The following is a 72089-nucleotide window of genomic DNA, read 5'->3' on the forward strand; positions in this document are numbered from 1 at the left end:
CCCATAACTATGTTGGACAGTCTCGGTTCAGGCTCGCTGGCTCGCTTCATTAGCATGTCATTCCTATTTCACATCAGAAGATTTAATTGTAATGCTGAATATGCACAGCTCTCCACTGAAGACCTAATCAAAGTGGATGCACTTGTATTATTCATATCAGAAATCGGCCTGCTTGCTATTTTTTATAAATAAAAGAATACAGATGCATAAATCAGCTGTCATTTATTAGCATGATGCTGGCACATCCGCTAGACATGCAAGCCAAACCATTCTATCTTTCTCTCTGTTCCTCCCTCTGCAACATTTATCCCCCCAAAAATGTTGACAAGAAAAGAGGGGGGGGGGGAAATTACATTAAATGTACATACTAATTCCTCACATTAAGTAATCAGATTACAAAGCAGGTGACAATGGGCACTGGAATTCAAATTATTGGCAATAATGAGGCATGAGAAAGGTGCACGGCATGCATAGAGAAAAGATGAAGGGATGGGGCATTGACAAGGGGAAGAAAAGAGGGGGAGGACAGGAGGGGAGGAAGAGATGAAAAGAGGGAGGATTAATTTACATTTAATGGCAAATACTTTTGTCCTGGGAAGGAAGAAACAGTGGTTTTGAGTTGGGCTGAAGACAGTGTCAACCCCCCACACAGGTTCTGCTGACCAACTATAAAATACAGCTAGCTGTGTTTAGATTCTTATGTCAGTCAATGCATCCTGTTCTCTGTTATCCAGATGGGCCAAAGCCTTTTATATAAGTGAAGAACACTGCTGATCTGGATGGCACACAGGGTGAAGCAGAGGAGGATTTGAAATGGCAGGTTATTGTGACTGAACTATTAAGATTAGAGAAAGAGGCGTTTTGGAGAGATTAACCCCTCATTATTATTTGTCATCCACATCAATAAAAATGCTTTGTATGCGTTTGGCATACAGTGAGGGAAAAAAGTATTTGATCCCCTGCTGATTTTGTACGTTTGCCCACTGACAAATAAATGATCAGTCTATAATTTTAATGGTAGGTTTATTTGAACAGTGAGAGACAGAATAACAACAACAAAATCCAGAAAAAGCATGTCAAAAAATGTTATAAATTGATTTGCATTTTAATGAGGGGAAATAAGTATTTGACCCCTCTGCAAAACATGACTTAGTACTTGGTGGCAAAACCCATGTTGGCAATCACAGAGGTCAGACGTTTCTTGTAGTTGGCCACCAGGTTTGCACACATCTCAGGAGGGATTTTGTCCCACTCCTCTTTGCAGATCTTCTCCAAGTCATTAAGGTTTCTGAAGCTGACGTTTGGCAACTCGAACCTTCAGCTCCCTCCACAGATTTTCTATGAGATTAAGGTCTGGAGACTGGCTAGGCCACTCCAGGACCTTAATGTGCTTCTTCTTGAGCCACTCCTTTGTTGCCTTGGCTGTGTGTTTTGGGTCATTGTCATGCTGGAATACCCATCCACAACCCATTTTCAATGCCCTGGCTGAGGGAAGGAGGTTCTCACCCAAGATTTGACGGTTCATGGCCCCGTCCGTCGTCCCTTTGATGCGGTGAAGTTGTCCCCTGTCCCCTTAGCAGAAAAAAACACCCCCAAAGCATAATGTTTTCTCCTCCGTGTTTGACGGTGGGGATGGTGTTCTTGGGGTCATAGGCAGCATTCCTCCTCCTCCAAACACGGCAAGTTGAGTTGATGCCAAAGAGCTCCATTTTGGTCTCATCTGACCACAACACTTTCACCCAGTTCTCCTCTGAATCATTCAGATGTTCATTGGCAAACTTCAGACAGCATGTATATGTGCTTTCTTGAGCAGGGGGACCTTGTGGGCGCTGCAGGATTTCAGTCCTTCACGGCGTAGTGTGTAACCAATTGTTTTCTTGGTGACTATGGTCCCAGCTGCCTTGAGATCATTGACAAGATCCTCCCGTGTAGTTCTGGGCTGATTCCTCACCGTTCTCATGATCATTGCAACTCAAAGAGGTGAGATCTTGCATGGAGCCCCAGGCCAAGGGAGATTGACAGTTATTTTGTGTTTCTTCCATTTGCGAATAATCGCACCAACTGTTGTCACCTTCTCACCAAGCTGCTTGCCGATGGTCTTGTAGCCCATTCCAGCCTTGTGTAGGTCTACAATCTTGTCCCTGACATCCTTGAAGAGCTCTTTGGTCTTGGCCATGGTGGAGAGTTTGGAATCTGATTGATTGATTGCTTCTGTGGACAGGTGTCTTTTATACAGGTAACAAACTGAGATTAGGAGCACTCCCTTTAAGAGTGTGCTCCTAATCTCAGCTCGTTACCTGTATAAAAGACACCTGGGAGCCAGAAATCTTTCTGATTGAGAGGGGGTCAAATACTTATTTCCCTCATTAAAATGCAAATCAATTTAGAACATTTTTGACATGCGTTTTACTGGATTTGTTTGTTGTTATTCTGTCTCTCACTGTTGAAATAAACCTACCATTAAAATTATAAACTGATCATTTCTTTGTCAGTGGGCAAACGTACAAAATCAACAGGGGATCAAATACTTTTTTCCCTCACTGTATCTCCTCAGATTGGAAATTATGCTTATTTTAGAATAAATCACATTACCATTTTTCAGATCTAACCAATTCTAAATTAAATCTTATCATAAAGCCTCACCAATAATTGTCTTGAGTAATTCTTATGATTTTGTTACTCTTAATTCCTAAACAACAAAGTATTTACATAAAAAATATTGACAGTATTATTACTGATCTACATTTCACTGATCTACACTTTTTGTCATGACATCACCGTTGTAAAGCCATATAATTGGCTTCTCCTCCAGGTCAGATGGCATGGGTCATTAACAGTAGTCATGGCAACGCTGAGCCAAGCAGAGCCACATTCTCAGCTGCTACTTAGACCTAGGAGGCTTCTCACCTGCTCATCTCACCTCTACAAGCACACACCAGGGATGGATAGCAGGATCTGAATTCTGAAGTATTGCTGGATTTATTTTCTCCCTGGTCATTATAATAGGTTGATTAATCACGTCATTGATTGGCCAGATATTCCACTCACCTGGTGACCCAGGTCTGAATCAGCTCCTGATTAGAGGGTAGAAAAATCTGCAGTATTTCTGACCTTGAGGTCCAAACTTGAGAAATGGCACTGCTAGGCTAGTTTCATGGACTATAGCCCTATACATTGAACAGACTGGGTGTTAAAGTAACTGTCCAGTCAAAATATAACTTTTAAAAGTTCGTATTCTGTTAACCCATACCCAAATAATGTTGTTGACTCATCTTATACTCGTATTTGTGGCCAAAGCATAAATTGGAGAAAAACCCCCACCTCAAACTTGTATCTCAAACAGGCCGCATAGAAACTGCTTGCTATTTCCTCATAGAGGATGATGTCATCCTCCTGAGGAAGACGAGCTGGCCAATCAGCGGTCTACTTGCATTAATATTTTTAATGACCGGTATATGCCCACACCATTCTGTTGTTAGGGTACGCCCAAACCATTCCAACACAGAAAAGTTGCTTTTTAACATACTTAATTACCATTTCACTCATATTGTAATTAATTACAGGTCAAATTTCAAAGAAATCTGGAAACACTGGACAGTGACTTTAAAAGAGAAGCACATCCTTAAGTGTTAAAAAGTGGTATTGATTGATTAGAACTTGAGGTTCGTGTGTGACGTTTTTGTGTTCATGACCGGATAGGAACTCTGATGTTTTATCTACAGTAAGTTGGGAAGACAATGTAGAGTACTGTACAATTGAATCAGGCCGCCAATATCAAACAAAATCGTCATGCCAACAAGTAACAGGGGAATTTGGCATCCCTTTGTGAAGAGCTCTTGTACCTAAGCAAACTATCTGTGTGTTCTGAGTGATGAAAGGGGGAGTGCTTTTACCACAGTGATGAGCGAGAGAGACGGGTAGAGAGAGAGAGCGAGAGAGAGAGAGGGAGAGGGAGAGAGAGAGAGAGAGAGAGAGAGAGAGCGAGCGAGAGAGAGAGAGAGAGAGAGAGAGAGAGAGAGAGAGAGAGAGAGAGAGAGAGAGAGAGAGAGAGAGAGGGAGAGGGAGAGGGAGCACCTGTCCAGCACAGTTCAGTTATGAGTTTGAGGTATTTCTCCCATACCCATGATATATAGCCCACTGAAGTGTCATGGTGAGGAGCTGTGATGATATTCACTCCAATCTCTCCAGTTTTCCATTCCAAACCCCTTTGATCTGTTATTTGCATTTTACTGGCCATGGGGCAAAAATTATTTGGATGAGATTTTCTTTTTGCAGCATCTTCTTTACCCTCAACACACCCAGCATACCTGCTGGGGCTTGTAGTCATCCCTCCCTCCCTCCCTCTCCACCTCCTTCTCTCTCTCCTCCCTCCTTTTAATGTCTACTCCCTCAGTTTAGCCCGGGATCGAAACAAACAAATCCAAGGACACGAGGAGGCAGGGATTCAATCTTCCCTCTTCACCTTCCATGGACCCCAGAGCATCCTGTACAAGCCTCCCAGACAGCAGAGCACGACCAGGGGGAGTCCGACAACATGGATCCCCCTGAGGAGGGGAGCAGGAGGGTAACCCTTGGCTGAGTGATTCAGGTATAGAGGTTATGGAAGCCTGCACTGCTGTTTTTTTTACAGCAGAATGAGCCTGGTGGAGCCGAGCTGAGCCGGGGTCTCTCGATGTGAATGAGTTCATCTCAGCCAGTATGTGTCTCCTGCTGTCTTTGGATCCGGCCCTGGCTGTGTGTGTCTGTATGTCACCCTCTTCTAGATGAACACCATTGAATTCTGGGTATAGCTACAGCTCTCCTCGCATTTGATGTTTTAAAACAATTTATATTTGTTATCATATCAAAGAAGGAGGCGTGTGGTTATCAAAAGCATGAGGCGCACAGGCTGCCGAGGGCTATTCCAGCATCGCATTCATTCCTTATTCTATTTTATCTTTCTTTTGGTTTTGACTAATGTCAGTAACAGCTACCGGTAATAAACTGGCTTGTTAGGGTTTTGCTGTTGCCTCCGAGCGCAGGCTTTGATACATTGTCAGCCCTATTTGGCTGTGTTTCCTGATTACCTTATACCCCAACTGCAGGTTTATTGATAGAAGTGAATAAAGCACAAGCAAGCTGACATCCACCACCGCTTCATTTTAAAGGAGGCGTTTCCTTTGATGTGAAAGTGATACATTGTTCTGGCAAGTAAACGTCTGGTGTGTGTTATAATGTCAGCCCTGCTTCAAGGCCCGCCCATGCCGAGATTGGGGTACACACACACACAACAGAGGCTTTTTCTCTGACTGCAGACTGATTTCATTTCAACTGTATGAAAAAAACCATCAATGGGACAAAACCCTGTCTGTGTGTGTGTCTGTGTGTGTCTAGTGCCAAACTGTCTGCTATTCAGATCTCTGACCAGACTCAAATCAAATCAAATCAAATTTTATTGGTCACATGCGCCGAATACAACAGGTGCAGACATTACAGTGAAATGCTTACTTACAGCCCTTAACCAACAGTGCATTTATTTTAAACAAAAAAAGTAAGAATAAAACAACAACAAAAAAGTGTTGAGAAAAAAAGAGCAGAAGTAAAAATAAAGTGACAGTAGGGGAGGCTATATATACAATAGAATAAAGTGACAGTAGGGAGGCTATATATACAGGGGGGTACCGTTGCATAGTCAATGTGCGGGGCACCAGCTAGTTGAGGTAGTTGAGGTAATATGTACATGTGGGTAGAGTTAAAGTGACTATGCATAAATACTTAACAGAGTAGCAGCAGCGTAAAAGTATGGGGTGGGGGGCAGTGCAAATAGTCCGGGTAGCCATGATTAGCTGTTCAGGAGTCTTATGGCTTGGGGGTAGAAGCTGTTGAGAAGTCTTTGGACCTAGACTTGGCACTCCGGTACCGCTTGCCGTGCGGTAGCAGAGAGAACAGTCTATGACTAGGGTGACTGGAGTCTTTGACAATTTTGAGGGCCTTCCTCTGACACCGCCTGGTATAGAGGTCCTGGATGGCAGGGAGCTTTGCCCTGTGATGTACTGGGCCGTACGCTTTACTACCCTCTGTAGTGCCTTGCGGTCAGAGGCCAAGCAGTTGCCATACCAGGCGGTGATGCAACCAGTCAGGATGCTCTCGATGGTGCAGCTGTAGAATTTTTTTGAGGATCTGAGGACCCATGCCAAATCTTTTTAGTCTCCTGAGGGGGAATAGGCTTTGTCGTGCCCTCTTCACGACTGTCTTGGTGTGTTTGGACCATGATAGTTCGTTGGTGATGTGGACACCAAGGAACTTGAAGCTCTCAACCTGTTCCACTACAGCCCGTCGATGAGAATGGGGGCGTGCTCAGTCCTCTTTTTTTTTCCTGTAGTCCACAATCATCTCCTTTGTCTTGGTCACGTTGAGGGGGGAGAGGTTGTTGTCCTGGCACCACACGGCCAGATCTCTGACCTCCTCCCTATAGGCTGTCTCATCGTTGTCGGTGATCAGGCCTACCACTGTTGTGTCGTCGGCAAACTTAATGATGGTGTTGGAGTCGTGCCTGGCCATGCAGTCATGGGTGAACAGAGAGTACAGGAGGGGACTGAGCACGCACCCCTGAGGGCCCCGTGTTGAGGATCAGTGTGGCAGATGTGTTGTTACCTACCCTTACCACCTGAGGGCGGCCCGTCAGGAAGTCCAGGATCCAGTTGCAGAGGGAGGTGTTTAGTCCCAGGATCCTTAGCTTAGTGATGAGCTTTGAGGGCACTATGGTGTTGAATGCTGAGCTGTAGTCAATGAATAGCATTCTCACGTAGGTGTTCCTCTTGTCCAGGTGGGAAAGGGCAGTGTGGAGTGCGATAGAGATTGCATCATCTGTGGATCTGTTGGGGCGGTATGCAAATTGGAGTGGGTCTAGGGTTTCTGGGATTATGCTGTTGATGTGAGCCATGACCAGTCTTTCAAAGCACTTCATGGCTACAGACGTCAGTGCCACGGGTCGGGTAGTCATTTAGGCAGGTTATCTTAGAGTTCTTGGGCACGGGGACTATGGTGGTCTGCTTGAAACATGTTGGTATTACAGACTCCAGTCAGGGACATGTTGAAAATGTCAGTGAAGACACTTGCCAGTTGGTCAGCACATGCTTTCGGAGTACACGCCCTGGTAATCCGTCTGGCCCTGCGGCCTTGTGAATGTTGACCTGCTTAAAAGTCTTACTCACATCGGCTACGGAGAGCGTGATCACATAGTCGTCCGGAACAGCTGGTGCTCTCATGCATGCTTCAGTGTTGCTTGCCTCGAGCGAGCATAGAAGTGGTTTAGCTCGTCTGGTAGGCTTGTGTCACTGGGCAGCTCGCGGCTGTGCTTCCCTTTGTAGTCTGTAATAGTTTTCAAGCCCTGCCACATCTGGATGAGCGTCAGAGCCAGTGTAGTATGATTCAATCTTAGACCTGTATTGACTCTTTGCCTGTTTGATGGTTCGTCGGAGGTCATAGCGGGATTTCTTATAAGCGTCCGGGTTAGAGTCCCGTTCCTTGAAAGCGGCAGCTCTACCCTTTAGCTCAGTGCGGATGTTTCCTGTAATCCATGGCTTCTGGTTGGGGTATGTACGTACGGTCACTGTGGGGACGACATCATCGATGCACTTATTGATGAAGCCAGTGACTGATGTGGTGTACTCCTCAATGCTGTCTGAAGAATCCCCGAACATGTTCCAGTCTGTGCTAGCAAAACAGTCCTGTAGCTTAGCATCTGCGTCATCTGACCACTTTTTTATTAGCCGAATCACTGGTGCTTCCTGCTTCAGTTTTTGCTTATAAGCAGGAATCAGGAGGATAGAGTTATGGTCAGATTTGCCAAATGGAGGGCGAGGGGAGAGCTTTGTATGCGTCTCTGTGTGTGGAGTAAAGGTGGTCTAGAGTTTTTTTCCCTCTGGTTGCACATTTAACATGCTGGTAGAAATTAGGTAGAACGGATTTAAGTTTCCTGCATTAAAGTCCCCTGCTACTAGGAGCGCTGCATCTGGATGAGCGTTTTCCTGTTGATTAATGGCCTTGTACAACTCATTCAGTGCAATCTTAATGCCAGCATTGGTTTGTGGTGGTAAATAGACAGCTATGAAAAATATAGATGAAAACTCTCTTGGTAAATAGTGTGGTCTGCAGCTTATCATAAGATACTCTACCTCAGGCGAGCAAAACCTTGAGACTTCCTTAGTATTTGATTTGGTGCACCAGCTGTTGTTTACAAATATACAGAGACCGCCACCCTCGTCTTACCCGAGTCTGCCGTTCTGTCCTGCCGATGTAGCGATAGCCTGCTAGCTGAATGTTATCATTGTCGCTCGCTCAGCCACGACTCCGTGAAACATAAGATATTACAGTTTTTAATGTCCCGTTGGTAGGATAACCGTAATCTTAAATCGTCCATTTTATTCTCCAAAGCTTGAACGTTGGCTAATAGGATTGATGGGAGAGGCAGTTTACTGTCGCCGTCGGATCCTTACAAGGCACCCCGACCTACGTCCACGATATCTCCGTCTCTTCCTCACGCGAATGACGGGGATCTGGGCCTTGTCGGGAGTCTGTAGAATATCCTTCGCGAACGCCTCGTTGAAGAAAAAGTGTTCGTCCAACGCGAGGTGAGTAATCGCTGTCCTGATATCCAGAAGCTCTCTTTGGTTATAAGAGACGATGGCAGAAACATTATGTACAAAATAAATTACAAATAACGCGGAAAAACACACATAATAGTACAATTGGTTAGAGGGCTGTAAAACGGCAGCCATCTTCTTCCGGCGCTGTTAGCAGACTAATTGTCTTGTTGTGTGTCTTCCCCTTGGTTTCCTCCTTAGTGACATGCTTGTGCCTCCGTCTCGCTCTGTCTCCACAGACAAAGGCCCTGTACTGTATACGATCCACTCTCTCTCTGTGTCTGTCTGTCTCTCCACTCCGCTGAGCCCAGACTCGTGTCAAATCAAAATAACATCTTGAAAAATTCAGTCAACATAGCCCTACAAACAGAAAGGCCCCTGGTTTTGTATTCATGTATTCAGGTGTACATTGTATCATGGTGTAGGCCGTTCTGTTGCTCGGTTGACGAACACGGCGATTCCCATCAAAATTTGATGTATTCATTTATAGTCACTAGCAAGTATGTTTGTTTACAGATAACGGTGATGTTTACTGGTCCAGACCTGCCAGGAAGGAGTGACTACACACATGCAAATAGGTGTCTTATCATACGAGTGGTCGCCTATACACACACCTGCAGGTCATATCTCTTCTGGCGAGTCTCCTGTGTACGGTAAGTACTGTATGTCTCCACAACTCCCACATTCTCATTCTCCAAATGCTCTCCTTCATCTCTTTCTCTCTATTTTTCTCCCCCCCCTCTCTCTCTCTTTCTCTCTCTTTTTCTCCCCTCTCTCTCTCTCTCTCTCTCTCTCTCTCTCTCTCTCTCTCCCTCTCTCGCTCTCTCTCCCTATCTAGCTCTCTATCTCTCTCTATTTCACTCACTACCTCTCTTTATCCTTCTCTCTCTCCCTATCTAGCTCTCTCTCTCTCGCTCTATTTCACTCTCTACCTATCTTTATCCCTCTCTCTCTCTCTCTCTCTCTCTCTCTCTCTCTCTCTCTCTCTCTCTCTCTCTCTCTCTTTCCCTCTGTCTCTCCCTCTCCCTCTGTGTGGCGGTCACACACACACCTGGGAGAGGCCATGACAGTGGAGCCAGGTTGAGCACATGCAGGCTGGTGTGTATGTATGTGTGTGTGTGTGTGCGCGCGCGTGTGTGTGTGTGCCGCGGTGTGAAGAGCCCCAACGCACGGCTGTGACAAACACCAGATGTGCCCGGCGTGAGAATTATTGGCTCCCTCTCCTCCCCTCCCTCTCTCTCAGTGTATTTACATCCTTGTTTAGTGTCAGTTTCCCAGGGTCAAAATAAAGTGCTGTTGCCTGGGGCTGGCTCCGAGGTTTTGTACCACTGTGTTTGCTGAACGTTCGCCATCCTGCCTGGTTCTTTTCCCGTCATTTTTTTCCAAATTAGTTATTATAAGATACCCGATGGCGGTCTCACTTGCAGCCTGCGCAGATCTGGAATAATATGTAAATAGAGAGTACTGATAGTTAATTTAGTGCAGACGGCTTACTAAATCAGGAAGGGGGAGCCCCCCTTGTTTGCCTCCTCTTGTGACCCCGCCCTCCCACCTCCCCCACCCCCCTCCCCCTCCTCTCTTGCCTGTACCACATTTCCGTTGTGCTCTATTTTGGATCCGCCCCAAAACCTCCTTTCGTGTCAAAATGCATTACGAACATCAAAACATTTCTGTTTACAGCATCATAGTCGTGTCAATTAAATCTGATAAATTATTCAAACATTTATCCTCTCCCTGGCCTGGGGAATTTTTAATCAAGCTTTGGTATTTGCTTTAAATTAGCACTGTCAAGTGTGCATTTGTGTAAAATCCCTCGTATCATTAAAGATTTATCAATTGAAATCTGTTTGGGTTTATTTTGCTGTTAATTGGCTAGCAGGCATATGGAGGCTGACTGGGGCTCCATGTTCCATGCCTGCTGCTGCAACAAGTGGCTCAGAGCCAGAAGCCAGAGCCTGAAGAGGCATTGTAGTGGAGGACAGATGTGAACCACATGTGAGGGGTTGGCATGCAGGTCACACGGGGGTCAAATGCCATACTGTCTCTCTCTCTCTCTCTCTCTCTCTCTCTCTCTCTCTCTCTCTCTCTCTCTCTCTCTCTCTCTCTCTCTCTCTCTCTCTCTCTCTCTCTCTCTCTCTCTCTCTCTTCTCTCTCTCTCTCTCTCTCTCTGTCTCGCTCTCTCTCTCTCTCTCTCTCTCTCGCTTCTCTCTCTCGCTCTCTCTGTCTCTGTCGCGCTCTCTCTCTCTCCCTCTCTCTCTATCTCTCTCTCTCTCTCTCTTGCTCTCTCTACTCTCTCTCTCTCTCTTGCACTCTCTACTCTCTCTCTCTCTTTCTCTCTCTCTCTCTCTCTCTCTGTCTCTGTCTCTCTCTCTCTCTCTCACGCTCTCTGTCTCTGTCTCTCTCTCTCGCTCACTCTCTCTCTCTTGCGCTCTCTACTCTCTCTCCTCTCTGTCTCTGTCTCTGTCACTCTCTCTCTCTCTCTCTCTCTCTCTCTCTCTCTCTCTCTCTCTCTCTCTCTCTCTCTTTTTCTCTATCAGATTCAGATTCAGATTGCTTTATTGGCATTTGAAGTACAATTTGAAGATATTACCAAAGCAGTATAGTGGTACAGCATTTCAGTAAATACAGTACAATGCAATGAGGTTAACAACAAAATGTACATGGATGATGTTGGCACTATGTATTACTTGTAAGTTATATACAATGTAAATACTTCAGGGAATGAATGTTCTAATTCCAATTTCTTTCTTTCTTTCTTTCTTTCTTTCTTTCTTTCTTTCTTTCTTTCTTTCTTTCTTTCTTTCTTTCTTTCTTTCTTTCTTTCTTTCTTTCTTTCTTTCTTTCTTTCTTTCTTCTTTCTTTCTTTCTTTCTTTCTCTCTCTCTCTCTCTCTCTCTCTCTCTCTCTCTCTCTCTCTCTCCTCCCCCCCCCCCCTCTCTCTCTCTCTCTTCCGCTCTCTTCTCTCTTGTTCTAAGTGTTTTTCTCTCTCTGTTTGTGCCTCTCCCTCTCTCTCTCTCTCTCTCTCTCTCTCTCTCTCTCTCTCTCTCTCTCTCTACAGATCACACCATCCACTCATTCCTGCCAAACGTCTTACATTATATGTTGTGTGTTGTGCAGTGTACTTCTTACTCTTGGCATGTTTGAAGCAATATCAGTGATGATATGTTTTGACAACATTTCAAACCCCTCGCTTTGTAATGCTAATCTCACTGATTCAATAGGAAAATACGGACACATGCTAAATGGATACCTGATGGATGGCTGAAGTCTTAAACATTGATGGTTGGACTCCACGTTCGTGAAGGATAGTAATATTAACTGGTTGTGATGGAAGTGTTTTTAGGGTTTCACTGGTTCCTCTCGCCGCCCGGACCCAGGGGTCATTGTTGGGGCTGGATCACAGGCTCCATGTGCCTCCCTCCGTGTGCCCCAGACCTGCAGCTCACATCTGGCTGCAGCGCGGCTCCTGCTCCACTAAATGCGGCCAGGTGTTTGCCCACAGCGACGCTCACGTCTTCAGGCTTGCAGACACTGATGTAATTGCTCTTTTCGTTGAACTGTGAAAAATGAAAAGGGAGAAAAGGGAGAATGCATGTGTGTGTGTGTGTGTGTGTGTGTGTGTGCATGCCTGCATATGTGTGTTTCTGTGTCTGTGTGTGTTATTTGTGTGCTTCTGTCTCTGTGTCATGCGAGTCCTCTCCCCAGAGAAACAAGGCGGCGTTGCACTATAGACGTGAGGCCTGCTTGCTTTTAGAGATGATGTGAGGGCAATATCAATTAATGTATTCATGATATTTATATATTTAAATATATTTATAAGGGAGTAACCCATAGGGGGTGGTGGCCTCCCATCTTCCTAATGATATGCAAATGGAGTGTAATACTTAATGTTTTGTTCTGTCTCAAGCTCATCCCAGTGTGTTCAATGGGGTTGTGAGTGACACAGTAGACAGCAGACAGAAGATGACTAGATGACTGGCCTATCCAATAATGCCTCGAACACTTGATACAATGGGCAGTTAGGAATCACAAAGGAGCTTCACCAAAGCTAATAGCAAAATAACCATTTCTAATGCAAAGCCATGGCATTGAATTATAATTTGTGAGTTAAATGTGTTTTCATGTTGACTGTAATTGGATCTCTTATCAATAGGTGTGTCTTATCTCCTCCTCTAATATATTACAGCGTCATAACACACAAGCACGCACACACACACATGCACACACACACACAATCACACACACACAGCCTCATCAGGATGCTGAACTGAACCCTTCCAGGTTAGCCACATAGGGAGATATAATTAATCGGATCTAATCTTCATTTAACTGGAAACCACAGGGGGTCTCAGACAGGTAATGCTGCATTCATCGCCTGGTGAATTAAGTTGTTGTTGTTCGTTTTAAGTAATGTAAGGTTCTCAAATCCAAATTTCATAGGGGGTTATTATAATAATCATTTAAAAAAAGCTATTGACTCCAAAGTCAAACATCAAAATATCATAGGGGTTTAAAACTGTAAACATTTAATAGGTATTAGTTTGTCGGACACAGTATCGACTTCCTCTGTTCTGTTTTAGAGTGTGATCAATCTGCTGTTATTGATGAATGTTCTCTTGGTGAGTCTACCTGTCTGTTCTGTGTGTTGAGGCTGAGCTGTTGTAGTGTTAGTGTACAGTACATTAGCTATGTGACAAGGTGAGAACAGGTTACCATGTTGGCTCCCCAGCCTGGTCCCAGATCTGTTTGTGCTGTCTTACCAACAAATGGCCATTAGAGTTGGCAAGACAGCACAAACAGATCTGGAACCAGATTATTTTACTGGAGCACAGGTTAGCCACATCTACATTCCTCTGTCGCCATGACGCTAGCAGGAGATAAACCCCAAACAGAAACAGAGCTGGAACAGACTCCAAAATGGCACCATATTCTCTACATAGTGCACTATATAGGGCAGGGATGGGCATCTCCAGTCTTCAGGGGCCTAATTGGTGTCATACTTTTTCCCCAGCCCCAGCTAACACACCTGACTCCAATAATCAACTAATCGTGATATTCAGTTTAGAAGGCAATTAGTTTAATGAGCTGTGTTTGCTATGGATGGGAACAAGTGTGACACCACTCTGGCCCCCGAGGACTGGAGTTGCGCATTTCTGGATGCCATTTCAGACACAACCTGGAACAGACTCTGCTCTCTGATCTGTGTGAATGGCTGCAGCACTGCAGTTAGCATCAGCCAGCAGCAGGGTTGTCATTTGTAATAATAATAATATGCCATTTAGCAGACGCTTTTATCCAAAGCGACTTACAGTCATGCGTTCATACATTTTTGTGTATGGGTGGTCCCGGGGATCGAACCCACTACCTCGGCGTTACAAGCGCCGTGCTCTACCAGCTGAGCTACAGAGGTAATGTCAATGTGGTCATTGAGGATGTTTTCCAAAGAACCCCCTCTGCCTTCTGATGTCTGATAAGATTTTTCCAGAGCGTTTGTCAGTTCTGTTCTGTTTAACGTCCTTCCATTTCTAGGAACACATGAACAAAGATACTATAACCAACAAAGACCATATTTCTGCTGAATCAGCAGAGGATACTATTTATTTTATTGAGTTGTTCCTTTAATATTAATTCATTTTTCAGTTTGCGGTCAATACGTATGTATGATTAAACCTCAAAGTTATTTTGCAAGTACATTTTAAAATTATGGTTAATATCATATGTATTGATTTGGCAAGCTGATTGGTGATTTATCATTTACCTTCTCAAATCCTCTTTAGTAATGCTGATATTTGGAGAATTCTTGATTTACATAATTAGACATCTTTGATCTGAGATTTGTGAAATCCCCTCTTTCTCCCGTCCTGCCTTGTTTCCTTGCACATCTCACAACCTTCACATTAATACTGTGAGTCCTTGGCTTAGATTTGACATTTGAAAAGGCATGTTTGACTGTATGAAAAGAGAAAATAGCATCATCACATTCTGAATGGATACAGGCCAACTCAGGCTTGTATTTACGTGAGGTGGCACAGGCACACACTCAAGCACACACACACACACACACACACACACACACACAGACACATGAAACAAACACACCTACACACAAGCACACATAAAACTACACACTCACAAATACACATATAATCACAACATTGGGCCTGACTGCTTTGAATAGTATAAAGATGCCCGTGGACTTATTTCCGCTCTAACTGAGTTATCAGTCTGTGTTGGGAGCAGGGGCCTCTATGAAGGAGACCCACAGAGCGCTCCAGTGCTTTATTGATCTTTAGCTGCACTCCTCTTATTCTGAATGGTACTCATCGGACACATACCTCGGACTGTGATCCCATGTCAGTGAGACCAATGCCTTCTCAACAGGCTACCCCTTACTATACTAACAATACCCATTCTACCTGTTTGTCAATAACATACAGCACTGTACATCAAAGTCAATGGATATTTTTCATTGACAAAATACAGCAAGGTGTAATTTATTGGCGTGCATAGTAATTGCAGATAATGAGTTGAGAAGGAAGACATGGTTGGGGGATTTGGATGAACCTAGGTGCTTGAAGGTTTATTTGGGATTTTAGGACTCTAGTCTAAACATCTCACTCAGCCTGTGGAAGTGCTTGACCTGATTCTACAAACAAGGTAAACAGCCATCCGGACATTTAGAATGTCTCGTCAGAACACATCAAACATTCTAAACAGGAAATAACTAAAATTCAACCTCAATGCTCCCACAGTATCAACTAGCTAATACTGTTGCACTGTCCACTATTGTGCTAGCTATTCGTACCAAGCCATCTGGATGTTACATCATTTCAACATTGATGTCATTGCGTCTCACCTTTAGCTTGGTTTGTCTTTAATTATTGTCAGAGCAGCGCAAAGAGCCAGACCTCATCAACTGGATAAATATTTGACTGCTGTTCCATACAAATTGCGTTGGGTTAATTTTATATCTGCACACCCAGCCAAACCTAGACACTGTGGATTGGCTTCTTTGCCGGTGACCACAGTCCATCTCCACATGAGGTAAATTAAAACCTACATTTGTTAAAAATGTGATATTCCTTCACTTCCAGATTTGCCTTATTTAATTATAATATACACTACTGTTCAAAAGTTTGGGGTCACTTAGAAATGTCCATTAAAATAACATCAAATTGATCAGAAATACAGTGTAGACATTGTTAATGTTGTAAATGGCTTCTTTAATGGAATATCTACATAGGGGTACAGAGGCCCATTATCAGCAACCATCAGTCCTGTGTTCCAACGGCACGTTGTGTTTGCTAATCCAAGTTTATCATTTTAAAAGGCTAATTGATCATTAGAAAACCCTTTTGCAATTATGTTAGACAGCTGAAAACGGTTGTGCTGATTAAAGAAGCAATAAAACAGGCCTTCTTGAGACTAGTTGAGTATCTGGAGCATCAGCAATTGTGGGTTCGATTACAGGCTCAAAATGGCCAGAAACAAATAACTTTCTTCTGAAAGTCGTCAGTCTATTCTTGTTCTGAGAAATGAAGGCTATTCCATGCGAGAAATTGCCAAGAAACTGAAGATGTCGTACAACGCTGTGTACTACTCCCTTCACAGAACAGCGCAAACTGGCTCTAACCAGAATACAAAGAGTAGTGGGAGGCCCCATTGCACAACTGAGCAAGAGGACAAATACATTAGAGTGTCTAGTTTGAGAAACAGACGCCTCACAGGTCCTCAACTGGCAGCTTCATTAAATAGTACCCGCAAAACACCAGTCTCAACGTCAACAGTGAAGAGGCGACTCCAGGATGCTGACCTTCTAGGCAGAGTTGCAAAAAAAAAGCCATATCTCAGACTGGCCAATAAAAAGAAAAGATTAAGATGGGGAGTCTGAGATATTCCATTAAAAATATGCTGTTTCCAGCTACAATAGCCATTTACAACATTAACAATGTCTACACTGTATTTCTGATGTATTTGATTTTATTTCAATGGACAGAAAAATTGCTTTTCTTTCAAAAACAAGGACATTTCTAAGTGACCCCAAACTTTTTAACGGTAATGTATGTCAAGGTCTAATCTGAGGCTTAGGCAGGGCCATTCAATTAATCAAAAATAGTTTTGTGGAATATTATGGTGGCTTCACAGCATTGTGTATGTGTGTGTGCGTGCGTGCACGCATGCGTGTGTGTGTGATGATATGCCTCTAGTCTTGCCCTGCTGCACCCAGGGGGGTACACTAACAGGACTCTGGGGTATGTGTTTGGCACCGTGTGAGACGGCTCAAAGCTGGACACACAGGCTATGTGGCGTCACGCCTTCACAAATAAGTAACCTGTGATTTTTTTGCCAGTGTCTCCACTGTATATCTTTGGCTTAGGTTTATGCTAATGATACGTCTCTGATGAATCAGAAAGATCTAAATAGTGTGGTGGTGTTCAGCTTTGAAAACAAAGTCAATCAGATCGAGCCAAGGACGAGAAATGCTAAAAAAAAAACTGCTCCAAACTTTAAAGGGGCAATCTGGGATTGCTACATCCATTTTTGGACTTTTTTATATAAACCCATTGATTCTTGAAAAATATAACTTATGAATGCCTAATGAGCTTATTTCAACTGTCAAAACCCATCAGAACCCAAAATATAAGCTTGTTTTACTCCATTGTGTGTAAATAATATAATTGTAAATGTATAGCCTCAAAACATGGTTAAAACCATAATGTTGATATCATGGACGGTCAATCCTTGCATCCATAACTCTGTCAAATTAATTTGAAAGTGGTTACATCTCCGCAGCCCCATCCCTCATCCCTTTACCAAAACAGTGGTGGAGCGCTCGCTTTGTTATTGTTTGAACTGCAGATTGCCCCTTTAAGTTAACAAATCGTATATTTTATATTATCAAAGCAGAGAAGAGTTTTATATATCTTTGGTTTGCATCGTAACAGAGTCATACTGAACATAGACTACATGTACCTTCATCATGTACCACACCAGCTGTGACACACTGTCACAACCTCCGCCGAAGTTGGTGCCTCTCCTTGTGCGGGCGGCTATCGGCGGTCGTCGTCACCGGCTTTCTAGCTGCCACCGATCTACGTTTCTGTTTTCCATTTGTTTTGTCTGTATTGTACACACCTGGTTCCCATCACGTTCATTTGTTTCCCTTTTAACCCTCTGGTTCCCTCATGGTGTTGTGCGTGATTGTTCTTTGTTTGGTGTTTATACTGCTGTGAGCTGATGTAATTAGATTTGTAGTTTTTTCGAGTAAAGTTAGTCTATTACTCAGTTCTGTGTCCTGCGCATGACTCCGTCCTACCGCTGCACACTGACACCTGACACACACTGTCCACATCAACATGCAATCTGTAGCTTATCAAAGAATGTTAACACTAAGGAAATTAACTTCACATCAAGGTGCCGACTATCATGTTACACCGCTGTGTGTTGATGCCTACAACACAACCACTCACATGTCAAACTTTCCGTAACCTAGAATGACATGTATTTAGCATGTAGTCACACATTCCGCTCTTACTGGGGTGTCATTTGACATGTTGTTGGTCTCACGTACTGTAACTCTGCTGCAGCTGTGAAAGTGGAGAAACTGACATTAGAGCAACAGGCTGCTGGTGGTAGGGGTTAGTGGGGTTGGTTGAGTGTCTGTGTGTGTGTGTGTGTGTGTGTGTGTGCTTGTTAGTGTGTGTGAATGTACATGTGTGTGTGTGTGTGTATGTGTGTGCGTACATGGGTTTGGGGGTGCTGATGAGTGTTGCAATGACCCCCTCCTCAAGTCAGGGCCAGGGGGTCCAGTTCCACATTTAGAACTAACTAATACTGACTCAGATTAACTCCTTTTTCACTCATACTCTCTGCTCATCTGTATCAACAGCAGAAAATTAGTGCAGGACTGCGATGGATTGGATGATTTGACACATGTATCAGTGGCTTGGGGTAGAAGGTCAACAAGGTTAAATTAGCAGCACAACTTTGATCTTTGGATCCCATCATCAGGAGCTGTCAGCCATATTGTTATAGCCTAACTGTCACGTTGTCCTGCTGTTGTGCATGTGGACTATGAGTCGTCTGGCCTTAGTTATCATCATGAAAACCTGCCGAGCAGTCGATTGTTTTTTAAATATTAGTTTTCCTTCAACTTCTCTTTTGCTCAGACCAAGGGCCATTCTTTAGTTTTTTATTGGAGAAAGGGATACATATTCATGAACTCATGACTAGTCTGACCCAGTGTGAACATTTGCTACTGATTACGTGCATTCTTCACTCATTCCAAAGTTTGAGTCCAGATGTGTACAAGGCAAGCGGAGGAGGAATATTACTCAGCTGCTCACTTCTTCTTCTTCTTCTTCTTCTTCTTCTTCTTCTTCTTCTTCTTCTTCTTCTTCTTCTTCTTCTTCTTCTTCTTCTTCTTCTTCTTCTTCTTCTTCTTCTCCCTTGAGGGAGCTGGTGTTTGTTTGCATTTGAATCACCAATCAGTTATAGTAATTACCCAACCGTGCTGATCACCAGGAAACGTGTTTTTTAATGAGTCGCACATCTATTCATGTCATATTCGTTTCAAGCAGACAGCTCCAGACTAGGCTTGCTCTGTGAAAACAAAGTCTGTCTCAGTATCTGACAGTGAGACCAATAAAAGTGTGCAGAGTGTTGATCAGAGAGTATTTCAAACGCCGTCAGAAATGACCATAATGCCGTTAATCACGCAGGGCGTCAAGGGTCACCCAATGCCACGGTTAGCTTGGTCTGTGGACGGCTGGCGTTTTTTCCTCTGTTAGCTTCAAAGCTCGACTTATTAAGTTCCACTCATTCTAGCCATCGACTTCCTTGTGAGTTTCTTTGAAGGTTTGATCAGTTACGGGTGTGCATTGTGGCTGTGCCGTGGTGTTGTGGTTCAAAGTGACACCTTCTCATTTCGCTCGGCCATTAAAGTCAAGACGAGGACCCGGCTCCGTCGGTAAGTTTCACATTTCTATTCCAATCACAGCGCAGAAGAATAAGCTCATTAGGCATAATTACTGGTTTCCAGTTCCACTGCTTTTCTTTTCCGCCGTTTGGGGTGAAACTTTAATTCCATAACAAAAACCAAATGCGTCCACCACAGGCCGCTGGTGAGAGCGATGCATAAGGGCCATGGTGTACCTCTTAGTTAACTATAAGAACATCTGCAGGTCCTAGTTTAGGGCTATTCAACTCTGGGCCTTGAAGTTCTCCACAGCACTACAGGGTTTCCTTTCTTTCCCTCTAATCAGGGACTGATTCAGAGCTGGGAATGAGTGGACTTTCTCGCCAATCAATGACATTAATCCATGAATCAACCAATCATGAACTACCAGGAAGATTTTTTTTTTAAACAGCATGAGGCCCAGATCTGAATACCACTGACCTATTTCCCCTAGCTTTGAACAGTTTGTTCTTACCTAGGAGCACCCACATAGCCTACTGTAATTAAGTTATACTTTTCTCATTTGGCTTGTATAGTAATTGATGATCAGTTAGGAACACGCTGCAAAGCGCGTGCCTTGACTCTGGGAGAGAGTGGGCCTCCAATTTGTGTGGCAAATACACAATGTATATATCGTTCTATATCAGGACTCTATAACTTTCTCTAAACAGTGGGCCTGGGCTGCACAGTTTGTATGTTGCAATGTTTACAACATTACAACAGCGAATGGCCTTTTATCACTAGAGTAGTGGTGGTGGTGATAGATAGTTTTGCTGCATTTTTTGCACTGTGAAGTACTGCGTTTTGGACAGTGGACTCAGACAGTGAATAGGGATTACTGACTGGCTTTTGTCTGGGTCCTTTCTACTCCAGCAATCAGGCAGGCTGCCAAACAAACAGATGAAGTCAATAGAGACATTTCCTGCGTCTTCAGAGATGTGACTGCAACAGATGCACAATGCTGACACGACACTGACACAATGTGACAACCTGCTGTGATGTAGTGTGTACACAGAGGATTCCACCTCGCCTTATTTAGGCGCTGATACCGCACATGATCACACACAAGATAGTGTTTGTCAGTGTGTGTCGCTATATAAAAAATGCAGGGGATAATAGATTTTGCAATGTAGTCTGAACGCATGAAAAATCACTGTCTCAAAGAGGAAGCTTGACTTGCGCAAGAAGATATACATCTGAGATACAGTAGTTGAGTTATTTGCAGTGCTCAGCATTCAATCTTTGACTTGTACAATATAAATTCCATCAAAGTCAGGGTCCTAGTACTTTAATGCAATTTTAGCCATATCCATTCCCAATTACCATCCATTGAAACACCCCAAACAGACACAGGCAATAGCTTGGAAGCACAGCAACCATGGTTTGCCAATATTTTACCTTTAGCAGGGAGTCAGGGAGTATCTGTATCCAGGTAATTACCATCTGTGGGGCACAGAGGCCCACCGTGATTACAGATGAGCCCAGTAATAGATTCAACACTTAGAAACGGGGAATGCTGCATTCCTCCAGTCCGACTGCAAGGTGTGTAGGTATCTGCAAGATGGATTATGTGGGGTTTGTGAGTTCAGCATTGACACAGATTCATCGTAAATCATTATGCCAGAGAGCCGGAGTGATTTCTGCATTAGGAGCAGAAAATGGAGTTCACCCAGTCAATGAGGAGGGCATATTTCACATCAGTCACCCCACTCTCATGTTATATTTCACTTCTGTTACCAAAAGGGTTCATGGTATATAATAGCAATCAGCAAGATACTGCACTAACAATAGGTCCTATACGGATCCTGCACAGGGGCCACTGCATGGGGTGCTATCTTTCTTTTAAAGCAAAGACAAAGTTCAAAACGAATGTTTAACTAAATAAATGCATGTCTAATGTAAAATCTTTAATAGATGGTTTAGAAAATAGCGTATTGTCTTTTTAAGGCATTTGGCACAGAGCTGTGAGGACAGTTCCCACAAAGCACAGACCAACGCCAGCGTCTTTTAGACGTCTTTTTTTGGTCCTGTCCAGACCCGCCGTCTTTCTTTGGGGGTATTTTTTTGGTGCGGTCCGGACAGGCCTTGATTTCAATGTCCATGGACATTACTTTTTGGTCCGGTCCGGAACAAATCCAAACCAATCTTAGACGTCTATATTTGGTCCGGACGGGCCTTGATTTCAACATCCATAGACGTCTGGTCTGGTCCGGACCAGCCTACATTTGGCCCAAACATAGAGGTCTATAATTGATTCAGATTTAGACATCTATGCTTCACAAGTTTGTACAGCACAGTACAGTACAGTAGAGCACAGCAGAGTACAGTTCATTACAGTACACTATAGTACAGTTATGAAAAGTAGAGTAGAGTATAGTACAGTACAATATATTCTTTTACATTTTAGTCATTTAGCAGACGCTCTTACAGTTAGTGAGTGCATATATTTTCATACTGGCCCCCCGTGGGAAACGAACCCACAACCCTGGCGTTGCAAGCGCCATGCTCTACCAACTGAGCTACAGGGGACCCACATTATATTACTAAACTGTACTGTACTCTACTCTACTGAATTAAACTAGTCTGTACTGTACCAGGCTTTCCTCTAGGATTTTGCCTGTGCTTAGCTCTATTCCGTTTCTTTTTATCCTAAAAAACGCCCTAGTCCTTGCTGATGACAAGCATACCCATAACTTGATGCAGCTACCACCATGCTAGAAAATATAAATAGTTATACTCAGTGACGTGTTGTGTTGGATTTGTCCCAAACATAACGCTTTGTATTCAGGACAAAAAGTGTATTTATTTGCTAAATTTTTTGCAGTACCAGGATGCATGTTTTTGAATATTTGTATTATGTACAAGCTTCCTTCTTTTCACTCAGTCATTTAGGTTAGTATTGTGGAGTAAGTACAATGCTGTTGATCCATCCTCAGTTTTCTCTATCACAGCCATGAAACTCAGTAACTGTTTTAACGTCACCATTGGCCTCATGGTGAAATCCCTGAGCATCTTTATTTTTTTTACCCTTATTTTACCAGGTAAGTTGACTGAGAACACATTCTCATTTACAGGAACGACCTGGGGAATAGTTTCAGGGAAGAGGAGGGGGGATTAATGAGCAAATTGAAAGCTGGGGATGATTAGGTGGCCATGATTGGCTGGGCCTGGCTCCCCAGTGGGTGGGCCTGGCTCCCAAGTGGGTGGGCCTATGCACTACCAGGCCCACCCATGGCTGCGCCCCTGCCCAGTCATGTGAAATCCATAGATTAGGGCCTAATAAATGTATTTCAATTAACTGATTTCCTTCTATGAACTGTAACTCAGTAAAAAAAAAAATTGTTGCATGTTGCATTTATATTTTTGTTCAGTATATTCAAAACACAGGAAAATCCCGTTTCTGTCTGCACTGCCCCTTTAATAAGATGCATTACAAATTGTATTATGCAAGTTTTAAAAGTACTTTTAAATAGTTTTTTTCATCAGTAGTGATAAGCCTAATAGTTAGATAAAAAGCTATTTGAGTCGTGATGACTTGGGCAGATGATCTGCTACAATATTGGACAAGGTGCATCGATGCATATCAAGATAATGATGGGTGACAAGCAGATAATAACCTTCAGAGGAAATAAGCAGCAGCTATACTTTGAGGACCCTTTTTTCTTGAGGGGGTAGATCAGCTTCAATATTGCAGATAGATTGTAACTTCCATCAATGTAATTGTCTGCATCACTTCCAATCTCCCATATGTTTTTTTTGTCCATAATAACCTATATACTTATTATTAATTAATTAATTAATTAATATGCCATTTAGCAGACGCTTTTATCCAAAGCGACTTACAGTCATGAGTGCATACATTTTTGTCGAACCCACTACCTTGGCGTTACAAGCGCCGTGCTCTACCAGCTGAGCTACAGAGGACCACAGTACAGTACAATAACTTATTATGCACTCAGTATGCTTTACATTAGTTATCTTGTTGTTATTAGTTGTTGTTAGTTGTTATTAGTCCCATCCTTCAGCTCCATTCAACACCTCCATCTATCTCTTAACACCATCCATATTGGATTTCTATTTGCCATATATTTTTCAACTGTACTGTGATGTTTCACAAAAGTTCTGAACCCTTCTATTCTCATTGTTTCTACAGATTGTAAATTGAAAATAAACATTTTTGCTAAAAGTATTATTATATTATTGATCGATTGACTATTACTTTTCAGATCACCCAGTAGTGCTATCTGCAGGGTTAGCTCCAGGTAAATATTGCAATCCTTTAGCCATTCATGGACCTGTGTCCAAAAACGAGCTACTTTGTGGACACTTTGTTTAGGATACAGTCAAGTGGCAATAGTTTACACCTCAAAGTTTACTTATCCCATGGTCCTTTAGACACACTGCACAATAACTTTCTAATTTCTGCATCTGGCCGAGCGTGCGCAAGTGGTTTTCGGAATCCGGATATGATGAAAATGTTTCAGATCAAACTTTCTTCAAGCGAACCAGCAGAACGTCGAGGACATTAGGAGTAATATTACAACTTTTCCCGCGCGAACAGTGTGATAAACGGAATAAACGAATAATTGGAAACGTATTGATAACTTTGGAGATATTTGAATTTACAACTAGCGCTGAATTTTCCAACGAGAAGGCGTTTCACTATGGAGGAGGGATGGAAATAAGTCAAACTTGAGGCAGGGAGTTGTCATGTTTGTAAGGTACTTATCAACAAACTTATTATGCATGTTCACATAGTGTAGGCCTATGTGATTTATTCGATAATAAATAGCCATATGTATAAATGTAAACGACTTAGTTGCAGGTATCCTTGCCATTTCTATAGTTTATGTAAGGCAGTAGAGGGGGAAAATTCCACTAACTTTTAACGACATATTGTGGGTTGACGTCACTCATACTCTCCTCTCTATGATGAGCGAGAACCAGCAACTTGCTCATTGTCGTTAACTTGAGTGGTAGTTTGTTACTCAAGTCTACATTCAATTTCCCAGGGTTGGGGGCTAAGGAGGAAAAGGAGTTTCTTCTTTATCTGTCGTGTATCTCTTCAAGAGGACTGTCTCATGTCCACGGAGACAGTCTTACCTCCGGAAGGGCCTGCCGGGCCAGGGAAGAACCTTCAACAGGAGACAAGTCCTCTTCTCCCAAACTCTCACGGTATGACAATATACTGCTTATAAGGGCTGACAACATGACTGTTATGCAATTGTTGTTTATTTGTTTGGTGAAGGTGTTGTACTTGTGCTCTACATCTCTTCTGTTGGTGTCAATTTACCATTGAAGGAATATTCTATCAATAATAACTTGGTCAAGATGGAAAATTAGTCATAATTGAAATCATGGTCTTGTTTTCCTTGCATGTCAAAATCCCTCAGTTCACTCAGAACAATAATAACAACCAACATGAACCCATTCCCTCAAATTATATTCCTGTAGTTTTGCCAGACATCGGTATCTATACACCAGCATTAGGTATGATAATGTTTTCATTATTTCCCAATAAAGATTGAAGGAATGCCTTGGTGACTATTAGCAGGAACCACAGCCAATTATAGTTTTTAATTAACTTTCTAGTTGCCCGTAAGATTATCACATGTAAAATAAGCTTGGCCCCATTTTTTTTTCTTCTTCTTTCAAACAGCCACTGAACCGTTACCCATCCTATTTATACCAAGGATCATTACAGCACTGTCAAAAATAGCAAAGTAGGACAGAGTAAGCAATCACAGGGACGGGTGGCCAATGGATTTTCGCTGGACCTTCAAAGCCTTTCTCAGTTAAGACTGCATTTCCCCTCTCTCAGGAGGCTGTAGGTGTTCTGAGAATAGGCTAATTTATTTCTAACTGTAATCACTAAATACAGCGATGCATCACACTGCTACTGTAAGTGTGCATCGATCTGAGAGGGAGGGAGTCACACCAAGACTAAAGACTTGCCATCTATCAGCCCATGCCTCTGGCTAAGATTGGGCCATATCTATCTAGAGCCACTGTGGCTCATTCATCCCTCTCCTTCATCTGTCTGCCATTGCTTACTAAACAGAGCGGCAGCATTACAGGTCTGCAACAAATGCATCTTCCGGCTAAGGTAAATAAAATTTGCCATGTTGTGCTGAGCCATTCGTCACCTTCTTTTCCAGAACCAAACAACATGAAAAGGGCTATGTTACAACCAAAACATAAACCAATATCACAAAACGAAAAAACCCAAAACAGGAACTGTCTGAAGCAAACGGGAAGTCGTTTTTTCAACTGTCATAAAGACATTGTAGATGTTTTTGATGTTGTAGCATATTGGCTAAACATAGCAGGAATGGAGACGGCATTTTTGCAAGGATCCTTTAATGTACAGTATTTGATGGGGGATCACATAATACTAATAAAGTCACTCAGAGAGATGGGCTGTCCTTTTTCATAGTTATCGGAGCAGGTTTTTGCCTACATATGTTTTTCAATGTAGATTAATGCTGTCTTTATGGTTGTAAAAACCTTGGCAGGTAGTGCACACCCGGGAGCAGAGTAGAGAAAATGAGATCCAGAAATCTGGCATTGGGTTTTACCTGAACCGCCCTGCTCCCGACTCTGTTGTGTAACCTTTCGCCAAATGACAATGTTTTCTCCTGGCAAAAATAAGGCAGCCCTGGCTTGGCTTGTCATTTTGTCCCTGATATTAGTATTACGTCCACCGAAGTTGACCTTATCACCGTTTACATATTTTTCTGAGTAGAAGTACACCTTTATTTTGACCAGTTGAGCTGTTTAATGGGAGGACATGCAAACAATCTCTCTGTCAGTCTCTTTTCCCCCCTTCTTTTTAAGCTAAACTGTTGTTCATTTTCTTATGTTGTGTGCTTTGATCCTAGATGCTTGTGACAGTAACGAATCATCTGAAACTACAAACCCATCCAGAACGTTGTGTCCCAGAGGCACGTCCACTGAAGGACAAAGTCACGTGATGGGGGAAAGCCCTACCTATTGTGACCCTGTTCGAAGTAAGTGTTACATTGAGGGGCACCTCAGGAAATCCTGCTATTACGTGTTTTCCCAGATCCCCATCTGTTACTTTACTGGGATCCACACAAAACACAATACCTAACAATTGTACTGTACACATTGACAGAAACAATGACATAGTGACAGAAACACTCTAAACATGTATAGCCTTGTGCAGTAGCCAAGCCCAGCTATCTTACCTGAGTAATGTTTTTTGTCATGACCATGTTCTGTCAGGACCTTCGGACTTGTCAATCAACACTTGTTGTCACTGTTAGGCCCTGTGGCAGAGTGACGCATGCCCGTTGACAGATGGTCCTTCTGAAAAGTTACCCTCCCAGTTTCAGAGAGAAATGGCCAGATGGTATTGAAGTTTAATACAATGATCTTGTGGGATTAAATAACAATAACATGGGATGAAGTAACATGCGTGTTCTCTCATTCTGCTATAATGACCAATAGTTGGCATGTTTCCTTCTGGTTGCTCTTCCAACCCTTCAGCTTTCTGTAGTGTGAGTGTGGAAATCCTGTTGTGGTTTGGCCTTGATTGTCCATGCCCACTTGTTTGAGCTTTCAGTGCACTTTAATCTCTTTAGAAGGCATGTCTAGTGTTTTAGTGTGTCTGCACTGTAGCCATGTTTATAGTGAATCAGATAACATGCTTAGTTGTCCTTATTTGTGAGAAAAAAAATCTCCCTTACTAGTGCTGACTTTGCTGATAGCTACTTTATTGAGGAAAAATGTACTATGACTGTGATATGTGGTTGTCCCACATAGCTATCTTAAGATGAAAGCACTAACTGTAAGTCGCTCTGGATAAGAGCGTCTGCTAAATCAGGGTTTCCCACACTCTGTCGTGGGGCCCCCTAGGTGAACTTTTAGTTTTTTGCCGTAGCACTACACATCTGATTCAAATAATACAAGCACGATGATTAGTTGGTTATTTGAATCAGCTGTGTAGTGCTAGGGGAAAACCAAAACGTGCACCCATGGGGGCTCCAGGACCGAGTTTGGGAAACCCTGTGCTAAGTGACTAAAATGTAAATATGCTACCCGGCTGAAAGATTCAGTTACAAATGAAAGGAGAGAAGGGACCATAGCAACAGCAAAGCAATCTGTGGTTATTTTGCAGTCTAGGTGATACACACTTTGTTGTTTCTTAACCCTTTACACTCATACCAGTATACGGGTTGAACATTTGGGCACTTATAAGCGTTGAGTAACATGCTATACATGACGTCAGAGCTCTGGCTCTGTATGGGTTTGACTGACAGCCGTTTTGAACATGAGCACCACACGCGACAAGAAGTTGCCCCCATCCCTCCTGCTAATTGGGCAACTTTTTGAGAAAAAAATTGTCTGAGGTGATTGAAATACTGTAATCTAACATGACTTAAAGTATTATGCTTAAATTCAAATATACTAATTGATAAAAATAAATAGAAATTTTGATTTAAAAAAAAAAGTTATTCGTAAATGTTATTATAGGTAGGACTGGTGGAGTTATGTCGCACACGCAGCTAACAAAAACATATGGAAATGTCTGCTCTACCCAAAATTACAACCAAATAATTGCAGCATTACCGCAAAAATGGAAGAGGGAAGTGGAATGAGGAAAAGTAAGGAACTTGGATATTGGCCCTGCATTAATTGCAGGTAAGTTGGATTGGCTTGATGGGCACTTCTTACGTACCATACGGTCAAGCTGCTCCCACAACAGCTCAATAAGGTTGAGATCCGGTGACTGTGCTGGCCACTCCATTATAGACAGAATACCAGCTGACTGCTTCTTCCCTAAATAGTTCTTGCATACTTTGGAGCTGTGCTTTGGGTCATTGTCCTGTTGTAGGAGGAAATTGGCTCCAATCAAGCGCCGTCCACAGGGTATGGCATGGCGTTGCAAAATGGAGTGATAGCCTTCCTTCTTCAAGATCCCTTTTACCCTGTACAAATCTCCCACTTTACTACCACCAAAGCACCCCCAGACCATCACATTGCCTCCACCATGCTTGACAGATGGCATCAAGCACTCCTCCAGCATCTTTTCATTTGGTCTGCGTCTCACAAATGTTCTTCTTTGTGATCCGAACACCTCAAACTTCGATTCGTCTGTCCATAACACTTTTTTCCAATCTTCCTCTATCCAGTGTCTGTGTTCTTTTGCCCATCTTAATCTTTTATTTTTATTGGCCAGTCTGAGATATGGCTTTTTCTTTGCAACTCTGCCTAGAAGGTCAGCATCCCGGAGTCGCCTCTTCACTGTTGACGTTGAGACTGGTGTTTTGTGGGTACTATTTAATGAAGCTGCCAGTTGAGGACCTGTGAGGCGTCTGTTTCTCAAACTAGACACTCTAATGTATTTGTCCTCTTGCTCAGTTGTGCACCGGGGCCTCCCACTCCTCTTTCTATTCTGGTTAGAGCCAGTTTGCACTGTTCTGTGAAGGGAGTAGTACACAGCGTTGTACGAGATCTTCCGTTTCTTGGCAATTTCTCGCATGGAATAACCTTAGAATAGACTGACGAGTTTCAGAAGAAAGTTATTTGTTCCTGGCAATTTTGAGCCTGTAATCGAACCCACAATTGCTGATGCTCCAGATACTCAACTATTCTCAAGAAGGCCAGTTTTATTGCTTCTTTAATCAGCACAACAATTTTCAGCTGTGCTAACATAATTGCAAAAGGGTTTTCTAATGATCAATTAGCCTTTTTAAAATGATAAACTTGGATTAGCAAACACAACGTGCCATTGGAACACAGGACTGATGGTTGCTGAAAATGGGCCTCTGTACGCCTATGTAGATATTCCATAAAAAATCAGCTGTTTCCAGCTACAATAGCCATTTACAACATTAACCATGTCTACACTGTATTTCTGATCAATTTGATGTTATTTTAATGGACAAAAAATTGCACATTTTATTTATTTATTTGCAAAAAATATATATGGGGGATTGGAAGTGATGCAGAAAATATTGAAGCTGATCTACCCCCTACAAAAAAAAAATGAGAAAAAAAAGAAAAATGAGAAATTGAGGATTATGATAAATACCGCTTTGGATGACTTCCAAGCAAGCCAAACAGCCGTAAGTCCAAATGTGCACTTCACATCTCCAAACTCATGTCATGTACAGTGTCAATGTTTTGATCACTATGTTTACTGTACAGTTACAAGATGACATGTCGTCATACCCTGGGTTGTTCTGAACAGAATGAGCCTATGTTTGTTTTACCTGAATGCACTCATGACTCCTTTCTGTGCGCACCAAAATTACGATTGGTTTCACTGAATTGCCTTGTGAAAGCCTAACACTGTAAGATTGTATTGAATAACTTAGCTAGTCATGTTAGCAATAGAACATGCTTTCAAAAATCATGCCCACCGGACACAGATTGCGATTTATAATGGATCGTTTTTGGATTACGTAAACAACGGTAATTGTGTAATGGCGGTGATGCAGGGTTGTGTTCCAAACAAAACAACTACAATGAGGGAAAAAAGTATTTGATCCCCTGCTGATTTTGTAGGTTTGCCCACTGACAAAGACATGATCAGTCTATAATTTTAATGGTAGGTTTATTTGAACAGTGAGAGACAGAATAACAACAAAAAAATCCAGAAAAACGCATGTCAATAATGTTATAAATTGATTTGCATTTTAATGAGGGAAATAAGTATTTGACCCCTCTGCAAAACATGACTTAGTACATGGTGGCAAAACCCTTGTTGGCAATCACAGAGGTCAGACGTTTCTTGTAGTTGGCCACCAGGTTTGCACACATCTCAGGAGGGATTTTGTCCCACTCCTCTTTGCAGATCTTCTCCAAGTCATTAAGGTTTCGAGGCTGACGTTTGGCAACTCGAACCTTCAGCTCCCTCCACATATTTTCTATGGGATTAAGGTCTGGAGGCTGGCTAGGCCACTCCAGGACCTTAATGTGCTTCTTCTTGAGCCACTCCTTTGTTGCCTTGGCCGTGTGTTTTGGGTCATTGTCATGCTGGAATACCCATCCACAACCCATTTTCAATGCCCTGGCTGAGGGAAGGAGGTTCTCACCCAAGATTTGACGGTACATGGCCCCGTCCATCGTCCCCTTTGATGCGGTGAAGTTGTCCTGTCCCCTTAGCAGAAAAACACCCCCAAAGCATAATGTTTCCACCTCCATGTTTGACGGTGGGGATGGTGTTCTTGGGGTCATAGGCAGCATTCCTCCTCCTCCAAACACGGCGAGTTGAGTTGATGCCAAAGAGCTCGATTTTGGTCTCATCTGACCACAACACTTTCACCCAGTTCTCCTCTGAATCATTCAGATGTTCATTGGCAAACTTCAGACGGCCCTGTATATGTGCTTTCTTGAGCAGGGGGACCTTGCGGGCGCTGCAGGATTTCAGTCCTTCACGGTGTAGTGTGTAACCAATTGTTTTCTTGGTGACTATGGTCCCAGCTGCCTTGAGATCATTGACAACATCCTCCCGTGTAGTTCTGGGCTTATTCCTCACCGTTCTCATGATCATTGCAACTCCACGGGGTGAGATCTTGCATGGAGCCCCAGGCCGAGGGAGATTGACAGTTCTTTTGTGTTTCTTCCATTTGCGAATAATCGCACCAACTGTTGTCACCTTCTCATCAAGCTGCTTGGCGATGGTCTTGTAGCCCATTCCAGCTTTGTGTAGGTCTATAATCTTGTCCCTGACATCCTTGGAGAGCTCTTTGGTCTTGGCCATGGTGGAGAGTTTGGAATCTGATTGATTGCTTCTGTGGACAGGTGTCTTTTATACAGGTAACAAGCTGAGATTAGGAGCACTCCCTTTAAGAGTGTGCTCCTAATCTCAGCTCGTTACCTGTATAAAAGACACCTGGGAGCCAGAAATCTTTCTAATTGAGAGGGGGTCAAATACTTATTTCCCTCATTAAAATGCAAATCAATTTATAACATTTTTGACATCCGTTTTTCTGGATTTTTTTGTTGTTATTCTGTCTCTCACTGTTCAAATAAACCTACCATTAAAATTATAGACTGGTCATTTCTTTGTCAGTGGGCAAACGTACAAAATCAGCAGGTGATCAAATACTTTTTTCCCTCACTGTATAAGTGTCCTTGCTCTAGTTCCTCAACGGCACAGCTAGGAGAGCTAAAGAAAGTACCTTTTATAGTTGAAGACTGTTCTTTGAATTATAAAAGTGCATTGAAATTGCTTAGGAACTGTGCATACTTTGGAGAGGTGTGTGGCTGCTTGGAGACACCAGTTAGTCCTCAACCAAACCCCTGTCATTTTTTTGTCTTATGATGCACCTATCCCACATTTTCCAGAAATAGTCTTATCATGTTACTGAATGTCTCTGGAGTATTTTCAGTTTTCGTTATCAGCAAATGCGGCAAAATGTACAGTAAATGTAAAATGCACATAAAATCAACAGTGTAATGGTTGCATTCAGTCTTGTCAGGTGAACTGTTGTGTCCTCACCTTTAGTGTAATAATTGTTCCATTATCTCCAAACTGTTCCCTTTCAACTGCTACCATGGTTATGCATATGCTTTTCATATTCATTCTGTAAAACATTTACATTCCCACGAGTGTAAAGGGTTAAGCAATGTACACGCTTCCTCATGCATCATTTTGCCCTTTTGTTCAGCAGAAATAATAGGGGAAACGAAAATAAATTGATTGGAAAGTCCTCGCCATTTGTTTTTGAATGGAAAGTACATGTCACACCCGATTTCCAACTCGGAGTCCCACTGAGTTAGAACTGTGATAATAGAAACAACCTGTTCTGTTCCTGTTCTCCAGAATGTTCTTCCAATTCACTACCAACTGATCTCTTGTCTTCAAGTGTCACTATTAACCCACTCACAATCAAATCAAATCAAATCAAATCAAATTTTATTGGTCACATGCGCCGAATACAACAGGTGCAGACATTACAGTGAAATGCTTACTTACAGCCCTTAACCAACAGTGCATTTATTTTAAACAAAAAAGTAAGAATAAAACAACAACAAAAAAGTGTTGAGAAAAAAATAGCAGAAGTAAAATAAAGTGACAGTAGGGAGGCTATATATACAGTAAAATAAAGTGACAGTAGGGAGGCTATATATACAGGGGGGTACCGTTGCATAGTCAATGTGCGGGGGCACCGGCTAGTTGAGGTAGTTGAGGTAATATACACAATGCCTCTTACTGCTCGTCATTTAACCTGCGAAGTTTGCCAAAGCAATACTTTACACTTAAATCACACTGCTTTAGCCTCTTGGCAAAATCTCATTACCTCAAGATTTACTTTTGTTTGAAACAGAGTTGAGTATCCACTTTCCAGGTCAGAATAGTACAGCAGTACAAACAGAAAAAGCAGCATCTCTAACTCCTCTAAACCCCTCGTGTTTGCCACTCCATAAGGAGAGTGTGGTGTCAGGCAACGCTAATAGCAACAACAACCTGATTGCTTCCATCCATGTAGTTGTTTTAAGAGGATTGTTTACATTCTGATACAGCAACTCTTTGTTTCTAGGCTGTTAAACTTTTCCAGGGCGCCTTTTTGGTCTTACGCTAATGACTTGCCATTGGTTTGTTTACCGGAGCAGTTTCGAACAGGGATTTTGAAGCAAGAACTTTTCAAACCAAGGTTTCTACTGTAGCTAGCAGGTGTAGGTAGGGTTGTGATGGTCATGGAATTTTGGATGATGGTAATTGGCTAGCCAAATGACAGCGGTCAACGTAATGACCGTTAGAATAGCAATGTAAAAAAAAAATATATATATTTTTTTAACATTGACGTACATTTTCTCAGCTCCGCTCCTGACAAAAAAATAAATTCCATTGCATGAGCCACATCTGTTAACATCATTTGAATTAACGTTTTACATTACCATGACAATTATTGCAGCCATTGCGAGTGTACCCATGAGTTTACCAGTCAAATTGCCACACGAATGCCTGGCCGTCCTGTCTTCAGTCAGCTGTTCGTTCCACACCCAAATCAAAAAATATATATACATATTTTTTTAATTGTTATGACGGTTATTTTATTTTCATGAAGGTCTTCATCCATAACCTTCAGTTACATGGTTATACGGTTATTGTGCCAGCCCTAGGTGTAGACTATGCAGTGTACTGTATGGTGTGCTGCACTACTGGCAAGTGAAATGCATCACTTTCATCTAAAAATAAAGAAGTCTGTGACAACAGTTTTAATGTAGTAATTGTAGTCACCCCCCACAGACTGTGTTTGGGACAACAAATCTCATTTTGAGCGAAAGGTGCAGGAACATGTTTTAATCACTTAAAATAATGATAAAAACCAAATCTGTGTATAGAGGGCTTGTTTAGCAAATTGAATGTAAATAGAAATATTTTGAATATACAGTAAGCTTACAGAATGCAATGTTAGACATCCAGGCCGAGGGAACTGATGAGCACTGAACAGGTCTGGTTGATTGTAATGAAGCCCTCGCTTACTGAAACAGGAAATCGGTAGGGAATCATCTGACTGACAACATAGTGCCATTTTATTCCTTTTTCTTTCCTCCCTCTGTCCGATTTCCAAGTTGTTGGGTGCCCTATGCTGCATGTGATCTGTCTGGGTCTGTTGTTTTTATTAGCCTGAATCAAAACAGAAAAACTGCCGCTTGTTATTTGAACGTGTTGTCTATTTCTGTCTTAAAGGGTATCTTCCAACCCCACTTTCAGCCTTTGCCCAACCCCTTAAAAAAAAGAAATGCATTCAGGTGAGAAGTTGCTCATAAATATTAATTTTGCGGGTGGGAAAACTTAGTTGTACCTGATCCCAACACTTTCTCACTAAAGCATAGTTACCAGAAGTCCACTGGCACACTCTGATAATACAATTCTGTGTATTGCGATTATATAAGGCTCTGGACAGTTGGCTCACAGTGGTAAGGCGCTGAGTTCTTTATCTATTGCCACCTGCGGTGTAAGTTCGAATCGCCCATGGGGCACAAAAAATATATAATGAAATGTGGACTCACATTTATTGCGTTATTGCTTTGGGAAGAAAAGTGCAATCATCACCTTCAAAATGAAAATTAGGGGCTCAATTCAATCCAACCCGCATTGCAGTATTTATGCAGTAGCTCTTTTTCCAATGGTCAAATTAACTCTCAGATTGGTCTTGGGTACTGTATAAAAACCTACAACTACTACCAGGGCGACCCCTCTCACAGGTATGGTTTCACTTTTCAGAATTAATAGTATATGGGCACAGGAAAAATATCTGCCCCTTGTGAGGTTAGAACTCACAACCAGTGAACTATGAGCCAACTGTTTTAGCAGACTGTGCCAGTCATAGCGATTGGGAAAAATAGTTGGCATGACCACCATTGTCATCGGTCTTTTGACGATGGATGTAGCTACGAATATAAACGTATAATCATCATAGCCTGTTTTTTTTATTTGTAAAAGCACATAGATGTATGAAACTAAGCAAAAATTTTGAATTTGGTCATGTGGAAATGTGCCATACTGCCTTTTGAATTTTGTGTAACGTCAGTAGTCAAGGAAGCATCATGCAAAATATATTGGCACACTCCACTTACCAAGACCATTGCCAAATATAGTAAGCCTTGAGGTGGTACCACCCAGCTCATCTAGAAAATAGTGTATTTCATACTGAACCCCTCCCTTGAGATGACATAGAGGCACCTTCTCAAGGTGCCTCTACATCACGATTTCAATGGTAGAGTTGAACCGCTAGGGGCAAAAAGAGCTAGATTTACTACTAAAAGACCAAAATATATCACTTTTGCAACAAACTGTTAAAATGAAGACCATAATTGACGTGTTTCACTACAACTTAGCCTAAAACATCTGGTTTTCATTAATGTTACTCTTTAACAGTTAAACTTGTGTTATTTAGCTCAAGTTATTTCTGACCTTTAATATGCAAAACGTGAAGGTCATGTATGTTCAGGTCACTATTTCTTGTCAGAGCCCTTCAACTATAAGGCCCCAGTATGTGGCAGCTAGCAGGGTTTTGTGTGGCTCGGCCTCTAGGGGAATACACTCAGCTGATATCTCCTCCAAACAGGGCTTTGGCTCTGCAGGCCCGGGCCTTAAATAAATTGCCATGACCTAACGCCAGTTTTAGGTGTTTAATCGCCACATTATTCAATGTGATTGTCAAATAGTTGAAGTGCTCTCGCCATGGATAAAGAAGAACCCTGGCTGCTGAACTGATTTTATTTTTTTTATCTTGAGGGAAATTCTGAAGTGAAGTCGTGAGGTCAAATAACATGGCTGTCGCCTTGAAAAGAAATACATTAGTGTGGCCTTTGTGTGAATCCCTGATTGTGCTTTTACTCTGGAAGCTTCAAGGTTATTACCCGGGTGCAGAAATCACCTTTAGGAAGTTAATATTTGACACTTCCAATGGTAGATGTATGTCAATGAATTGTTGCTTCGCTGGTGGATGTTGCAGAAGAGCTTTCTTCTTGCTTATTGATGCCTCAATATAGCATCTATGAAATTAGTGGGATATCCAGGAATCGTCATTGTTTTGTGTAGTGTAAAGATGAGTTAGACCCACATACAAAATGTAACACCCTAGTATACAGGGTAAGATCCTGTAAACTTCAGAAACTTTCATATATCATCAGTATTAAAAAAATTAGTCTAGTTTTTGTGCTAGCTTTGTCTAGTTTTTGTGCTAGTATTTCTGCCAAAAAGAACAGCATGGTTGTTGTTACCTAAGAGCTAAATCTTTATTGTAATCCAGTAGACACCCGTCTCTACTGAAAAAATGTCTAAAGCAAGAGCCCATTAAAACAGAGGCATAATTTTCAAGTGATTACTTACCAGTGGATCATGGAATCAAAAACAGTATAAATAGGGTGAAATGGTAGCACAGGGGTTGATTAAAATGGCCATTGTAATTCTACCTCTGTGATAATTATTTCCTCATTGTCTTGCTGTAGATGGATTTCATATGGGAAATTTCAAGCATTCAATTAGCATTTCCAGAAGTGTTGAAGCCTATTCATTGTGGATGTTTTAAACAAAAAAAGAGAGATTGAAAATACTTAAGTGAAATTATTTGATACAGTGCCTTCGGAAAGTATTCAGACCCCTTGACTTTTCCCACATTTTGTTAGGTTACAGCCTTATTCTAAAATGGATTTAAATAGTTTTTTCCCCCTCATCAATCTACACACAATACCCCATAATGACAAAGCAAAAACAGTTTTTTAGAAATGTTGCTAATTTATTACAAATAAAATAATGATATCACATTTACATAAGTATTCAGACCCTTTACTCAGTACTTTGTTGAAGCACCTTTGGCAGCGATTACAGCCTCGAGTCTTCTTGGGTATGACGCTACAAGCTTGGCACAGCTGTATTTGGGGAGTTTTTCCCTATTCTTCTCTGCAGATCCTCTCAAGCTCTGTTGGATGGGGAGCGTCACTGCACAGCCGGTTTCAGGTCTCTCCAGAGATATTTGATCGGGTCAAGTCTGCGCTCTGGCTGGGCCACTCAAGGACATTCAGAGACTTGTCCTGAAGCCACTCCTGCGTTGTCTTGGCTTTGTGCTTAGGTTCATTGTCCTGTTGGAAGGTGAACCTTTGCACCGGTCTGAGGTCCTGAGCGCTCTGGAGCAGGTTTTCATCAAGGATCTCTCTGTACTTTGCTCTGTTCATCTTTGCCTCCATCCTGACTAGTCTCCCTGCCGCTGAAAAACATCCCCACAGCATGATGCTGCCACCACCGTGCTTCACCGTAGGGATGGTGCCAGGTTTCCTCCATACGTGACGCTTGGCATTCAGGCCAAGGAGTTCAATCTTGGTTTCATTAGACCAGAGAATCTTGTTTCTCATGGTCTGAGAGTCTTTAGGTGCCTTTTGGCAAACTCCAAGCGGGCTGTCATGTGCCTTTTACTGAGGAGTGGCTTCCGTCTGGCCACTCTACCATAAAGGCCTGATTGGTGGAGTGCTGCAGAGATGGTTGTCCTTCTGGGAGGTTCTCCCATCTCCACAGAGGAACTCTAGAGCTCTGTCAGAGTGACCATCGGGTTCTTGGTCCCCTCCCTGTCCAAGGCCCTTCTCCCCCAATTGCTCAGTTTGGCCAGGCGGCCAGCTCTAGGAAGAGTCTTGGTGGTTCCAAACTTCCGCTGTGTTCTTGGGGACCTTCAATGCTGCAGAAATGTTTTGGTACCCTTCCCCAGATCTGTGCCTTGACATAATCCTGTCTCGGAGCTCTATGGACAATACCTTTGACCTCAAGGCTTGGTTTTTGCTCTGACATGCACTGTCAACTGTGGGACCTTTATATAGACAGGTGTGTGCATTTCCAAATCATGTCCAATCAATTTACTTTACCACAGGGGGACTCCATTCAAGTTGTAGAAACATCTCAAGGATGATCAATGTAAACAGGATGCACCTGAGCTCAATTTTGAGTCTCATAGCAAAGGCTCTGAATAGTTATGTAAATAAGTTATTTCTGGGTTTTTTGTTTGTCATTATGGGGTATTGTGTGTAGATTGCTGAGGATTTTTATTTAATCAATTTTAGAATAAGGCTGTAATGTAACAAAATGTGGAAAAAGTCAAGGGGTCTGAATACTTTCCAAAGGCCACCTTTCCAAGAAGTCAGTTCGTGTACCATCCATTTATGTACTGAAATCTCATACACAAGTATTTCTAATGTGTGGGATATCAGATATCACCGTCATAATTCAAACACAAGGTTATTGGCTATGGAGAACGAAAGAAACAAAGACTATGGAGAACGAAATATTGATTGTTTTGCAGTGTTGGAGGAAGGATTTGAATACTCAAACACATTCAAATTATTGTCAGTTTTCTAATAATAGTAAAACACACTGGCCTAGATCTCATTCCCTAGTTTACCTGTCTTCTTGGAGCAGTCAGAGCAGGTGTCCATAGAGCTCCACTATATCAACTCTACTACAAAGGCTCTGCTGCATTCCCTGAACAGCAATGCCCTAGTGCAGCTCCACTCTGTTGGCTCCCAAACCAACCCCACAACACAGCACAGGGGTAGTGCCTTGGAGAAGAGAGAAGGAAAGCTCACACACACACATGGGGGCCCACATCAAATGAGAGTGGTGCAGGGGGGGATTACTTGGCCTCTAACAGGGTTTTGGCTCCAACATTAAGGTTAAAACCCTTTTCTATTACAGAGATCTCTAGTGATGTTGCCCCTCCTGTGCCCCCATCGTGTTTGCAGGTTCACCACCTCTCTGGTAGGTCATTCTGTCAGGGCTCTGATCACTGGACTGTGACTGGGGACCCGGCTGGGCTGGCTCCATTCAGACACAGTGCAGACGGCGTTCCCCGGCTAGAGCTGAAATCAATACGGCCGTCTCCGTTAAAAACCCACTCAGAGGCAGACTAGCACCTCTGTCCCCTAGTCTGATCACACAGCTTAAGGCCCTGATTGGCACCTCTGAAGACAAAGACCATTGACCCACAGCTGTCCCATTAGCTTTGGTTAATGCTCAGATTGATACTGAGCAAATAAAGGTACCATGTCTATAGATATTTTTTTATAGACTGACGGCCCCATACAGACCCTATATTGGCTGGCCGTTATGGACTGCTCAGTTTTGCCAAGTTTCTTTTGTCGTTTTTTGTTGTTACTGTGTGTTGATTTGAAATGCATCTGTCCTCCTCTCCAGTGCTGTTAGTACTGCAATGCCCTCCCTCCAGATGCATTGTGCCCCGTTTGAATTTCAAACAAGTCAGTTTCCTGTGGAACTTGTAGCTAACTTCAGCATAGAGATTTAGAAATTGGTGGAATCTGTGAGTCATCGATTGAACTGAAACTGAAAATACTCCCCGTTCTCCTCATCCCCCCTCCCTCTCTTCACTCCACTTCTCTGTTGCTTAGTTTTGGTTTTGAGTCGTCAGAGAGAGGGTGGAGCACTCTGCGAGCTTGGAGTCTGGCAGCTCCCCTAGGCCTGCTCTGAGTCACGTCATAATTGATCTTTCTAGAAAATGTGGTAGCTGCCTGTGTAAAGCCTAAATCTGTGCAAGATGTGCACTTTCTCAAACTTGTGAAGACATTTTTACATTTGATTTTACTACATTCCTCTTTTGGTCTCAGATGGAAACAGATTGGGGAAAAATTGGGATTTGATAAAGCTTAAGACAGAAATGGAGGGAGAAAAGACTGCATTTAGTGTCATTCAGCAGCGCTCAGGTTTTAAGGCTGTGGTGGATGTCCTTGATCTGTTCTGTTATGCTACATTAGCACTACTCAAATTAGCAGCACACCAAATTCCACACAACACAAGAGGGGAAAAGAGAAGAACTTCAATGCCTGTGCGCTTTTGCCTTTTGTGCAATGTGAATGATTTTCCTCTCAATGTGATTAATTTAAGAGAAAATGGCATCTCATTGGGTGTTTTTAATGATTTAGATAGCAGTCAGACATATTCATCTCGCCAAATGTTCCGTTTTGAAATCGAAGGATAATTGATGATAGCCTCCACCTTCCCCAAGAGCGCCTGAAAGGTTCAGGTTGTCGAATCAAGCTCTTGTCTTTCAAGTTGCTTTCTCCACTGTAAAATGTAATTAAGCAGAACAAAGTCCAAAGGGGTTATTTTTTCCCTCAATCAGCGGCGAAATTACCAAATTTGAAGTTAGTAAATCCCAGACGCCCTGCTTTCCTTGTCATTGTTATCAAGAGAGCGTGAGAGGGGCAGTCTAAAAGAGGGAAGGAAAGAGACTGGGGGAAAAAAATAAAAGAGGAATGGTTCAGAAAATTAAAACACTCAAGTGTCAGATCACTACAGCAGGTTACATTTTGAAGAACCAAATTTGAATGATAATTTGTCACAAATAATTAAGTGTGCCACGGTGAAAAACAGCTGAGTAATAGTGACTTTCCTCATTCAAAACGGCAGGAAAATAAGACATGAGCGTAGATATGGTTGTTTCTCCAGGAATGAGATGCTATATTATACAATACCCTCAGAATAGAGGATAGGCGGTCTAATTGAGTTACAACAGTTCTGTCACATAACATCTCACATCCTGCTGAAAGAGTATCCTATCAGAGAAGGTAATTTAGTTTCCTCAACAAGCACAGATGGCCTATCGTCACTAGGCTAAGATAAATAGAGCTGTGTGTGATCAGTTGGAAGGTTACTTTTTTAGTATAGGAGTGATCTGACATTACCACGACAACCACGATTGTCACATGTTTTATTCTATTGAAGCAAGATTCATTTTCCTGTTACGCTGCATGTGTTGAATGTCTTCATGCTATACTAAATGTTATGGTGAATGCTAGTCTGTCTCCATTAATTACAGTTAGACTAGGCTAGTTGGACTAGCTTATCCAGGCTATTCTAAGCTACAGCACCCTAACACTCAGCAACATTTTCACGCTAGATTTTCTATTTAATCAATTTGAATGCAATTCAAATGCAATTTGTACGCCTGATATTTGCATGTACAATGATCACAGCCTGGGTTGTGTTGAGTTGGAATAGTCGAAAGGACAATTCATGATGATTCTGACATTGCTTGTCCCTTCTAACAACCTGTCCTCCGACACAATAAAGAAAGTCCTTGTCACGGAGTTGGAAGGTCAAACCGTAAATGAGCATTGATATGCCGAAGGAACATTTTAATCAGAGCCTTTGTAATAACATTCATGGTCCTATTTTTCCCCCTCTTCTCTACATATAATTCCCCTGGTTTTGAGTCTATAAATATGGGAATGGGAGATGTATAATTTCTAATGAGAAAATATATCCCTTTGGATTGAGCTGCCCAGCCAGCCAGACATTACAGGGCTGTTTGTTAGGAGGGGAAACACCACCCCAGGCTGTTTAGGGGATGATGAGACCGCTGCTAGGTCATTGGCACATTCACAAATTAGCATTTCGATCAACCAGGTATACGGCCAGAACATGTATAGGAGACATGTTTATAATATGTACTGTAATGGTTACGAAGATAAACAAACAAGTTGATTTAGAAAGAAATGCTCCTGTTGGATTAGTTTACATCTTGCTTATAATATTTGTCTGTTTTTTTCCTGTGAGTATTCCACTTTCCACAGTGCATTCCACAGTGCATTTTGACTCACAAACCACAAGCATGGTGTATCTGGCTAGCTATTAGGAGATGGGGCTGGATGGATCTGTTTAGCCTGCTGACATGTGTCATTTGAATAACTATGTATGTTCCTTATGACAGGCATCCTAATAGGTCTCTGCAAACAGATCTCTCTCTCTCTCTCTCTCTCTCTCTCTCTCTCTCTCTCTTAAAATTAAAAAGGCTTGAGCCATAGAAACACAGCGCTCTAGTTTTCACTCCAATCCAGCTCCTGCCTTACGTGTATGACTTACAGTGTAGTAATGTGCAAATTAGAATTTCCAAGCTGCCCTGTTTTGACCTCTTAGTTATATTTCCGGTACCTGTACTATTTTAGAATTACTGTTTATACAGCACATTTGAGTTGATGTTCATAAATATACCTGTGTCTTCCTGGTGGGTCCATGTGATATACTTCCCACGGGGGGGCCAGTATGAAAAAATATATATAATAATGTATGCACTAACTGTAAGTCACTCTGGATAAGAGCGTCTTCTAAATGACTAAAATGTAAATGTAAATATACTCCTTGTGTTTTTTGGGTGCGATTTTGAATTCTTCCTATAGGACCTATTTTCTGCCCCACAAAAAAAAGTTGATGTTTATACACAGTTTTACATACAGAGCGATCCCGCACACAGACCGTAGTGCTCTCTAGGCGCATTGGCGCTGCGGTCCCCATGGCGTGGGGTACTACTCGCTGAAGACTTGGTGACAAATGGCAATTATATTTGTGTGTTCTTCATGAATCCATCATACACTGGCCTTTTTAAAAATGCTCCCAAGATATTTGAGCCTGTCAGATACAAGGGACCAAATTGGGATGCTGCTTAGACAGTCAAGAACCACTCACCCCCAGTTCCCGGTGATATGTTTGACAGCCTGTGTAGAGGAATACTCCATGTATTATTCAACTACAAATGTACACTCTCAACAGTTGTTGATGTGTTAGAAATAGGGTGGTTAGAAGTCCAATTTGAAGTGTTTTTTCCTCTCCTAAACATGGTGTTTTAATGCGATCTGTCAGGTTGTGTATTTCCACCAGCTCCGAACAGGTTTTTGTGGTAAACCACACACTGTTCAATTTTAATCGCTTATGATTTTTTAAACGTGTGGGAGTTGTTCATTTTTTATGGGAGATATGTTTTCTTGTCCAGATAGGAACACTGACTTTGCAGTGCATTTATATTACATAGGCATTTATATTGTATACCCGATCTATAGAGTATACAATTGTTATCCAAGTTGATATTGTCTGTTGCTGCTTGTTCTATGTCTCTATTATTACCAGAAGGAGTTATACCGTATATTCTACTTGGTTCAGTGTGGTTGCATGGTTCATCATGTCATCATCTTTGGCAGGATCATCATTACTGTGATCAATGATTATGAATATTACCCTGTTCCTGTTCATTCATCTTAGTCTCCCATTGCCTTCTCTGGATAAAAATAAAACTATTTGCCAGAGAGACTGGGAACCTGTACCTCGAAATGTGTCTTCACAGGCTCGCACTTGAACCACTTTCTAGGCTTTCTAGTGTGTCAGAAACCCAAACCACTGCTTTTTTTATGCAGTGGTTTCCTAATAACAATTTATACTTTGTAAATTGAAAGCTTGACTTTCTCCAAAGGGAAAGGTAATTATGCTGGCTGAGGCAGAGAATAGACAGACTGTGGTGTGGGTTGGTCGTTTGTGGATGCCTCCATGACCTCTGTATGAGAAAAGAGACTGCTTTATTACACCAGCTGCTATGGGTAATTTATTTCATAGGCAAGTGTCGTCTTTTAGGCCAGAATGTGGCGTCACATAGGCCTGCCTACATACTTCAGTAAAGGCTATTGAGCTTAAGATAACTTATTATAAATAAAAAAACGTTTACCCCTTTTTCTCCCCAATTTCGTGGTATCCAATTGGTCGTTAGTCTTGTCTCATCGCTGCAACTCCCCTACGGACTCGGGAGAGGCGAAGGTCGGGAGCCATGCGTCCTCCGAAACACAACCCTGCCAAGCCGCACTGCTTCTTGACACACTGCTCGCTTAACCCGGAAGCCAGTCGCACCAATGTTACGGAGGAAACACCGTCCAACTGACGACCGGAGTCAGCTTGCAGGCGCCCGGCCCGCCACAAGGAGTTAGTAGAGCACGATGAGACAAGGAAATCCCGGCCAGCCAAACCCTCCCTTAACCCGGACAATTGTGCGCCGCCTCATGGGTCTCCCGGTCACGGCCGACTGTGACACAGCCTGGGATCGAACCAGAGGCTGTAGTGACGCCTCAGCACTGCGATGCAGTGCCTTAGACCGCTGCGCCACTCGGGAGGCCAGTTTAAGATAACTTTTGTACTGGTTATAGTATGGTGTGTTCGCTGCCGATTCTGAATTCCACTGTTACAAAATGTGCCTTATTACAGAATAGATTGTTGATGTTCACTATGTAAGAACAAAGTTGATATTTCACAAGTTACATGTGGATATGGCGAAAGAAAACAACAGCAATTGTTGAATCTCCTTGTTAGCCATCCGTAGTTTTGCTAACAATGTCACGTAAAAAGCTGTCAAATCCATCATCCTGGGTTTATATCGGAACATAATGAATTCTCCTTTGTGCCAACCAGTTGTCTAATTCAAATTGCATGGAAACCTGATCCCAAAAGTCTATATTTGTTTATAGAGGCAGCGTGCGGACCACTGTACGAGGAGACAAAGCAGTGTCTGTTTTTAATTGCATTGTTTTACATCTACATTCTCGTCAGAGAGGTCTCCCTGGGTGCTGAGAGTGTGTTGTAAAAAAGAGGTGGGCTAGAACTCGATTTTCCTTTCTCTTGTTAACAGTAATTGCACTAGTTGGTGAGCACACAGGAAAGAAAGAACGGGCATATTCAGACCGCTGTTTGGTGCATCCACTTTGACTTGGAGAAGTTCAGGTACAGTAGTAGCACTCTACAAATCAACACTAGATCGTGTGGCTGTCGCCAACAAAAAGTTCCCCTGTGATTGTTGTATTGCCGTACGGGCCGCCACTTGTACAATACAGCACTCGCACCCTAAAATGCAGAGTTTGTAAGAAAAAGGGAAAAAAAGAACGAGGGAGAAACACAAAAAAAGAGATGAATAATTCAACGGAGATCAATAAGTCACCATGCTGCTACTTCTCTCTGCTTTCCTTTCCGGTGCAGATGGAAGGTAATGCAGGAGCTAGCTCCCTGTAGAGCTGAATGTGCAGGAGTCGCTTCCCCTTCTTCCACTGGAAATGTCACCGCTCCCTTTATTTTATCAGATGGCCCGACGTTCATTCTTCGGTGGTTGACTCTTCATGGCTGGCTGCTGCCTGTCACACGTGGAGCGACTGTAAGAGTGTAAAGAGCCAGAGCTTTGAGAAAGGGGAAGCTAAATCACTACACTACTGTAGCAGAGGCAGGAATGCAGGATCAGTCTCTCTCTCTCTCTCCATCTTTCTCTTAACTCACCTGGGTGCTGCTCCAAGAAAACGCTTGTTCCCTCACTGTTCACCTACAGGGATACTGTACTGTGTGATCATGTGGCTGTGTGAGGGTTGTAATCCTCTTCTGTGCTCCTTTATTTGTTAAGGCTCCATAATGGCAGTACTAAAAAGGAGAGTTATTGAAGGTTTAGCCTCGGGATTCCCGTATCTGTTCTGATGGTATGAAAAGATCAAAACAAGAAATCTTGAGGGTTACAAAAAAGTTACCTTAAGTGACTTACTTGATACTTGTCATGAACACACAACATAACAAAGACAGTCAGTACCTTGAACGTTCTAAACATCCTCCTCAAACCCAGAATCTAGCTATAAAATCTTAGTAGAGAATAAATGCGATGTTCTCAGTCAAACATGCTACATGCTGAAAGCACAGTAAGTGCTCTCGAACTGAAAAGAGAGGAGTGTAACATTTTTTAAATAACCTTTCCCGTCCAGCTCAACCTCAGCCGCTGCCCCAGCCAACCGCCTCTGCGCAGGGAGAGCCCGACGAGGGAGGAGAAGATGCTGCTTCTGCCAGGAGTCAAAATGGCCACCAATCCTCCACCGGCCTGAGTAACAGCGATGGAATCCACCGGAAATGTTCCTGTGGGGCAGAGCAGCACAGGAAGCAGCACCCATCGCCCGGCGTCTCCCAGAAGATGCAGAGCCAGCTTCGTTCCAGTCTGTCGGTCAACAGCGACAGCAGCAGACGGAGTAAAGGAAGCTCCACCGGATCCCAGAAGCCTGGGACGCTGCCAGAGGGTGAGTTATTAGTACTGGGCGCCGACTGTACACACAAATACTCTGTCTTATATAGAACACACACACACTCTCACCAGGAGGTAAGTACTGTGCTCCAACTTCAGGTCATTAGAGTCACTCACACACTAATCACACAATGAACACACACTTCCCTCATCTGCTTGGCTTGACTGTCCCCTAACACTTCATCAACACCTTTAGTGCAGGTCTTCCACCATTTAACATGCCATTTGTCGAGGGGACAGAATAGACGGTCAAAAGTTGACAGATTCTCTCAGTTCTCTTATTTTAATGATGAAATTGGTCAAGGCCTGCCTAATATGGCTTTATTTTCCTCAACAACAACTGAAAGGATGTATTTTAGAATTCAGGGGGAACCATCATTTTCTAAGGTGTTGTGCGGAGGTGAGTGCAGTAATGAAGGTGATTGGTGTTCTGAATGACTAATGGTCAGCAAGGTGTGACCTTCTAATGAGGCTGAGCTGCCCAGGGTGCCTGCGAAGTGGCATCCCTCCTTCCACACCTCCCTCCCTCTGCATGGGTCTGTCCTCCAGTCTACAGCCCGACTGTGGCTCCTCATTAACAGTGGCTCTGTCCATCTGTGAATCACACACACATTCTCTTTTTACCTTGTAACAGCTGTCTGCTATCTGTTATCTGCTATCCATTATCTAACCTGCCTGCTGCTCCCTGCTTATCATCGCCTCGTCTCTGAGTCCGCTCGCTTTGTCTTATAGAGGAAGAAGGAGAAAAAATAAGATAGATGATAAGTGTGAAATATGTGATACAGTGAGCTCTAAAGTATTGGGAAAGTGACACATTTTTTGTTATGTTGGCTCTGTACTCCAGCACTTTGGATTTGAAATTATACAATGACTGAGGTTAAAGTGCAGACTGCCAGCTTTAATTTGAGGGTATTTTCGTCTATATCGGGTGAACCGTTTAGAAATTACAGCACTTTTTGTACATACAATGAGGGAAAAAAGTATTTGATCCCCTGCTGATTTTCTACGTTTGCCCACTGACAAAGAAATGATCACATTATAATTTTAAATGTAGGTTTATTTGAACAGTGAGAGACAGAATAACAACAAAAAAATCCAGAAAAACGCATGTCAAAAATGTTATAAATTGATTTGCATTTTAATGAGGGAAAGAAGTATTTGATCCCTCTGCAAAACATGACTTAGTACTTGGTGGCAAAACCCTTGTTGGCAATCACAGAGGTCAGACGTTTCTTGTAGTTGGCCACCAGGTTTGCACACCTCAGGAGGGATTTTGTCCCACTCCTCTTTGCAGATCTTCTCCAAGTCATTAAGGTTTCGAGCCTGACGTTTGGCAACTCGAACCTTCAGCTCCCTCCACAGATGTTCTATGGGATTAAGGTCTGGTGACTGGCTAGGCCACTCCAGGACCTTAATGTGCTTCTTCTTGAGCCACTCCTTTGTTGCCTTGGCCGTGTGTTTTGGCTCATTGTCATGCTGGAATACCCATCCACGACCCATTTTCAATGCCCTGGCTGAGGGAAGGAGGTTCTCACCCAAGATTTGACGGTACATGGCCCCGTCCATCGTCCCTTTGATGCGGTGAAGTTGTCCTGTCCCCTTAGCAGAAAAACACCCCCAAAGCATAATGTTTCCACCTCCATGTTTGACAGTGGGGATGGTGTTCTTGGGGTCATAGGCAGTATTCCCCCTCCTCCAAACACGGCGAGTTGATGCCAAAGAGCTCCATTTTGGTCTCATCTGACCACAACACTTTCACCCAGTTATCATCTGAATCATTCAGATGTTCATTGGCAAACTTCAGACGGGCATGTGCTTTCTTGAGCAGGGGGACCTTGCGGGCGCTGCAGGATTTCAGTCCTTCACGGCATAATGTGTTACCAATTGTTTTCTTGGTGACTATGGTCCCAGCTGCCTAGAGATCATTGACAAGATCCTCCCGTGTAGTTCTGGGCTGATTCCTCACCGTTCTCATGATCATTGCAACTCCACGAGGTGAGATCTTGCATGGAGCCCCAGGCCGAGGGAGATTGACAGTTCTTTTGTGTTTCTTCCATTTGCGAATAATCGCACCAACTGTTGTCACCTTCTCACCAAGCTGCTTGGCGATGGTCTTGTAGCCCATTCCAGCCTTGTGTAGGTCTACAATCTTGTCCCTGACATCCTTGGAGAGCTCTTTGGTCTTGGCCATGGTGGAGAGTTTGGAATCTGATTGATTGATTGCTTCTGTGGACAGGTGTCTTTTTATACAGGTAACAAGTTGAGATTAGGAGCACTCCCTTTAAGAGTGTGTTCCTAATCTCAGCTCGTTAACTGTATAAAAGACACCTGGGAGCCAGAAATCTTTCTGATTGAGAGGGGGTCAAATACTTATTTCCCTCATTAAAATGCAAATCAATTTATAACATTTTTGACATGCGTTTTTCTCGATTTTTTTGTTGTTATTCTGTCTCTCACTGTTCAAATAAACCTACCATTACAATTATAGACTGATCATTTCTTTGTCAGTGGGCAAACGTACAAAATCAGCAGGGGATCAAATACTTTTTTCACTCACTGTAGGCCCCCCATTTCAGGGGACCAAAACTATTGGGACAAAATTCACTTATGTGTATTCATAGCACACAATGATTACATCAAGCTTGTGACTCCTACAAACTTTTTGGATGCATTTGCTGTTTGTTTTGGTTATGTTTCAGATTATTTTGTGCCCAATAGAAATTAATGGTAAATAATGTATTGTGTCATTTTGGAGTCACTTTTATTGTAAATAAGAACAGAATGTTTCTAAACACTTCTTCATTAATGTGGATGCTAGTCCTGAATGATACCCTCAAATTAAAGCTGACAGTCTGCACTTTAACCTCATAGTCATTGTATAATTTCAAATCCAAGGTGCTGGAGTACAGAGCCAAAACAACAAAATACTTTTGGAGCTCACTGTAAATGTGTTTTTATATGGATTGGGGAATTTGAGATTGTTTGTCTTCACCAAGGTTAAGCTATTTGACATATGCAGCAGATTAATGGTAGGGCTAAGGTTGACAAGTGAAAGAGTTCCCTATAAATAAAAGGTATGATACGAGTTAAATATTCACCAATGATGTATTCCACAGGGGTCATGTTTTTCTTCCACGTCTTAATTGGCAAAGAAAAATAGCAGCAACAGTTCAATAAGTCTGTCTCATTACAGCTTTTGTGTTGGTTATTTTTCGACTTGTGTTTTCTAAATCAATATGTTCACACTCAAGTATTTATTTCCCGGCGGAAAACAGCAAGCTGTTGTGTTTGAATGTTTACATGGATTACCATAATCTGTTTGCCTGTGAAATTAGCTACTAAACAGCCCCTATGAACACTAGAAAAATAAAGCTCCACTAGAAGGGAACCTAGCTCAGGGGATTCTAGAGCAGAGCATTCTTGGCACATGTTCTCTGGCACAGAAATAAAGCTGTGATAACAGTTCTGTAGACGCTACTGACTGAAGACTCGTTTACCACTCGTCTTTTATTCAGGCTGGGGGTCGGTTGGGGCCTTTTTGAGGTTTTTATTTGTTGTATAATCCATTATATGATTTTTGAGCTCCTTTTTAAGTCCCATTCAATTCTTTTTAAGGCCTTTGTGGTGACTGAATTGGAATGCTTTCTTTGCGCCAACTTCACACCTTGGTTTGTGTGTATATTCCCCGTAGCCACAAGTTTGACCCTCATTCATGCATTATGGACTTGCACTCTAAAGACTACTGCATGGGGTGGGCCTCTCCTCTCAATCGCTATCTCTCACCCTCCCTCTCTCCCTCCCTGTGCCGGGCAGGCAGCTAGGCAGTATCCTGGCCCTCCACCCAACAGTCTCTCTTCATTTGAATGTTTTCGCTTGGCTCGATGGTGTGCACCCATTCCAGCTTGTTTTATGTCATGCTGTTCCTCTTTTTGATGTGAGCCTTTTGGAGTTTTTTTCCCAGATGTCTCAAACTATATCCTCTGAGGCGCTCGCTGCTGTTTTTGGCCCTCCAGAATCTGGGCATTTTCGCCGCGGCCTGACATTAAACATGAACGCTCTCTCACTGAGGCGGTGTCAATTTGCGCCGTATTTTTCTTTGTGGTAGGAGAGATGTCTGGCGTTCTTGTGTACATGACCCAGCCCCCCTCGCCCCCTTCCTCGCTCCCTTCTGTACGGCTCTCACTAATCGCTGCTGTTGAATTATACATCCAAGTGAATAGCTAACTAAGATGCCCCAACTACTTGATGCTATGGACAGTATTTAGATCATTTTGTATCAGAACATAGTGTACTGTGCTGGTGCTAGCTTAATTATTATTACTTTCAAGGTTTTAGATGCTTTTAGGTTTCATCATTTGACATTGGCAAAGTTCTACTCATTTCACTTTCTCTAGTAGTACACAATAGCTTTAAGCGCTAGAATACGGTGCACAATATGTATAGGCACAGTATCATGAATTAATATTTTTTAATAACTTAATGTCATCGTTTCAAATATTGAAATATGAAGCATTTCTTTTAAAGTGTCTCCGTTGTAGTTGCCTATGATAATTAGCATTCAAACATCTTGGGGAACACAATTGTATCGTTCATGTTGGCATTCTCTGGTTTGTATCCGATACAGCGCTACTGGTCAAGCTCTGCGGCCTGCCTGTGTGAGGGAACAGGAGAAAAAAAACGACTTTGATTAAACAAACATGAGCATTCAGCATTCCTCTCCCCTTTTCCTTCTCCTTCGCTCTCTTCCTCAAACCCAGTCAAAAAGGTGCCCTGTCTTTCTGATAGGCTGATGGTCTGATGAAAGTTATGCAAATGAATTCTGTTTGTATTGGCATTTCTCTGCATCCATATCATGTCTTGCAGCTCCCAAGCTCTGCTGGGCCTTGTGTAGAGGTGCATGTTCTGGCCGGAGGGTGTGGTGGGGAGAGCCTTCTCAGATCCTTGCATGGTACAGAAAACATTATGGCAGAGGAGATCTGTGACTTAGTACCCAGGACTTAGTTGAATAGATCATCTTTGTACTAACGTTGTTTAAATTGCTTGCATGTGCTTTGATTATTTTAATCCTACCTGTTCTTTACTTATTGTTTTGCTTAAATCTGTTGTCCGTCTGTCTATTTTTTGTTTTTACTGTGTACCAGCTGACTTTCATGTAACGGATGTTAGTGCATGACATCACTTACATTCTGTAAAATGTTTAACACCACTGAACAAAAAACGGAATAATAAATTCCATAAAATAAAACAACAGAGAGGAGGGTTCTCCATCCGTTCATTGGAAAACAACAGTGATTTGGTGTCATGCTCCCCAGCCACGTAAAAGGTCTAAAAAGAGGTTCAATGTTAATCAGTGATGAGAAAAACGGCAGCATTAGCACAACAATTTGCCAGGGAGAAGAATTCGGACTTTGCTAATCAGCTTTACGTAATCAAGTCTGTGCATTTGCATGATAATTCCCCAATTATTCAGAAAGCTGCTAATCACAACTCAAAAGTGGAATTGAGTCCCTTTGGAATTTTTCCTGATTCCCTTTGGCTCTCCTTCCTCCTCCCTGCTTAGTCTGCTCCTTCTACGCAGCTTACACTCTCTTTTATGCACCTGAATGCACACACACAGGTGCACGCCCACACAATACACACACACATACACACACAGTCATGGGCACAGTTTCATCCATAGAGATACAATATTCTACTATTGAATATACTACTGTTGTTCCATTTCATTCTGTGGTTTCATCTGTTTTGTTTTGTCAGTTAATAGTGAGAGTCTGTTATATTGACCTGTTTACTGTTAGGACATTATCATACTGTACGTGTCGGCGTAATTGGCCAGTCTGATTTGTGACTGTATAACTGCTTGAGCCCTGCTCAAGGCTTCTGATTACCAAGGACCAGGGATTAACTCGCTCTGTTCCAGGCAGGGGTTTTAATCAGATTTTTTCCCACTGGCTTTTAATAGGCTTTTGTTCTTGTTTTCTGTTTGTTTTCTTTGTATTTGATCATGCTTTGTGTGGTTTTCTGTGTTTCTCATTCATCCTTCATCCTCCATCCGTCTCTATGGACATGGTGTGTGTTGGACCCAGACTGCTGTGTCCACTGCATCCTGGCCTGTCTGTTCTGTGAGTTCCTGTCCCTGTGCAACATGGTGGTGGCCCAGGCTAGCTGTGGCACCTGCACCTCGGAGGCCTGCTGCTGCTGCTGCTGCGCTGAGGACATGGGAGACGACTGCAACTGCCCCTGCGACGACATGGACTGTGGCATCATGGACGCCTGCTGCGAGTCCTCCGACTGCCTGGAGATCTGCATGGAGTGCTGCGGCATCTGCTTCCCCACATAGGAAGGACCATGATGGGGGATGGGATTGGGAAGTATGGCCGTAGTGCTACTGCTACCTGTACTTTACACTCCAGCAGAGAGGGAGGGAGAGAGGAAAAGTGTGTGTGGGCTAATGGGTGGGTGTGTGTGTGTGTGTGTGTGTGTGTGTTCGCGTATGTGTGTGTGTGTGTGTGTGTGTGTACAAGTGCTTGTGTGTGTCTTCTTGATATAAGCCCACACAGAGAGATGTATTAATCTACACTGGGCCTCTCTGCCAACATGGCCAAGCAGGGGCCAAAAATAGTTTATAAATGCTTTTGTTACGTACCACAAGTATAAACATGTTATATGAAAATGTAATTTACCAAAGTGTGTTTAATGTTGACATATGTTAATCAGCTCTTTAAAAAGTATTACCTTAGATGCCTTATTGAATAGGAAGATCATCTCTATCACTTCAGGAATACTGTCCGACTGAAAGTTTTCTTATTTTTCACTACCAAAATGTCAATTCCTGACACTAAACCAAAGGAATACATGTTTTACCTTGATATTTAGCAGCCTTTTAGTGTTTTTAGTCAGTATATCTGTATGACACTGTAATAACTTTATGTGATGTTTCTGGGATGTGTTTTTCCTTTTCATATTAATACACTTTAAATTAGAGGCATTGTATAAGAACTACAAGACACACATTCATGAACAATTTGCAACAACAGATCAGGACAGCCGTAGGTATAGTCCGTATCTACTGTAGTTTGATAAACGATACGTATTGAAAAGCTTAATGTAAAGGAAGTTTGAAGATCAGCACTAAATCAGGTAGATTAGTGTATACCTTTTCTGTTAACAATGTATTTAATCCAGATATCAGTTTTTGTTCTGTATCATTTAAATTGTGTAAATAATGTACGTGCTTTGTAGGACACATTTTAGTTGTCTTTTGGATTCAAGTGTGCTTGAGTTACTTACATAACTGCACAAATGGAGCTCCATTATGTATAACCAATGCTAATCTCGTACACCCAGAACTAAAATCTTTGTTGCTTGTTAGTTGTCACATCTCAGTCTTTTGACAGATGTTACGATGCCATTTATGTTACGTAGTCTGTCCACGAGAGATTCAACTTCTGCTAATAGCAAAATATCTACCTATATCAACAAATCTCTTTTTGAGAAGGGTTGATGGATGACAGGCAGGGTTAACTATAGGGTTAACGTGGAGTTAAAGGACATCTGGGTTGTCAGGCTTTGGAGTATGCTGTTATTAGATCAGAGGAGATTTTGATTTAGGCCTTCCGTCAGCAGTTCACTCCAGATATGAGTAGTATTATTCTTGTCAGATTGTTCCTGATTGTTGGCCTGATATAACTAATGATTAATGAACATTTGAGTTATACTGTAGCGCGCGCCCTCACGCAATGTTAAAGCCATATTGTTGGAAATGATGGTTTTAGTCTATCCTAAAGACTCTCACCGTGGTTTTCACCTGTCAGTCTTTCAAGCCGTGAATTTACTGGATATACATTGGAAATACTGGCTTCCTGGAATATGCAAGGGATAAGAAATTTGTCCGACTGGTGAATTGCACAACATTTTCTCATTGTAGAAAGCAAAATGTTATGACAATCATGTTTTTATATTGTTGACAATCAATTATTTGCTCTGTCTTACACTCACTTTGATTACATACTGTACGGTACGACTGTTACTTCTGTGATGTTATTTAGCATGTATTTGGGATTCTGCCTCAGTATTACTTGTTCAAATGCACTCTTTAGAAACAGAAAGTGATAAGGAATTAAAACATGGCTGACCCTGTTTGCCATAAGCGGCTTTTGGATTACAAGTGAATGACTCACAACACAATAAGGAAATATTCTGGGCTGTCAGATTCAGAGGAGAAGAGAATCCTAAACTAATGCACAAAATTCTGTGTATCAAGTTGAGTTTGTGGTGAATCATTTTCTCAGTCTCGAAGAAGAGATTTGCTTTGATGTTGTTTTAGTGATACTTAACACAGGGACTCATTAGTGTGTTGCTTTTCTAAATGGGAATGTTCCTTCACTTCACACCATTAAAGGTAATGTGCTGTCAAATCTTAGGCCTACTTCTCTAATGGTGGATTGTTATTATGTTTAAAGGAGTTGGAAGGACACCTCCGCAGACATAAGCCGCAGACCTCTCTCTTAATATTCGTATGATTAACTAACACAGTCTTTCTCTGGATATTTTATTCTGGATATACAGTCCTATTAACAGGAACAACACTATAGATAATGTGAAGACTTCTTCTCCAAGCATAGTAGTATTTACATGTGTTTATCTTTTTTCTCAAACTGTAGTATGTTTTTATATTCTGTCTACTTGATCTGTATATGATATACTGTACCGTCTTCACCTTTTCCCATCTTCTATAAGACCTCTTTTCACTGCATTTAGCATACAACACACTTTGTAGGTTGTTATACATTAATTCAGAATCATGTTTGAAATAATAAAAAAAGATTACAATAAGTATGAACGTTGTTAATGTACTTATCTCTTGTCTTCAGATTTGCTATGAGCCATTGTGTAACAATTCTTGGCATGGAAGCAGATCTGTTGGCGCTTTAGCCAACTGTTTTGTCACTACATTGTATTGGCATGAGATGAACATATGGCTAAAGCACAAACCGATCTGCTTGTAGGCTATCATTATGTTATAGATATGTCATCTGTACTGTACATCCTTATTTGGTGGGCAGCAGTCAATGTGTGGTGGTCTCCAAGTCAGGTCTGTGTGCTCTCTACTTTGACCAACTCTATTAGTTGGCAGTTAGTTACTATAATCCCTCAAATTGCATAATATTATATTTTTTTATCAATCTATAGTGTTACATTAAATGACACCGGTGTGTCATGTGGGGGGTCAGTAGTATGACTACAACACCGACCAGAGAACCTATGATACTCTACCTGTTACGCTACCGGCCTTTTTCATCTTCCCCACCATTCATCACTCAGAGACAATAGGTAGTCTGTAGTTAGAGCGCCTCTCACGTAGACGCAGCGGAGGAACATGGAAACACGGCCACCAACACTCGGCGAGGTCAGCAGGGACCATGGAGACCACGGGCCTCCTGCCGGGTAGAGCACAGCCCTGACCTCTCAATTAACCCCCGCGCCCAGCCCACCTGGAGATGGGGTGATGACGGCAGGCGAACCCCCTGCAAGCTAAAAGACAGGGAGGATCCTTTTGTCATTTTCTGCCCAGGAAATTACCATCTTATTTCACTAATGCATTGTAAAATATCGGCCCCGGCCCCCGAAAGCCTTTCCTTTCTCTATAATCACATAGGAGTTATTTCTTTCACTCTTTTTTTCTTTCTCTTTTTTGAGAGGAAAATACGTGAAAACCCCAGGTGTGTAAGTGTGCGATGACCTTTTCACAAAGTCACCCACCTTTACCGTCCTTTTAATCAGTCCCCCTCTGTTCCTGGCTGTGCGAGTGCCTGTAATGTCACAATTAAGACGCCTCCATTGTTTCTGTTTTCGGTCTTGAAATTTGGCGCTTCTTGGACCTGGGGTCATCTCTCTTACAATATTAAATAAGTCAGAGTGCCTTGCCACCCCTCATTCTCTTTCTTGCTCTTTCTCCTTTCTCTCTTCTTTCTGGGTGGGAGGGAATTGTCACTCAGAAAATGAATGTCTTCTGCCCTTAGCCATGAGAACAAATTTATACAGTCACTTTTTATTACATAAAGGGACGGGGCTTTAATGGTGTTTTTAGTTGCATCATTTTCACATTAGAGGTAGACTTCAGTCACATATTGATAAGATCAACCATACCGGTAATTCTATCCAATGCAAGTCATTTGATAGGAACATGAGGGTGGGTGCATTACATGGCAATTTGCCACATAGGGCCGTGTCTTCCAAATGGCTCCAGCTATAGTACTCTTCATTTTGTTTAGCATTACAGTGTATTTGTCTGTATTTGTCTGTGCTTTTGTACTTCTGTCCTTTCAGCCCGTGCAAATTAAACCTCATTACCTTGTAATTAGAACAGAGATGCAGCATGTTTGGTAATAAGACATCTCGTGTTCCATTTCACTGATGAAGCTGGAGTATTATTTTATTCTCTGCCAAGGCGAGGAACACCATGCAGCCCGGTGATGCACCTGCTCCGAACATCTGATGTGAAGATGCATAATGCAAGCAACGTCCTTTCTTCTCACAGCCCGTGTCAAAGTTTGAAGGACTCCCGCTATTTAGGCTTGTAGCGCGGTATAAAATTAATATGAGGCAGATCTTTTGGAGGGGGTAAGCAAGAAAGAGAAAAAAAAAATGGAGTTCAAGCCATGTCACTCTCAATTAATCTCCTCAGGTAGTGGCCCCATTAGGGTTCACACACACGGGCCCGGTTTACTATGCAAATGGGGTCATTACCTGGAGAAGTTAATTGACTCTGACACAGGGCCAGAATGGTGAAACCACGTTTATTTGCTTGTTATGAAAATGCTTGAGAATATGGCTCGAGTCTGCACACATGAAAATCATATTGATGGAATAAGATGAAAAGATAGTGGAGAAGTCACGTCGAAGGGATGTTTGAGATTAGAAAGTTTGCCCGTTTTTATCATTTTGATGGATGATTATTTATAGATATGGCTAGATATCTGAGCCTTTGTAGATGTATTTTTAACGTAGTAGTGATTTGATGTATGTGAATTTAATGATGTATGAACGCAGTTATATTTAACAAGAAATATTCCACCATTACCTCACACAGGATATCACTGTCATACAAACAAATGTATTATCTTGTAAAAAATAATGCAATTTTTGCAATTTTTCTAAACCACAGTTACCTACAAAACAGACACCCAGGAATTAAATGTAAATGATTTCCAGGTTAGAAGATTTGTATTCTCATTCTATTTTGCGCAGCAACGTGTCATTCTTCTCATACCCTAAATATTTAAAGACTCCCTTCACAAAAGCTTTGCTGCTGTACGAGGGCATCTCACTGTGCTTAATCCCTCTGTTACCTGGAGGCGCTGCCGACAACATGTAAAGACGGCAAGCACCCGGCGCTTACAAAGATCACGAGCTGAGCCCAAAACCTGCCAGATGAATGGGGCGCAGAGGTTCAAAGTTTCTGCCTCTTGACTCTGTGAAGTGGGGACTGACAACACCTGCCTGAGAGAATGAAAGAAAGAAAGGGAAGAAATGAAAGAAAGGAAGGAGGGATGGAAGGAAATAGAGTATACACATTGGATGTTTTCAAATAATTTCCCCTCGATTGCACAAAGTGCCCCCCACCCGTTACAGCCTTCTACCCACCCCACCCTCAGTGTGTTGTATCTGTAAGTAAGCGTGCATGTAAATGGAGCATTTGTGTCAAGGCTTGTCAGCTTGTGTCCTTTGTTTGGGGGGGTGTTGTTTAAGACTGGTGGGCTGTGGGCTCAGGCCTGTGCACTGCAAGTGAGACATCAGACTAAAGTTGTGCACTTTCAACTTTTTTCCCCTTCCGAAGGCAATGGACCGTGTGAGAGGCAAATTGAGAAGGACGTGTGGAACAGAAATGCCTGTTTGTTTGCTTGTACACGGTCCTTGAACTATAAATTAGATGTCACTATTGTTACCCGTCATTTGCTGATGTGGATGTGTTGTATTTTCTCCCCAGGTCGCTGGTTTGATTGTTTGCTCTTAACATCACTTAAATGAACGGCTTGGAGGCCAAGTCATCTCGTTGAGATTGACAGTTTGTTTGGAACGCTGAGTGCTTGCCTCATTATACTCAGGGTATTTACAACCATGTAATGATGCCATGCTTGTCAAAGGTACATAACTAACTAATGCAGACACTAATATCAGATATGTACAGTGCGGTATCCCTCAGGGCAGTTGCCTTGGGCTGTTACTCTTCTCTATTTTTTACAAATGACTACTGTAAAACGTAAATTAAACGCAGTCTCAAATAGCCGCCTGTCCCTTTCTAATAGCCCGGTATTGGCCCACATTTGCGGTAATAAATGCCTGTTTTAAATAAACGGCGGGTTTAAATGAATTGTTTATGATGTTACCATGAATTACCATGAATTGGTTACGAGGTTTGTTTGATTTGTTACATTAAATAATTCAGTAATGACGGCAATAATCCGTTTTTATCGCCAGTGAGAAATTGCTAGCCATTGGCTGCTAACAGCTGAGAACTGCTAGCTAACTGGCAAGGACAAAAACAGTCAACAACTTCGGGAGTACAGACCCCTAGAAATCGTCTGATCACCGTCTAGTGGCGAAAGTAAGAACTGTTGAAAATGAACAGTCAAAGACGTCAGCTCAGTAGCATACCACCCTGCATCCCATTGCTGGCTTTCCTCTGAAGCTAAGCAGGGTTGGTCCTGGTCGGTACTATTTCAGCCACACCCGTTGCTCTCAGGTGTTTTAAAATTTAGCACACAGCCATGCAATCTCCATAGCAAACATTGGCAGTAGAATGGCCCTACTGAAGAGCTCCGTGACTTCCAGCGTGGCACCGTCATAGTACAGTGCATTCGGAAAGTATTCAGACCCCTTGACTTTTTCTACATTTTGTTACGTTACAACCTTATTCACAATACTTCATACTGATAAAGCAAAACGTTTTTTTGATTTTTTTGCAACAAAAAAAGAAGCATACAACAGAAATATAACATTTACATAAGTATTCAGACCCTTTACTCAGTACTTTGTTGAAGCACTTTTGGCAGAGATTACAGCCTCAAGTTTTCTTTGGTATGACGCTACAAACTTGGCACACCTGTATTTGGGGAGTTTCTCTAATTTCTCTCTGCAGATCCTCTCAAGCTCTGTCAGGTTGGATGGGGAGCATTGCTTCACAGCTATTTTCAGGTCTCTCCAGAGATGTTCGACCGGGTTCAAGTCCGGGCTCTGGCTGGGCCACTCAAGGGCATTCAGAGACTTGTCCCGAAGCCACTCCTGCGTTGTCCTGGCTGTGTGCTTAGGGTTGTTCTCCTATTGGAAGGTGAACCATCAACCCCAGTCTGAGGTCCTGAGCGCTCTGGAGCAGGTTTTCATCAAGGATGCTCTCTGTACTTTGCACCATTCATCTTTCCTCGATCCTGACTAGTCTCCTGCCGCTGAAAAAAAACATTCCCACAGCATGATGCTGCCACCACCATGCTTCACCGTAAGGATGGTGCCAGGTTTCCTCCATACGTGACGCTTGGCATGCGGGCTGTCGTGCCTTTTACTGAGGAGTGGCTTCCGTCTGGCCACTCTACCATAAAGGCCTGATTGGTGGAGTGCTAAAGAGATGGTTGTCCTTCTGGGAGGTTCTCCCATCTCCACAGAGGAACTCTGTCAGAGTGACCATCGGGTTCTTGGTCACCTCCCTGTCCAAGGCACTACTCCCCCGATTGCTCAGTTTGGCCGTGCGGCCAGCTCTAGGAAGAGTTAGTGGTTCCAAACGTATTCCATTTAAGAATGTTGGAGGCCACTGTGTTCTTGGGGAGCTTCAATGCTGCAGCAAATTATGGTACCCTTCCCCAGATCTGTGCCTCGACACAATCCTGTCTCGGAGCTCTACGGACAATTCCTTCGTGGCTTGATTTTTGCTCTGAAATGCACTGTCAACTGTGGGACCTTATATAGACAGGTGTGTGCCTTTCCAAATCATTTCCAATCAATTGAATTTACCACAGGTGGACTCCAATCAAGTTGTAGAAATATCTCAAGGATGATCAATGGAAACAGGATGCACCTGAGCTCAATTTTGAGTCTCATAGCAAAGGGTCTGAATACTTATGTAAATAAGGTATTTCTGGTTTGACTTTGTCATTATGGGGTATTGTGTGTAGATTGCTGAGGATTTTTATTTATTTAATCCATTTTAGAATAAGGCTGTAATGTAACAAAATGTGGAAAAAGTAAAGGGGTCTGAATACTTTCCGAAGGCACTGCATGCCACCTTTCCAACAAGTCAGTTTGTCAAATTTCTGCCCTTCTAGAGCGGCCCCGGTCAACTGTAAGTGCTGTTATTGTGAAGTGGAAACGTCTATGAGCAACAACAGCTCAGCCGCGAAGTGGTAAGCCACACAAGCTCATAGAACGGGACCGCCAAGTGCTGAACCGTGTAGCGCGTAAAATCGTCTGTCCTCTGTTGCAACACTCACTACCAAGTTGCAAACTGCGTCTGGAAGCAACGTCAGCACAATAACTGTTCATCTGGAGCTTCCATGGCGAGCAGCCGCATACAAGCCTAAGTTCACCATCCGCAATGCCAAGCGTCGGCTGAAGTGGTGTAAAGCTCGCCGCCATTGGACTCTGGAGTAGTGGAAACGCATTCTCTGGAGTGATGAATCACGCTTCACCATCTGGCAGTCCGACGGACGAATCTGGGTTTGACGGATGCCAGGGGAACGCTACCTGCCCCAATGCATAGTGCCAACTGTAAAATTTGGTGGAGGAGTAATAATGGTCTGGGGCTCTTTTTCATGGTTCGGGCTAGGCCCCTTATTTCCAGTGAAGGGAAATGTTAACGCTACAGCATACAATGACATTCTAGACGATTCTGTGCTTCCAACTTTGTGACAACAGTTTGGGGAAGGCCCTTTACTGTTTCAGCATGACGTGCGCAAAGCGAGGTCCATCCAAAAATTGTTTGTTCGAGAGAGGTGTGGAAGAACTTGACTGGCCTACACAGAGCCCTGACTTCAACCCCATCGAACTTCATTGGGATGAATTGGAATGCCGACTGCAAGCCAGGCCTAATCGCCCAACATCAGTGCCCAACCTCACTAATGCTCTTGTGGCTGAATGGAAGCAAGTCCCGGCAGCAATGTTCCAACATCTAGTGGAAGAAAAGCCTTCCCAGAAGAGTGGAGGTTGTTATAGCAGCAAAAGGGGGACCAACTCCATATTAATGCCCATGATTTTGGCATGAGATGTTCAACGAGCAGGTGTCCACATACTTTTGTTGTGTAGTGTATGCATAGTGTGTAAAAAGTATTTTTGTTTCTCATGGTGTCTTTCCAATATATAAATCATATTTTATTTTTTATTTTGAATTTAATGTAAAACTTATGATGTTCTTATCTATAACTGTGCTGTACTTTGTCATGTATTTGTATGGAAGAGTAGCTGCTGCATGTGCAGTATCTAATGGGGATCCTAATAAACTAAACACAGACAATGACTTATTTTTAAGATTGTTCTTAAAAATACAATCTTCACTTTATTACGTAGCCTATTTTCAGATCAATCATTACTGTGCTCCCATTTTTATTCAATAGTAAATAGGCGTAATGTAGAAATAATTAGCATAATTAACATTCATGTTACTATGTAGATTCTTCATTGTAGAATGTCTCCGCCCATATAAAACTATCACTATGCAACGATGCTATCAGGCTTTTTGCTCACAGTATTTTCCTTTTGAGGCTCTTAGAATCCTGACAGGAGATGGAACATCATATCTAATGGTGTGTAATAACAAATACATTTGTGTGTGCGTGCGTAGATACACCCCCCCCTCAACTCACAGATGCATCGCCTTGATGTGTTTGTTTCCTTGTCAACCTCTTAATTGTCTCATCCAAAGTCAACAAATACATCTCTGTTTACATCTTTGTTTACCAACCATTCAGTAACAACCTGTCGCTGTTACACACAATGCTTTGTTTGTGATGGTGAAGTCAGCACCATAACCTAAAGAAGGAATCTGCAGGTTTTGTGCATGTGTAACCTAGGGGAATAATAGTATGTGAGAAACTTTGCAGGTGTATGTGCATCGAAACACCTGCTGGGTTCACACTTGGGACAGACCTCTTTGTCACAACATACTTGATGAATATATACAGTGTTATATGGCCTCATTAGTAGTACTGTGTTACAATTATGTGATAATGTGTACTGTAACCCAGCCTCTTGCTTGATTGTTTGTCAGTGCTCTGCAAGCGTTAAAACTAGTTTATACAGTAAGATACTTCATTTATTGGTTGTCTTTCATGCTGTCAGCTTTCTTTTTCAATTGTATATTTTATCATCCGTTAGTCAGTACCTCATCTTTAGGGTGTGTTCCTTATCTCTTCATGGATAAGTCTTCTTTATGTTTGCTATAAAGTCATTGGCCCTTCAAAACAAACCAGTTAGTTTAAAACCTGTTTCTGTAGGTGCATGCTTCTTTTAGACAAACAGCTGCAGCTGCAGAGACAGGATTGTGGGGCGGAGGAGCTTTCAGATCATATTGCCATAGCTCATATGTTCTAGGTGATGAAGTGTTGATATCTGCCCTTAAAGAAGATGTGCCCTGCGGACATTCACACAGATTTGTTTCTTTCTCCTCTTTTTTCCCTTACCCCATCCTTCAAATTTCAAACGCACATAACAAAGATAAATATTCCTCATGCCTGCCTGGCAAGAATATTCATGATTCGGCTTCCAGGTTAAAAATGTATATGCAAATGTGCCTACATTAGAGCATGCTTGTTAATAAATTAACACGTGGCAGAAATAATTCAGTTTTAGCGTGATGCTCCTCGGCGCGAACTGTCAGCTGTCGCATTGTTCCGGATTGAACGTGACGCTGAGGCGGCAACACAGTGCAGTGAACTGTGATGTTTTAGTGTACCTAACTCTTAACTCTCAGGGCTCAGTCTTTCTGACAGACACACACACACACACACCCACCCACTGAACTGTGATGTTTTAGTGTACCTTACTGTTAACTCTCAGGGCACTCTCTGCCTCAAACTCCCTGAGCAAAAGGCAGGAGTTATCTCTGTCTCTTGTTTCATTCTGTATCACGAGTCGTTAAGAATTACTTAAGAAGGTATAAGAGGGTGTAGTATTCCCCTTTCTCTGATTGTTCTTATGCATGATTGTGTCTGGTTACAACCATAGCATCCCGCAGCCTTGTTTATGCACAAGCTATGCCTTCATGCAAAACAAAATACTTTTGGGGGTAAGCATCTGAGATTTGTTGCCAGTCCAGAGATATGTTTGTGTTCACTAACGTTACAAACATTAATTTCAGCAATTAGAAGAGTCATCTTGAGTGGTTCAACACTAAGAGCTGGGTCTTTTTTCTTCATCGGATGGTGTGGCAGCCACACTAAGCCCCTGATTGTAGGAAGCTTTAACATCTTGACGTGCCAGCATGGTGTGATGCATGGCACTTCTTTTCTCCATCTCCTCGCTCTCTCCCATCCCAAAGATTTACATAGTGGAGTCCAGGGACTGACACCGTGTGACAATCTGTTTGTGTAGCTCTAGGTGCAAAATGTGTTAGATGTCAAGTGATTCACTAAGTTTTTAATAAGCACCATTTGTTCAATCTCCTGTTTAAACACTCCTCTTGCCTTAGCGACGTATCCTTAAAGACTATGGCCCTATCTTTTAATTAACTCATTTACATTTACATTTCTAGTCCCTGGCTAATGTGCCACTTAATTGACTAATCAGGAGATGTTGTTTTCTGTAGTTTACTTGAAAACAATCTCCGGTTAAGCTTTTTAATATCTGCATGACTGCAACGGATACTTACCGGTGCCTCTCCGAAGGGGAAGGCCTACTGTAGCAGGGGGAAAACAAAGTAAAGTTAAGTCCTTATCAAACTCTCTTGGTTCTGACACAGACCACTAACAATCTTTTCTTAAATGCCTGTGCAGTTTTTAATAACAAAAGCTTCATGTTCTATGCAGTGCTTGAGTGTCTTGATATTGCACTGTTGTTGTGGTTTTGTCAAAACCTGACATAAGCCATACAGTTCCTTGTTGGATTGCATTTTTCTGAGGTAGAAGTGTATTCTCTGCGGCCGGCAGTGAAACAAAAGGCTAATTCAACAGTAACTTTTTCCAAGGGTGTTGCCAACATGCTCTGGGAACATTACCCGGCAGCCAGCGATTCCATTTAACATTCCAGTGAGGTGTAGGTTTCGATTTACTTGATGCATTCTGAAGTGGTAAAAATGTTTTATCCTCAAAGACCTGTAACATTTAGATTTCTGAACGTTTTTTGTCTGTTTGTAATATTATGTTTACACTTTGTTGACATTCTTCTTCACCTTCTAAAGTACTTGACATGTTCCCCTTTTATTGGCATATTTGTACTGTATTGTACAGCAGCTGGTAAAAATACTAATGGCAAGATTGCATCGGACAACAGGATGGTCAAGAGGCCCGTGACAGAGAGAGTCTCCTTTTATAGAGGAATGTAGGCCCGGCTTAGTGTCATGTTGCGACATGCAAAGGTTGTGATTCAATGGAAAAGTGGCGTCACCTTCGTTTGATAGGATGTCAGAATGGAAGGGCCTGTAAACAATGACTCATCATCCTGCTGCTAGCTGGGGAAGGAAGGCAGATAGCCTGTCTGTGCTGCTGCAGCCTCCAGTCCTCACACAGAGTACAGGAAAGCAAAGCCAGGCAACACAAAGACAATCAGGACTCTGTTTACAAGGCTCCATCACCCAGGGGATTGAGATGTCTCTTTCACACGCATACAAATAGACGCACATTCACACACACACATTCACATTACCACACTTTCATGCACGGACGGGGGCGTCGTTAGACCTGGGCATCCGAGGGGTGAATCCCTGGATGTTTTAGGTCAACCCCCATATGTTTTGATGGTCCAATAATTATATTTAGATTTTAGTCATTTAGCAGACGCTCTTATCCAGAGCGACTTACAGTTAGTAATAGTTATATATTTTTAATTTCAGGCTGTACGTCTGTTACGAGTTTCCATATCCGCACATAACTTGCGCAATGCAGTATTTACACTGGACAAAAATATAAACGCAACATGTAAAGTGTTCGTCCCATGTTTCATGAGCTGAAATAAAAGATCCCACAAATGTTCCATACACACAAAATGCTAATTTCTCTTATTTTTTTTCCACAAATTTGTTTACATCCCTGTTAGTGAGCATTTCTCCTTTGCCAAGATAATCTATCCGCCTGACAGGTGTGGCATATCAAGACGCTGATTAAACAGCATGATCATTAAACAGGTGCACCTTGTGCTGGGGACAATAAAAGGCCACTCTAAAATGTGCAGTTTTGTCACACAACACAATGCCACAGATGTCTCAAGTTTTAAGGGAGCGTGGAATTGGCATGCTGACTGCAGGAATGTCCACCAGAGCTGTTGCCAGAGAAATTAATTAAAATGTATCTACCATAAGGCGAGGCTTTAGAGAATTTGGCAGTACGTCCAACGGGCCTCAAAACCGCAGACCACGTGTAACCACGCCAGCCCAGGACCTCCACATCCAGCTTCTTCACTTGCGGGATCTTCTGAGGAGAGGAGGTACAGCTGAGGAGTATTTCTGTCTGTAATAAAGCCATTTTTGGGGGAAAAACTCATGTTGAATGTTCATTTGTCTACCATAAGCCGCCTCCAACGTTGTTTTAGAGAATTTGGCAGTACGTCCAACCGGCCTCAACCAATTACATGCCAATTGCACTTTTTGTGCATATGGAACATTTCTGGGATCTTTTATTTCAGTTCATGAAACATGGGACCAACACTTTACATGTTGCGTTTTATATTTTTGTTCAGTGCAAGTACATATAAGTACATATACAGTGCATTCGGAAAATATACAAAGTGAGGTCCATACAGAAATGGTTTGTCGAGATCGGTGTGGAAGAACTTGACTGGCCTGCACAGAGCCCTGACCTCAACCCCATCGAACAACTTTGTGATTAATTGGAATGTCGACTGAGAGCCAGGACTGATCGCCCAAAATCAGTGCCCACCTCACTAATGCTCTTGTGGCTGAATGGAAGCAGGTTCCTGCAGCAATATTCCAACAACTAGTGGAAAGCCTTCCCAGAAGAGTAGAGGCTGTTATAGCAGCAAAGGGGGGGGGGGGACCAACTCCATATTAATGACCATGATTTTGGAATGAGATGTTCGACAAGAAGGTGTCCACATACTTTTGGTCATGTAGTGTATGTATAATACTTAAATGCTGATGTGTGACACAAATGTTTATTACATACACCACCGTTCAAAAGTTTGGGGTCACATAGAAATGTCCTTGTTTTCAAAAGAAAAGCAATTTTTTTTCAACATTGTTAATGTTGTAAATGGCTATTGTAGCTGGAAACGGCAGATTTTTTAATGGAATATCTACATAGGCGTAGAGGCCCATTATCAGCAACCATCAGTCCTGTGTTCCAGTGGCACGTTGTGTTTGCTAATCCAAGTTTATCATTTTAAAAGGCTAATTGATCATTAGAAAACCCTTTTGCAATTATGTTAGCACAGCTGAAAACTGTTGTGCTGATTTAAAGAAGCAATAAAACTGGCCTTCTTGAGACTAGTTGAGTATCTGGAGCATCAGCAATTGTGGGTTCGATTACAGGCTCAATATGGCCAGAAACAAATAACTTTCTTCTGATACTCGTCAGTCTATTCTTGTTCTGAGAAATGAAGGCTATTCCATGCGAGAAATTGCCAAGAAACTGAAGATCTCGTACAACGCTGTGTACTACTCCCTTCACAGAACAGTGCAAACTGGCTCTAACCAGAATAGAAAGAGGAGTGGGAGGCCCCGGTGCACAACTGAGCAAGAGGACAAATACATTAGAGTGTCTAGTTTGAGAAACAGACACCTCACAGGTCCTCAACTGGCAGCTTCATTAAATAGTACCCGCAAAACACCAGTCTCAACGTCAACAGTGAAGAGGCAACTCTGTGATGCTGAGTTGCAAAGAAAAAGCCATATCTCAGACTGGCCAATAAAAAGAAAAGATTAAGATGGGCAGTCTTAGATATGGCTTTTTCTTTGCAACTCTGCCTAGAAGGTCAGCATCCTGGAGTCGCCTCTTCACTGTTGATGTTGTGACTGGAAACCACATATCCTGAGGCTGCATTTATCGTAGCCGGGGATTTTAACAAAGCAAATTTGAGGACTAGGCTGCCGAAGTTCTATCAACATATCGACTGTTGTACTCGCGCTGCTAAAATCCTCGACCATTGCTATTCGAACTTCCGGGATTGTTATGATGAGTTTCTGGTATGAAGAAGTGCAGGATGTAAGAGAGAGCAGCAGACACTCAGATGGAAGTTTGATTTACATTTATTCAGTACTGGATCACATAATAAGACGAACTTGCTTTGCCTCTTATCATATAACTGAATTACATAGACTCTCTCTCAGCCTATATAGTGCTCTTCCAGTCTACTTTTGTCTTATCCAGTTGCTAACCATAATTGAGTTGTCACTCAATTACGCCCATATCATTCCTTTCCTTGGTTTCGTGTGGCACACTAGTCATGACATTTCATCACGCACCATTCCTAAGATTAGCACCACTGGTCCCCCTATCTATCTTGGCACACTGACCTTCTAGTATTCACTCGTGATACTACGAACACATGGCTTTCCTCGCTCTCTCATACAATTTACAATCTTTATAATATTGGATCAAGCACTCTTCATATCAGGGATGGTTATAAGGCCCTCCCCCGCCCTCCTTTCGGCAAATCTGACCACGACTCCATTTTGCTCCTCCCTTCCTATAGGCAGAAACTCAAACAGGAAGTACCCGTGCAAAGGACTATTCAACGCTGGTCTGACCAATCGGAATCCACACTTCAAGATTGTTTTGATTATGCGGACTGGGATATGTTCCCGGGTAGCTTGCGAAAATAATTTAGATGAATGCACTGAAATGGTGACTGGGTTTATCAGGCAGTGTATAGGTGATGTTGTGCCCACTGTGACTATTAAAACCTACCCTAACCAGAAACTGTGGATAGATGGCAGCATTCGCGCAAAACTGAAAGCGCGAACCACCGCATTTAACCATGGCAAGTTGACTGGGAATATGGCAGAATACAAACAGTGTAGCTACTCACTCCGCAAGGCAATTAAACTGGCAAAACATCAGTATAGAGACAAAATGGAGTCGCAATTCAATGGCTCAGACACAAGACGTATGTGGCAGGGTCTACAGACAATCACGGACTACAAAAGGAAAACCAACCATGACACCGACATCTCGCTTCCAGACAAGCTAAACACCTTCTTTGCCCGCTTTGAGGATAACACAGTGCCACCGATGAGGCCCACTACCAAGGACTGTGGCCTCTCCTTCTCAGTGGCCAACTTGAGTAAGACATTTAAGCATGTTAACCCCTGCAAGGCTGCCGGCCAATACGGCATCCCTAGTTGTGTCCTCAGAGCATGCGCAGACCAGCTGGCTGGTGTGTTAACGGACATATTCAATCTCTCCCTTTCCCAGTCTGCTGTTCCCACATGCTTCAAGATGGCCACCATTTTTCCTGTACCCAAGAAAGCAAAGGTAACTGAACTAAATGACTATCGCCCCGTAGCACTCACCTCTGTCATCATGAAGTGCTTTGAGAGACTAGTCAAGGATCATATCACCTCTACCTTACCTGTCACCCTAGACCCACTTCAATTTGCTTACCGCCCAATAGATCCACAGACGATGCAATCGCCATCACACTGCACACTGCCCTATCCCATCTGGACAAGAGGAATACCTAGGTAAGAATGCTGTTCATTGACTATAGCTCAGCATTCAACACCATAGTACCCTCCAAGCTCATCATTAAGCTTGAGGCCCTGGGTCTGAACCCCGCCCTGTGCCACTGGGTCCTGGACTTCATGACGGGCCGCCCCCAGGTGGTGAAGGTAGGAAACAACATCTCCACTTCGCTGATCCTCAACACTGTGGCCCCACAAGGGTGTGTGCTCAGCCCTTCCTGTACGCCCTGTTCACCCATGACTGCATGGCTAAGCACGCTTCCAACTCAATCATCAAGTTTGCAGACGACACATCAGTAGGCTTGATTACCAACAATGACGAGACCGCCTACAGGGAGGAGGTGAAGGCTCTGGGAGTGTGGTGCCAGGAAAATAACCTCACTCAACGTCAACAAAACAAAGGAGATGATCGTGAACTTCAGGAAACAGCAGGACCGCAGTGGAGAAGGTGGAAAGCTTCAAGTTCCTTGGCGTACACATCACTGACAAACTGAAACGGTCCACCCACGCAGACAGTGTGGTGAAGAAGGCGCAACAGAGCCTCTTCAACCTCACGAGGCTGAAGAAATGTATCTTGGCACCTAAAACCCTCACAATCTTTTACAGATGCACAATTGAGAGCATCCTGTCCGGCTGTATCACCGCCTGGTACGACAACTGCACCTCCCGCAACCGCAGGGCTCTCCAGAGGGTGGTGCGGTCTGCTGAACGCATTACCGGGGGCAAACTACCTGCCCTCCAAGACACCTACAGCACCCGATGTCACAGGAAGGCCAAAAAGATCATCAAGGACATCAACCACCCGAGCCACTGCCTGTTCACCCTGCTATCATCCAGAAGGCGTGGTCAGTACAGGTGCATCAAAGCTGGGACTGAGAGAATGAAAAACAGCTTCTATCTGAAGGCCATCAGACTGTTAAATAGCCATCACTAGCACATTAGAGGCTGCTGCTGCCTATTGAAATCACTGGCCACTTTAAGAAATTGAACACTAGTCACTTTAATAATGTTTACATATCTTGCACTACTCATCTCATATGTATATACTGTATTCTATTTCATAATATTCTACTGTATCTTAGTCCATGCCGCTCTGTCATTGCTTGTCCATATATGTACAGTGAGGTTAAAAGGTATTTGATCCCCTGCTGATTTTGTATGTTTGCCCACTGACAAAGAAATTATCAGTCTATAATTGTAATGGTAGGTTTATTTGAACAGTGAGAGACAGAATAACAACAAAAAAATCCAGAAAAACGCATGTCAAAAATGTTATAAATTGATTTGCATTTTAATGAGGGAAATAAGTATTTGACCCCCTCTCAATCAAAAAGATTTCTGGCTCCCAGGTGTCTTTTATACAGGTAACGAGCTGAGATTAGGAGCACACTCTTAAAGGGAGTGCTCCTCATCTCAGCTTGTTACCTGTATAAAAGACACCTGTCCACAGAAGCAATCAATCAATCAGATTCCAAACTCTCCACCATGGCCAAGACCAAAGAGCTCTCCAAGGATGTCAGGGACAAGATTGTAGACCTACACAAGGCTGGAATGGGCTACAAGACCATTGCCAAGCAGCTTGGTGAGAAGGTGACAACAGTTGGTGCGATTATTCGCAAATGGAAGAAACACAAAAGAACTGTCAATCTCCCTCGGCCTGGGGCTCCATGCAAGATCTCACCTCGTGGAGTTGCAATGATCATGAGAACGGTGAGGAATCAGCCCAGAACTACATGGGAGGATCTTGTCAATGATCTCAAACATTGAACCGCTGTAGTTTACAACAATTATAATTTCTAAAGTGGAAGTTGGGAGAGTTATATTCGGGTGTTTCAGTGAAACAATTATAGTTTCTGAGGTGGAAGTTGGGAGAGTTATATTTGGGAGTTGTGGTGAGGGAGGCCCCGCTCTCTCCTTTCCCAGATGTTTAGTTCATTTCATTCCGATCTCCTCTGCATTATTGTAGCCATTTGCTGCAGCCTGTCAACTATGCCTCTGCCTATCCCTGTTCTCTCCTCTCCGCACAGGCTACACAAACGCCTCACACCGCGTGGCTGCTGCCTCTCTAACCTGGTGGTCCCTGCACGCACCACCCACCTGGAGTTCCAGGTCTCAGGCAGCCTCTGGAACTGCCGTTCTGCTGCCAACAAGGCAGAGTTCATCCCAGCCTATGCTACCCTCCAGTCCCTCGACTTCTTGGCGCTGGCGGAAACATGGATTACCACTGAAAACACTGCTACTCCTACTGCTCTCTCCTCGTCTGACCATGTGTTCTCGCATACCCAGAGAGCATCTGGTCAGCGGGGTGGTGGCACAGGAATCCTCATCTCTCCCAAGTGGACATCCTCAATTTTTCCCCTAACCCATCTGTCTATCTCCTCATTTGAATTCCATGCTGTCACAGTCACTAGCCCATTTAAGCTTAATATCCTTGTCATCTATCGCCCTCCAGGTTCCCTTGGAGAGTTCATCAATGAGCTTGACGCCTTGATAAGTTCCTTTCCTGAGGATGGCTCACCCCTCACAGTTCTGGGGGATTTCAACCTCCCTACGTCTACATTTGACTAATTTCTCTCTGCCTCCTTCTTTCCACTCCTCTCCTCTTTTGACCTCACCCTCTCACCGTCCCCCCCTACTCACAAGGCAGGCAATACGCTTGACCTCATCTTTACTAGATGCTGTTCTTCTACTAATCTCACTGCAATTCCCCTCCATGTCTCCGACCACTACTTTGTATCCTTTTCTCTCTCGCTCTCCTCCAACACTACTCACTCTGCCCCTACACAGATGGTAATGCGCCGCCGCAACCTTCGCTCTCTCTCTCCCGCTACTCTCTCCTCTTCCATCCTATCATCTCTTCCCTCTGCCCCCATCCTTCTCCCTCCAATCTCCTGATTCTGCCTCCTCAACCCTCCTCTCCTCCCTTTCTGCATCCTTTGACTCTCTATGTCCCCTATCCTCCCGGCCGGCTCGGTCCTCCCCTCCAGCTCCGTGGCTTGATGACTCATTGCGAGCTCACAGAACAGAGCTCCGGGCAGCTGAGCGGAAATGGAAGAAAACTAGACTCCCTGCGGACCTGGCATCTTTTCACTCCCTCCTCTCTACATTTTTGACTTCTTTCTCCCCTCTCTCTCCAGATAAAATCTTGCGACTTGTGACTGCAGGCCGCCCAACAACCTGCCCGCTTGACCCTATCCCCTCCTCTCGTCTCCAGACCATCTCCGGTGACCTTCTCCCTTACCTCACCTCGCTGATCAACTCATCCTTGACCGCTGGCTATGTCCCTTCCGTCTTCAAGAGAGCAAGAGTTGCACCCCTTCTCAAAAAACC

General features: G+C 42.8%; 1 protein-coding gene across 1 annotated transcript; it reads left to right on the forward strand.

Annotated features, from left to right (window-relative positions):
* The first annotated feature begins 24000 nt into the window (after positions 1-24000).
* Positions 24001-54760, forward strand: LOC121546255 (myoD family inhibitor domain-containing protein). Its single transcript, XM_041857399.2, has 5 exons — positions 24001-24301; positions 24593-24755; positions 26462-26590; positions 45612-45917; positions 52009-54760. Exons 2-5 carry the CDS (start codon positions 24662-24664, stop codon positions 52260-52262), a joined length of 783 nt encoding a protein of 260 aa, XP_041713333.1. The 5' UTR covers positions 24001-24301; positions 24593-24661; the 3' UTR covers positions 52263-54760.
* Positions 54761-72089: the final 17329 nt, after the last annotated feature.

This window comes from Coregonus clupeaformis, unplaced genomic scaffold (genome assembly GCF_020615455.1).
Source record: "Coregonus clupeaformis isolate EN_2021a unplaced genomic scaffold, ASM2061545v1 scaf0227, whole genome shotgun sequence".
NCBI lineage: Eukaryota > Metazoa > Chordata > Actinopteri > Salmoniformes > Salmonidae > Coregonus > Coregonus clupeaformis.

Coding starts and splice junctions, on each gene's coding strand:
- LOC121546255 (XM_041857399.2), top strand. CDS start 24,662: ATGTCCACGGAGACAGTCTTACCTCCGGAAGGGCCTGCCGGGCCAGGG. Junction 24,756..26,461: donor TCTTCTCCCAAACTCTCACG/GTATGACAATAT, acceptor CTTTGATCCTAG/ATGCTTGTGACAGTAACGAA. Junction 45,918..52,008: donor GCCTGGGACGCTGCCAGAGG/GTGAGTTATTAG, acceptor TGTTGGACCCAG/ACTGCTGTGTCCACTGCATC.